The sequence below is a fragment of the Martes martes genome (assembly GCF_963455335.1).
Source record: "Martes martes genome assembly, chromosome: 9".
Classification (NCBI taxonomy): domain Eukaryota; kingdom Metazoa; phylum Chordata; class Mammalia; order Carnivora; family Mustelidae; genus Martes; species Martes martes.
Window position 1 is genome coordinate 25,877,015 of NC_137896.1, and position 70,287 is coordinate 25,947,301.

The following is a 70,287-nucleotide window of genomic DNA, read 5'->3' on the forward strand; positions in this document are numbered from 1 at the left end:
GGGCTGCTCCCCGGAGGGTGCAGGGCCTGGCCCCTCAACTCTCCCAGCTCCGGGGCGGGCAGGGCGCAGAGGGGAAGGAGGAAGGGCTCACCTCCGAGCCCAGCGGGCCTCATCCGCCTCGTGGGGGTCTGCCTTCACATGCAGATAGCCTGTTTGTCTCACCTGGTCCACCTTTAAATAACAAAAAAGGTTGGATGCAGTCAGGGTATTAGATGAGAGGCCCACTAACCAAAATGGGAAGGGGAAAGTCGTTAACTGTGGAAACAAACTAGATGTCAAAATAGATGCACAGTAGATACAATTTGCGTTACAAAGAAGACATAATAAGCATAAAAAAAATCTGAAATCTATGTTAAAGTGTCAACAGCAATGATCTCTGGGTGGCAGGAATATACTGCTTTATTTTCCCTTTTTAAAAAAATACATATTCTAATTTTCTCCAAGGCATGATATAAGCTTCTGGATAATAAAAGGTTTTTGTAAATGATTATTTAATGACAGAAAAAAAATTACAAGGGGTGGTGGCCACATGTGAGCCCAGAGCTTGGGCACGCTGTTGGATCGCTGTCTGTGCCCGCCCCTTCTGTCCCTTCCGTCCTGTCTGTGTAATGGAGACTTGCCAGGTGGAGGGTGAGGTGAGGTTTGGATCGCTGTCTGTGCAGGTCCCTTCTGTCTCTTCCGTCCTGTGTAATGGAGACTTGCCACGTGGAGGGTGAGGTGAGGTTTAAGGATCTAATTCATGTAAACACTTGGAGTGATGGTTGGCACACAGTAAGTGCTCAATAAAGGTAGCTCTTTTTTTTTTTTTTTAGGATTTTATTTATTTATTTGAGAGAGCAAGAGCACGAGAGCGAGCAAGCGGAGGGGCAGAGGGAGAAGGAGAAGTAGACTCCCCGCGGAGCAGGGAGCCTGACACAGGGGTCAATCCCAGGACCGCAGGAATGTGACCTGAGTGGAAGCAGAAACACTTAACCAACTGAGCCACCCAGGCGCCCCAAGGTAGCTGCTCTTTTTCTTCTTCCAGTGCAGGTTTCTCTTTACACTGCCTGGTAAGGATTGGACACCTCCTGGGTACCTGCAGGGAAGGGTGTGCTCCAGGCCCCTAGGCTGACTGCACGTGCAGGTTCACGCACATAAAGTTCCCCCCAAAGTGTGGAACGTCAGCTACATGCCAAGCACATGCAAACAGGAGCCAGGCCTTTGGCCCAGAGCCTCTTGGTAGGAGGTGCTGACACCATCTCTGCTCTCCACTTTGCCCAGCACTCTGGTCCTGGACCCCTTCAGCTCAAAGATGCTGGAAATCTAGGCTTTTTTTTTTTTTTTTTTAGATCTTATTTATTTATTTGACACACAGAGAGAGATCACAAGCAGGCAGAGAGGCAGGCAGAGAGAGAGGGAAGCTGGGCTGGATCCCAGGACCCTGAGATCATGACCTGAGCTGAAGGCAGAGGCTTTAACCCACTGAGCCACCCAGGTGCCCCTAGGCTTTTTTTTTTTTTTTTTTAAAGATTCTATTTATTTATCATTTGAGAGAGAGAGAGAGAGATTGGGAGAATGAGTGGGAGGAGGGGCAGAAGGAGAAGCTGACTCTGCACTGAGCAGGGAGCCTGGGACTCCATCCCAGAACCCTGGGATCATGACCTGAAGACAGACGCTTAACCAACTGAGCCACTCAGGTGCCTGGAAACCTAGGGTTTTCCTAGCACTTCATGAGGCCCAGGACTGCTTTAAGGGGTCTTAGGACATTTTTAAGGTTGAGACTGGTGTGGGCTGAATAACCTTCAGGGGAAAGGACATTGACAAGGGGAGTTGGGACACCTGGGTTTGTGGCTCTGCCATGCTGTGGAGGGACATCTGGATGGGTGTGGGTCCATCGATGGCTGGCTTTGACTTCCTAGTCTCTCTTGCCCATTCACGTTCATGGCCCTTGCCCTTTAATCACTCAGAACATCATCATCTGGGGCCTGCAGCCCCACTCCTGGCTTCCTGACCTCCATTTCTAAAGCTCAGAAAGGACTAGGTCACCCTGCTTAGAATCCTTCCTTGGCTCCCCAGTGCCTCCCCACTGCCTGGCCTGGCTACGCTCCTTGGCCTATTGGACTTGCTCACCTTATCCTCTTTCTCTCACTCTTTCTCACTCTGCTGGCCTTTCCCCTCTCCTCAGCTTGGGATCGCTCCTGGAAGCAGTGATCCCTCCTCTCTGTATTTAATTTGGAGTCCAACACACTGACATTCAAATCACATCTTTGCCATTTCCTAGTCCTTTGTGACCCTGCGCAGCTTCAGACCCTCTCTGATTTTTAGATGCCTCCTTTGTCACATGGAAGTAATAGTTAATATTTTGTTCTGCGAGGGCTGGATTTCTTTATATTCTCAGTTATATCTGTATTGTTTCAATTGTATTTGTTTTTGAAAACTATGTTCACCTGGCTCAAAATTAAAAAAAAAATACAAAATATACAGGGGCGCCTGTGTGGCTCAGTCTGTTAAGCGTCTGCCTTCAGCTCAGGTCATGATCCCAGGATCCTGGGATCCATGGAACCTTTCATTCCGTTCCCTGCTCAGTGGGGAGCCAGCTTCTGTCTCTCCCACTCCCCCTGCTTATGTTCTCTCTGACAAATAAGTAAATAAAATCTTAAAAGAAAATAGAAAATATATAAAAGAATACATATACAAGAGAAATTTCCTCCCAAATTGCCCTCACATTTACCTGAATAGTATCTCTTTTTACACCTGGATACTTCCATAGATACCAACTATGGAGGACCTGGACCTGCTATGTGAGCTTCCCATGATTATCTCACTTAATCCTCACAGCCACGCACCAGGTGTATGGGGAAACAGGCTCAGAGACAAGAAGACACTAGCTTGCAGCTATACGTCTGGTGAGCCATAGACCCAAGATAACATGTGTTCGTTTATGAAGTGCCTGCTATGAGGCAGGCCCCTGGGATTGTCCCAGATCTGGGACTTTCAACAAATACTGAGTGCCCTCATCTTTTGGTCACTGGGCTGGGCCCTAGGTTACAACAGTAGGGAGGACAGCTCAGCCCTCCCTGAGCTGGTATTCCAGTGGAAATGGCTCGTCGTGGTCACCCCATTTCCCGGGTAAGGAAACCAAGGAACAGAAGAGCAAGAAACTGCTCAGTCACAGGGTGGTAAGAGAAGAAGTAGGAGGGGCTATGGGATGCCTCCGTAAGTTAGGCATGTGACCCCCCCTTTTTGTTAAGATTTTATTTATTTAATTGACAGACGGAAATCACAAGTAGGCAGAGAAGCAGGCAGAGAGAGAGAGAGAGAGAGGAGGAAGCAGGCTCCCTGCTGAGCAGAGAGCCTGTTGCAGCGCTCGATCTTAGGACCCTGGGATCACGACCTGAGCTGAAGGCAGAGGCTTTAACCCACTGAGCCACCCTGGCGCCCCGGCATGTAACTCTTGATTTGGGCTCAGGTCATGCTCTCAGGGTCCTGGGATGGAGCTCCATATGGGCTTCCTGCCCACTGGGGAGTCTGCTAGTCTCCTTCTCCCTCTTCCCCTCCCCCTGCTCTCTCTCTCTCTAATATAAATAATTGTCTTTAAAAAAAAAAAAAAGGAAAAAGAAAAGAGCTAAGGTAAACAGACCCGTTTCACTGGTGGGGAAACTGAGGGACACAGAAGGGGACGGCCTTGCCCAAGGGAACCCAGCTAGCGGTGGCGGATCCGGGAGTCAGGGCTCTCACGGGTTAGACGGCCCCTCCCCTCAGGGGGCGGTTCCAGGGCGGTCCCCGCCCCCGGCGCTCGCGGCCGCGTCCCTGGCAGGCCCAGCGGCCGTTTCCTGCCTGCGTCGCTGGGCGGGCGGCCGGCCCATCTGGCGGCCCCCACGGGGCGGCGCGGGGAGGCGGCCCAGACTCGCTGGAGCCAGGCGCCGGCCCGCGCCCCCCGCCCGCCGGGGGAGCCCAGGTGTGGCCGCGGCGGGGGTGGGGGTGGTGCCTTCCTTCCCGCTCGGCCCTTCCTGACGCACCCGGGCAGGATGCAGCCTCCGCCTCCCAAGACCCGGCCTGGAATCGCTGAGGGAATCCCAGCGGTGGGAAAGCCTGACGGGTCTGAGCAGCCCCCGGGATCCACTCCTTGTGAGACTTTGGGGAGCGGGAGGGGAGTGCTCAGTCTTCCCATTTGTGCAAGGACGCATGAGCTCTGACCTCCTGGATCTCGCAAGCTTTCGCCTTGCCTCTCGGGGACCCCAGACAAGATTGGGGAAACCGGAGGCACCACTCCCGTCCCAACTGTTGACTTGACATTTTTCACTTGTTCAGCCATTTTTCTTTTCTTTTTAAAAAATTTAAAGGTTATTTATTTGGCAGAGAGAGAGAGAGATCTCAAGGAGGTAGAGAAGCAGGCAGAGAGAGAGAGGGTGAAGCAGGCTCCCTGCCGAGCAGAGAGCCTGATGCAGGGGCTCGATCCCAAGACCCTGAGATCATGACCTGAACTGAAGGCAGAGGCTTAATCCACTGAGCCACCCAGGCGTCCCTGTTCAGCCATTTCAAGTGTTTCAGCGCTTGACATTGTGTTCCCCGCTGTACCCAGCTTCTTGACCAGTGCCCAACTCATTCCTGATGTTCAGGCCTGAAAGGGTATCTCGAGGCTTTACCCCCAGAAGCTGGAGCCGAGCTGGGAGGGTCTTACCCATTTCACAGCTGAGGAAACAGGACAGAGTGGGCAGGCCCCTCCAGTCAGCGTGGCAAGCCAGCCCTGCTCCGCCAAGACGCTGACCCTCTTCTCCAGCGCTGCTCCCAAGAAAGGGAACCCAGAATCCAGCAGCCTGATTTATGTCAAACAGCACCTGTGGTGAACATCATGGTCGTGGAAGCCAGGCATCCTAGGTTCAAATCCCCCCTGGGTACTTAATTCTCTCTGCTGCCGTTTCCTTTATCTGTAAAAATGATGGTACTACCTTATGGGGTTGTAACGACTAAATAAATATTTCAAAAATACGTAACATATTGCCAGAAACATGTTAAATACAAATGAAATTGTATTAGGGCTCTTAGCAGGGCTGGTCTTCCCCCTTGGAGTCCCCTTCCACCTCCTGTAGCCAGGGGAGATTGAGGCCAGAGGGGAACACCTAACAAATCAGGGACAGGACTAGGGGATTTTGGAGCAGTTTCCCAAGAATCCACTCCCACCCCGGGGTGAGGCTGGCACTAGGCCCACCCAGAGCCCTGCCCAGCCACCCACCCCCACCTCTCCAGCGTGCAGGCTCAATCCATGCCCGGCCTGGTGCCATTTTTCCATGGGACTCTGGCGGTGGCGGTTCACATCTGGAGTCTAGACTCGGAGGCTCTGCGGGCCGGGCCTACCGCCCGGGCTGGGCCACCGCTGCCCGCTGTTTGCTCAGCTGAAGCTGGTTAATTGGAATTAGAGTGGCCTCTGCGGTGCCGGCTGGCCGGGCGGGCCCTGGATGGCCGCTGCCGAGGTCTGTGGAACATCTGGCCAGGCCGGGCCGGTCATTAGGTGGCAGGCGCCCGGCGCCACTGCCACCTCAGCCTCCGCCGGGGGCCGGCGGTGACTCAATGAGGCCTTTGTGGGCCCTGGGCCGCAGAGCCAACCATGCTGTGTGCCTGGGCTGCCTGCCCCATCTGCTGCCCTCAGAGGGGCCTTGTTCCAGGACCACACGGCCTCCCCTCCGGAGGTGGCAGGGGTCGGCAGGGATCCGAGAAGCCCCTGAAAGGGACCCCCTGGCTGGGAGAAACCTTTGAGATTTCCTAGCCTTCCTTTCTGTCTCTATAGGCCCAGAGAAGTGGGGCAGCTATCTCAAAGGTGTCCAGAACACCAGCCAGGGACTCGGGCCCAGGGTCCTAGAGGGGAGCTGCACAGTCCTTAGGAACTTGGGAATTCATGGACTGGGAACATGGACTGCTTGAGGTCAAGTGCACATCTGTGGTAACCCACCTCAATGGTCTCATCTGCGCAATGGGGCTCATACTAGTGCCTGGAGCGTTAAGACTGAAATGAGGTGAAATCTTCGAGTGAGGTGCTTGGAACCATTTAATACACGGATACTTCCCATTCTCTGCTCATACTTGTCTTTTGGCCAGTTATTTTCAGCCTTTGAACCTGAAGCTTGGGCATGAGAGAGCCCTGGGTTGGGAGCTGGAGGCCTGAGTCCTGGGCTGGTGGTCAACCCCTTCCACCTGTTTTCTCCACCCAGTGACCCCACACCAGGCAGGTGGATAAGGGCTGGGCCCACCCCTTGCCTGGTCCACTGGGGATTCTTGCAGGATGGCTCCTTGCTGTCTTCAGCAAACTTGCACTGGGCCCCATTCCTTCCCATTCCAGCCTCTCAGGGGCCCTTGCCCTTGTGCTGTGATTGGCCTCAGTGTGTGGAGGGTGTGGCTTCTAGCATCAGCATCCTTCTGGCCTTGCATAGTCATTTTGGGAAGAATGCTGGGAATGAGCAGAATAGGAATGATGGGGCCGTGATCTCCAGGGCGACCTAGAGTCCACGTGCTCTCCAGCTGAAGCCATAAAGACCTGGCTCCTGCCAGCCTGGGAATAAAATCTAAATTCTTCCCTGGGATCCATGAGGCCCTGCCCATTTCTCTAGCTTTGCAGATACTGGTCCTCTTGCTGAATCAGGTCAGCTTTTTGGTACCCTCCCTTGTTGTCTCGCCAGGGTAGGTGGGCGATAACATGGGGCACCTAAGAGCCTCACTGCACCCAAGTGTTGGGAAGAATGTGGTGAAGAAAACTGAATGGGGGCGGGGGTGGTAATGAAGGAGGGCTCGTGGGCCCCCTCTGCTGGCAGGAGGCATCCCTGGCGTGCTGAGCTAGCTAGGCACTAGGCATGCATCCATGAAGATGGAAGGACCTCCAGGTCACTGTCTCTCCCTGAGGTTGTGAGTTCCTAGTTCCCAGGAAGGGGCTTCCAGGGAAGTTTCTGAGTGGCAGGGTGAGAGCTAGTAAAGGCAAGATGCTGGGTGCAGAGAACCCCTCCAGGGGCACAGTGGCCTACCTGAGCAATGGGATGACATTTTTTTTTAAGTGGGCTCCACACTGGGCACGGAGCTCAAGCCCCAACCATGGGGCTTGAACTCACAACCCTGAGATCAAGAGTTGGACACTTAACCAACTGAGCTACCCAGGGGATCCTGGGATGAATTTTTAATGTAAGGCAAAGTCAGTCCACAATACAAAAATCTAAAAATCAGACCCACATTTCCCGCCTGGCATCTGGGAGGGAGGGGGAGTTGGGGCTTCTTTTGCCTGCAGGGGATGAGAAGGGGCAGAGGAAGGCCAGAGAAGGGGGATGAGGGAACCAGGCCGTGGGAGTCCCCGCAGGAGGGATCCTGTTGCCCCCACCCCTCTGCTGGAGCTGCCCAGCCTCCCGCACCCTTGGCCTCCGGCGCCCTCTGCCCGTGCAGGCCTGTACTGGCCTGCCTCCGCCTGCCTGGCCTGGCCCTCAGAGGGTCAGGCCCCAGCTGTATCATTTCTCCTTCTTCTCCAGCCCCTTCGATGCCGAGGCCTCTGTTCCCTCTTTGGATCCCTCTGTCACTGCTGTTGCATCCTTAGGATTTGACTCCTCATAACTGACCAAAAAAACAAAACAATAAGAACAATACCTTTAGAGGAGGGGGAGAGCAGAACTTCCAAGCCCCACCTCCCCACCATCCCAGGAAAATCCCTGGGCACACAAGGAACACCAGCCTGGCATTCACGGCCCAGCATCTTCCAGGCTTGGCCCCGGCCCCACCGTATGCCCTTCTCAGACAGGTTGCTCTCCTTTTTCTGTGCCCGGTGGTGCCAAGAGGTAGTGGAGGGCAGCGGCAGATGGAGGAGAGGTTGGGCTTGGGTGGATTAACTTTAAGCTTCTTGGACCTTCCACTGGAGAGAGTGGGGAAAAAAATGGAGCAGCCAGGATGAGGCTACGGGAGGGGGGCTGCTTCCCAGGGTGCGTGGCAGGTGTCAAACAACTCAGCCCTAGGACGCAGGCAGGCAGGGGGCTGCTCTTCCAGGAAGTGGCAATGTACCACTCTCGAAGGCTGCCACCCTGGCTCAGGTCTTGCTATGGGCCCCATTTATTGAGCAACTGAGTTCACGCCAAGGACAGTACCTGTATCTCTTCCCCAGGTCAACCCCAGGAGGCAGGAATGTGCCCACTTAGATGAACAGAGAGAAGTTCTGGAAGAGGAAAGTGACCTGCCCAGGGTTTCTTATAGAGGCCAGCAATAAGAGTATCTATTCCTAGATGATGAGGGCTATTGCTCTCTGCTCTCTCACATGAAGCCCACACCACTGGTGAGGACAACGAGGTTCTAGAGCCCAGCTCCCGGACCTGAGGCTGGGTATGGTGACTGCCTGGTGACAGTGGAGGACTTGCTGCCTGCCCCTGGCAATGCTCCCGGCCCCATCCACTGGAGCTGGGGTGTCTACCCTACCTTGGGCCCCGGGGCAGTGGGGGGAAGCGGGCAGGTGGGCACCTGCCGGGCATTACATGGCGCTGGGATTCTGCGGGCGCCGGCGGCGAGGGCCAGCTAGCTTCTGCTGCATGGAGTCGGCCAGGCTGGCGGGGGAGCCCGAGACTGTGGGGAAGTGGGTGAGCCTCGGGGTGTGAGGCAGGATTTCCGCCGAGGACTCGTAGCTGTGTGAGAGACAGAGAGACAGAAAAAAAGAGATGGAGAGGAAAAGACTAGGGGGGAAGGGAAGGGGACAGAGACTTCTCTTGGAAGGAGCGGGGAGCAGAGCTGTCTTATTTTTATCTTCCTCTGCATTTCCAGACTCAGTGGGAAAGCAGCTGGACTTACTAAGTGTATAAAAAAAAGATGCACCCATACAAAGGGACACTATGCAGCTGTGCAAAAGAGCAAGGATGTTCGAGATGTACAGGTGCTGCTGCAGAAACACCTCTGAGACCTGCTGTTTGTGTGAAAAATCCAGATGCAGAATGCTCCGAGGGTGCTTCCATCTGTGCAGGAACGCGCATGCGTGCTGTGGTGTCTGTGAGACAGCGCTCTGGGGTGGCTGTGGCGTGAGGGGGTTTTCCCTCTCCTGGCCATGAGATTTTGAGCCATGTGAGTGTGTGAACTAAGTGAATAAAAAAAAAAAAAAGAGAGCACCTCTCAAGGGTAAAGTAAAACAAAAGATAAGGTGGAGAATTAGGGATAGAGCTGTAGAAAGAGAGAGACAACCCGCTCTTTCATCTCAACCCGAGAACCTCCTGGGGGCAGGGGCAGAGAGTGCCCACGTGGCAGAAGAGTTACGGAAAGCAAGCACTGAGCAGGTGCCCTCGCTCTGGGGGTTTAGAGCTTGACCCTATGTGGACACAACAGGACTGGGACTGATGGGGGGGATGGTGACCCCAAGGCAGGGGTGTAGCTGAGAATGGACGAGCCAGAGGGTGAGGGTAGGTGCTGAGCTCAGGGATCAGATCCCATCCGTCCCCAGATCTGCCCCCAAGTTCACCCCCCAGCCTGGCCTCAGAGTCCACAGGGCTTTGCCAGCCAGGAGATATGGGCAGGCAGCTTGGGAGCCTGGGGCTTCTAGGCAAGACAGGGAGGGCAGAGGCAGATACGGGGGAGGGGTGAGTCACAGGTTCCCCTGCAGGCAGCCAGGTGCACAGATGGCCCTGGCAGGCACTCGAGGGACAACCTGGAGGCCAGGCAGGTGGAGCTGGGCAGAAGGCCCCCGAGTGGGCAGCTTCAATTGCAGTTGGCAGCTATTTCTGGGTCCCTGGCAGGCGGGGTCAGTGGTGCTGGGGAGCAGACACCTGCTGGAGTCACGCAGGCTGTGGGCTATGGGTGGGGCTGGGCACAGGGTGTGGCAGAAGTGCATACAGCCACGGGAAAGGGGTATGAGTGCAAGTGAGACACTCGCTGAGACAGAGCTATGGGTGAGAGCCATTGAGGCGGCTCAGCAGGGACTGACACCTGATTTCCAATCTGGGGCACCTCCTACCACACTAGGATCCTCCCTATTACTCACATGGGAAAGCTGAGGCTGGGAAAGGGAAAGACTTGCCTGAAGTCACATGGTGTCACAGGCAGGCTGCGAACCTGGGGCTTCTGACAGTGGGGCAGCCTGGGGCGGGAGGGAACTACACCAGCCAGTCCCTTCTGAAGACCCAGCAGGCATCTGGATGTGGGGGCTGCCCTCCCCTGGCTCCCAGCCCTGCAGAAAGGTTCCCGCTGGTGCCACAGGCCAGGCACCCACGTGCTGGCAGAAAGGACAAGGGGTGGGGCCGGTGGTAGGAACAATGTTCCCCTGGAGACGTGTACAAGCAGCCCCGGCAGGCTCCACGAATTGCTTGCAAGTGCACCTGTGCCATGCAGGTGTCTGCCCCCCTCCCCGCCCTGCCTTACCTGAACATCTCTGTCACTTCCCCCTTCGCCAGTGCCACCAGGACAGGAAAGCCAATGCAGGCGGGGACCAGGTACAAGAGGGCAGGCTGTGAGAGAACAGAGCTGGTGACCAACCGCTGGGCGGCGCACCTGCTCAGGGCGATGACCATCATTCCAACCTTCTCTGGGCAATGACTGCTCAGGTTCCCAGAGCTAGTCAGTGGGTGCCTGGGCCTACACCTGGGGCTCCTGACCCCCTGAGCAGAGCTGCTCGTCCCTGGGAGGGAATGCAAGGAACCCAAAGAAAGTCAAGCATGCAGGGCTTTAAGAGTACCCAGGCATCTGGCTGGCAGTATCTTAATGTCCTGGGACATCAGGTTCAGTCAAGCAACCTCCTGGGTCCACCCTACTCCCAGGGATTCTGCTTCTCTCATCTGGGGGTGGAAGTTTGCTCCAGGAGATGCTGTCAGATGCCGTTACAGTAAGACAACCTAGGCAGTCTGGCTCTAGAGACTGTGTGGAGAGTCCTGGTGAAGCTGGGTTTAGAGGAGAGGACAGAGAGACTGCGGCGTATACTAGCCTGAGCTCAGCCTCCTGAGGAACATTTCAATCCATCTCTACATCCCCTATGACCACCCTCCTTGTTCACCCGAGGAAGGCTGATGCTTTGGGAGGATAGGAGACAGTGCAGGCCTCAGATATCTAAATGGCCAACCGGGGACTGGACCTCAGGCATATTGGATTCTAAAGCTATTCCTTTCCCTGTAGCCCCTGAAAGCTGAACATTACTGTTCAACCCTCTGTGACCTCTAGTGCTCCCAGTGGCCTGGTAAGTACTAAGCAAATGGCTTCTTCATGGGTGCTCACGAAGATGAGAGTGTTTTGGAGATGACTGGGGTAAGGGTGAGGAGACCCCACTCCAAAGGCAAGTGAGGTCAGAGAACAGGGCTCTAGAGTCCGCCAAGCCTGACGTTCAGACCATTTCTTGGCACCTGCTGTGTGTGGCCTGTGAGCCAAACTACTTCATACATACTACCCTTGGAGCTAAAAACATAATCTGAGGCTTAGATAGGGATAAGGACTTGTCCAAGGTCACATTAGGTATCTAAAATTGGCAGAGCTTCTCCCACTGTATCAGGTGTTTGTTATGAGTTAGGCTTTGCGTAGGTCAGGTTTTAGGCCTTTTGGATGGCAACAGAAATGACAATGACAAAAGTCTACACCAAAATATGTGAGAGGCAGCCAAAGGAGTACTCAGAGGGAGATTTATGACACAACTCTAGGTGCATTTATTAGAAAACAAGACTTGAAATAATCTTAGCTTTCAAGTTAAGCAGCCAGAAAAAGAGGGGCACGTGGGTGGCTCAGTCAGTTAAGCTTCTACCGTTGGCTCAGGTTCTGGATCCAAGGGTCCTGGGATCTGCATCCAAGGGTCCCGGGATCAAGCCCTGCATCAGGCTCCCTGTTCAGTGGGGAGCCTGCTTCTCCCTCTGTGTGTGGTCTCTCATCTCCCTCTCTCAAATAAACAAAATCTTAAAAAAAAAAAAAAAAGGGGAAAGAAAGAAAAAAAAAGCCAGAAAAAGAATAAAACACCAAAACGTAGAAAGAAAATAATGACAGTAAAAGCCCAAATGGGGTGCCTCGGTTGGTTAAGGGACTGCCTTCAGCTCAGGTCATGATCCCAGGATCCTGGGATCAAGCCCCACACCAGGCTCCTTGCTCAGCAGGGAGTCTGCTTCTCCCTCTGCCGCTTCCCCTGCTTGTGTTCCCTCTTCCACTGTCTCTGTCAAATGAATAAATAAAATCTTAAAAAGAAAAAAAAGCCCAAATAGATGGAACAGAAAATAAGGCAAATATAAACTTATTAGAATTTAATTTCTCAAAAGGCGTCCTCATACCCACCTTGCAGACAAAGAAACTGAGGATCAGAAGAGGGCAAGGACTGCCCTCCTCACACGGTTGGCCAGGATGTGGCTTTAAGTACCTCTAAGTCTTCATCAAGCCCAGGCCAGGCAAAGTAGAGGGCTTCCATGGGAGGGGGGGGTAGGGGAAAGGTGGCACAAGTTTAGCTCCCCCAAGGCCTTGAGAGCCAGGAGCCACTGAAGGGCTGCTGTGGGAGGTGGCAAGGTTGCTATTCTCAAGGCACCAGGGGACTGCTCCAAGGTCAGTGCTGAGCAGAGGCTAGGATGTACAGCTCCAGACAGCAAGCTGGGTGGTAGGGCTCTTGATATTCCATCCAGTGTCGGCTCTGCCGTGTGACCCTGACTAAACTGCTTCCCTCTCTGTACAATAAAGACACCCGATCATCTTGAAGGGCCTTTCTAGGAGGCTGCCAGACCCCTGGCTTGGAGTGGGATTTAAAAAAAAAAGATTTATTTATTTGAGAGAGAGTGAAAGAGAGCGCATGTGAGCACAAGCGCATGGAGGGGCAGAAGGAGAGGGAGAAAGTATTAAGCAGATTCCACATTGAGCATGGAACCTGATGCCAAGTCTCGATCTCAGCACCCTAAGATCACGACCTGAGACAAAACCAAGAGTAGGACACTTAACTGACTGTGCCTCCCAGGCACCCCTGGAGTAGGTTTTTGATAGAGGCAACATGGGCTGAAGACATGGGCAGTGGTGTGACTCTCACCTAGGGAACTGCTGGCACTGGGATTGCCTGTGTCTTAGAAAGGAAGAGGATCCTCAAGAAACAGGTCCCCTTGTATCATGGATCCTCTTTCCAAAATTTCCAGGGAGATACCGAGGTGGATGATGGGACAATGGCTGGGCTGCTGCTGGGGAGTAGCACAGGCCTGGGGCCAGGGTTAGGAGTCCAGGGCTCCAGCTGGGGCCTAGCTCGACTTGCTGCATGACCCAGGAAGTCTCGTCTTCTCTCTGGGCTACAGTGTCCCCACACAGAGGACCTCTCCAGCCAGTGCGGGAGTGCCCAATGGGGTCCTCAGAGTCTAAACCAGGCAGAAGGCAAGGCTGCCACCTGGTGGCCACGGGGAGAATGGCGCTCAGATTGGAACAGACAGGGCTGGGAGCAGAGACTTCCCAGAGGCCTCTAAGCTAGTCCCCCAAGCCAGGTCCAATAACTCGGTGACCTCCTTCTTGAGTGTCACTCTTGGCTGACAGAGCTCCCCAGGCTATTTGGAGTAGAAATGAATGAGAGGTGTTTCTCACTGATTCTTGGTTTCTCCACCTATAGGCTAGGGGGGACCCCGGACCTTGGACCTTCTGTAGAATGAGAGACTACTACTATCTACTTCCTAAGTATCACAGATATTATAGAGAGTAAGTGAGTTAATGAGCAAAAGAGTTTAGCATAGTGCCTGCCACACAGTAACTGCTCAACGAATAGCTACTGTGATGAATTCAAAGGTGGTTTCTAAGTGGCTGGTGGCCCTGGAAAGGGGGAGACCAGAGGGAGTGGAGGATGGAGGGGACAGTGCCAACAATGACAGCGAATACCACCTGGGCCAGGCAAAATTCTGAGCACTCTCCTTATACTAACTCATTACATCCTCAAAAAGCCCCAAGCTGGCTACTATTACTATCCCAATTTTTTTTTTTTAAGATTTTTTTTTTTTATTTGACAGAGAGAGAGAGAGAGAGATCATAAGTAGGCAGAGAGGCAGGCAGAGAGAGGGGGAAGCAGGCTCCCTGCTGAGCAGAGAGCCCAATGCGGGACTCGACCCCAGGACCCTGAGATCATGACCCGAGCCGAAGGCAGAGTCTACCACGCGCTGGCCATGTGGCATATAACCTTCATCCGCTCATGAGGGCCCCCACGAAGAACTCAGCAGAGCCTGGCACACGGGACGTGCTCTGATTTCCAGTAGACGGTAATCCTGTCTGCTGGCTGTCCCCTCTCAGTCTTACCCTCTTCGGGCCACAGTGACCACTCTCAGCCTTCATCCCACTCTGATTCACTCTACAGCAGCTCACTACCCAACATGCTGGGAGGAGGGCGCAGAGGCTGGCCTGCCTGGGGAATCAGAGGACAGGGCCCCTGATACCTTATCACTCATCTGGTAAGGTGGGCATTGGGCCAGAAGACCCAACATCCACCCCAATACTGTTCCGTCTGCCCCACTACGGAGGTGCAGAAGCCAGAGCCCCTCTTTCCTAGACTCCCTGCAGTGGGGGCCACAGGACAATGATCTGGCCCATGAGATGAGAGCAGCAATCTGCCAAGAGGGTTCTGGGAAAGGTTCTGCCTTCCTGATGAAGGCAACAAGCATGGCTGGTATCTGTGTTCCTCCCCCTTGCCACTCACATGCCTGTGCTACCTGGAGCAGCTACTGGCATCCTGCGACAGCTGCAGGTGAAAGGCCAAGGGTCACAGACGTGCCCCTGCTGACACTGCTGGGGAGCACCTATCCCTGGACTGCTTGTGCATGTCACAACAAACAAGCCCTACGTACGGAAGTCCCTGCTAGCCACAGTGGGAGCACTTGCCACGCATCCCCCCCGGCACACAGTACAACCCCACTCACCTGGGCATGCTTGAAGATGTGCATGATGAAGATGGTGAGGCCCAGGCCGAAGATGTAGGCTGCAAAGCTGGTGTAGAAGTAGGTGTGGGTGTTCTTCTTTAAGCTTCAGGAAGGTGTGGGGAGAAAGAGGAGGAGGGTTAGTTGCAGGCATGGGAGGAGCGCCATCTCTTCGGAAGGGGGAGCTGGGGAAGACCCTGGAGGTGTGCGATGGCTGAAAGGCTGGCACTGGGCATGCATCCTGGGACTGTCCCAGCTATAGGTCTTTGGACAAGTCACTTTCCTTCCTTAGGCCTCCATTTATTCATCTGCAAAATGGGAAAACCGTGATCCATCTGCTCAGTGACTGTGAATATCAAGGGCCATAACCTAAAACAGTGGCTTTAAGACCTTAGCTAGCATACAAATCACCTAGAGAGCTTACAAAAAACCCCCCAAAACAAAAAATTCCAGGTCCAGTTCCCCAGGGAGTCTGACTGACTAGATCTGGGGCAAAGTCCAGGAATCTGCATTTTGAGAAACCACCCCGGTGAAGCTACGAGTCACGCTCTGGGCGACACTGATGCAGAAGCTGCACCGCTGACTTCCTCCTTTCCAGAGCAGTGGCCGGTAACAGATCAGGGAACCTGTTGCACATGCTAAGTAGCTGCTGACCACGTGGATAAAGTGCTGGGGACTTCCAGGAGGCGAGCCATCTGAGAGCAGCCTCAGGACTGAATCACACTGCTGTTACTGGACTCCCCTTCACGACCTCAGCTCTGTGACCTCTGCGTGTCCCTGGCACCCAGCACAATCCCCTTGGCGCCCACCCCCCCCAGCTGCCGCTGAGCCCGGAGCTGCGGGCGCACTGGGGGTTCTGCTGCTGTGGAGCCTGGGGTGAAGCCGACCACTGTGGGCATGCGGCACAGATTCCAGAACCAGCTCGGAAAGGCTGAACGATCCTGCCCATCCAGGCTAGGAATGAGGTTCTGCTTCTGAGGGTGCTGGCAGCCAAACGTGACTTTGTGGGTTCTCTTTGCATGACCCCTGCGCAGCCAGAAGTACAGCTGGTTGGCACAGACATGCCTCTATTTACTGATTGGCCGGGTCCCTCCCAAAGGCTGTCTAAGCCCGTGGACGTAAGCAGAGGCAAATTTCACAGACAAACCAGATTTCAGAGGCACTGGTACAGTTTCTTGTTACCACTGTCAACACTATTACTGCTTTTGCAATTATGAGGCACAAGGAGATTAAGAATAAAGTTCACAGGGGCGCCTGGGTGGCTCAGTGGATTAAGCCTCTGCCTTCGGCTCAGGTCATGATCCCAGGTCCTGGGATCAAGCCCCGCATGGGGCTCTCTGCTCAGCAGGGAGCCTGCTTCCTCCTCTCTCTCGGCCTGCCTCTCTGCCTACTTGTGATCTCTGTCTGTCAAATAAATAAATAAAATCTTAAAAAAAAAAAAAGAATAAAGTTCACAAACCACCTTGAAATTCAGTGTACATACTGTGAACCTTCCACTGGGAAGACCGCGCCACCTGCTGGTGGCACGCCCAGCTGCATTAACAGTGCAACCTTTCCTGTTGGAAGTGGTGACTCGAGTTGGCCCCCTTCCCGCTCCGTGCTCAGTTTCCACAATGGACTCTACAAATCTGAGTGAGGGGAGCACGCAGGGAGCAGCCAGAGAAGCTGGGACACAGTGACCCGAGCCTGGGCTGATAATGCATGATGACGACTGGACTGCAGCTGGGTCTCCCTGTGGCCCTGTGCTCAGCGCTCCCTCCAGGTTTTCTTGGTAATGCCAAGGTCTGAGCTCTTGTTTACCACAAAAGTTAAGAATGAGAAACCTTAGCCCAGAAAGGTCAGATCACTTGCCAAGATCACGCAGTGAGAAAGCACTATGAGTACCACTAGGACCTTCTGGGTTTAAATCCATTGGGAGTGTGATCCTTTTTTTCTTTTTGGCCACAGGGTCTTTGAACACTCAGTACGCAGATAAATCAGAATCACACCGGCCGCTGTGGCGGCGGAAGGTCTGATCAGAGGTCACCTCTTTCAGGCTCCTGAAAGCCACCAAGGAACCCCTGGGGTACCCTGCCCAGGGAAGACCCCCCATTCATGGAGCTAGAGGGCTAGAGTTTCCAAGTAGCTTACCTGATGTCAAACCGTAGCAGCAAGGCAATGAAGATCCCTGCGGGCAGAGAGCCAGGGTTAGTGGCAGGGAAGCCAGCACCTTGGGAAGGCCTGGGGATGGAGTCTCCCGCCTGGGATGGGGAGGAGGGGGAGGAGTGGGGTAGTGAACGAACACTCAACCTGGTGTTCCCAGTCATGGAGCAGTCACTGGGGCCAACACTGCCGACCGCCAGCAGAAATCCTGTCTCTACCATCAGGCCTCCTCAGAACAATAAGAAGGTCCCAGGAGTTAGCTTTGGTCTGGGACTACACTGACTTCATAGCACCCTACTGTGTCACACAGGGCCCACCTACCCAAATGTTTATGGAGGCCTTCTAAGTACCAGGCCCTGTAGACAACAGGAAGCAAAATCACTGCACCCACAGAACTCAACCAACATGACGGGAGGTGGACATGCCGATCAAACAGGATAAAAATTTACTCTGAGATCCTAACTGTGAAAGGGTGCTTTCTATGTCATGGAGATATATCTGGGGATATGCCAGGCGAGGGGTCGTGGGGGGAAGAGGAAGAAGGGCTTCTTTAAGGAAGTGACGCTTGCCAGGGAGAGGGAACAGCACGTGCAAAGGTCCTCAGGGAAGAGGGGTTAGGGTGTGGCATGGGTCAAGGAGCCAGGAAGGCTGCGGCCCAGAGCAGGAGATGCAGGGGATGGACCAGCCAAGTGGGGCTGTGGGGCACAAGGAGGAACTGGGTCTCTTCCCTGAGTGAGGGAACACATGGAAGAATTCTGAGCAGGGGAACAACCTAAACAGATTCTGAGAACAGGCCTCGTGGCAACTGCTTAGTTGGAGGGTGGAGGAGGGGCAAGCAGACCATCAGGAGGCTCTGCGGGAGGGCGGGGGAGGATGACTCACTCTGCCCACCCACTGCACCCCTACTGGCACTTCCAACCCCAGCCCAGACACCCCAAAAGCCCAAGACTCTCCAAGACACAGCCAGCCGGGCCAGCCTCTGTTACTCACATACGACGACCATCTGTGTCTGTCTCCCTGCTGGTCTCAAGGCTCAGACAGGGCAAGGGCTGAGCTGATCAGAAATACTGACTGGCAGCATAGGACTTACTTTATTTTATTATTTATTTATTTTGAAAGATTCTATCCTTAAGCAAGCTGTATACCCGATGTGGAGCTCGAACCTACAACCACAAGATCAAGAGTTGCATGCTCCACCGAGCCAGCCAGGCGCCTCAGCAGATGACTGATGTTAAATCGGGAAGTGAGGGAGTCTCCCCAGAGACCTGGGGACTGTGTGTGAGGAGGGAGTGGGTGGCTGGAGAGGGAAGACAAATGTCACCTTTCTGGAAACAAAGCTGGGGACTCAGCATCCCCCTGGCGGACGAATTCTACAACTGTTCTCCAACTCAGAGCCTTTACTGCCTGTCAGGCACCTGGGCCTAACAGCAGTGCTCTGCGGCAGCCCATTCTCTGAGGGATGTCATTGGGGCGCTGCAAGGGTGCAGTCGACTTTCAGCTACTGAAATCACCGGAAGTCTTAGCTACGTAGGTACACGCAGGGATGTCCTGTGCACACCCCAAGTCCAGAACCATGACCACCCAGGATACTGGGGAAGCTGTGGGGGTGCCTGGCGCAGCCCACGCCCTGCACAGCAAGCTGGCTGCTTTCCAGGACTCGACTTCTTCTGCCCGACAGAGCTGCGCGCCCCCTGCCCCGGCCTCACAGCCTTGTGAATTATGGAGAGTCTTGGGTTCAAGACCATCCCCCCACATGCCCAGGAACTCAAGCAGGTCTTTTTGAGCTTCAGTTAGCTCATCTGTAAAATGGAAATACCTTTACCTCACTGGGCTTCGAGGAGCAGCAAAGCGACAACGTAGGAGAAGCAGCTGGCCCGGCGGTGGGTGCCCAGCAGGTGCCCAAGAGCCATGGCGGCTGGGGCGATCACCTGCCTACTGCTGCCATTACTGTTACGGGCCATTTCTGACAGGGGAGGCTTTTTCTGCAGATGGGTAACCTGGGCTGGGGCCTTGCTAGTGGATGAAGCTATGAAAGTCCCCTTACTTCCAGGCCTCAGTTTCCTCGCTGGTAAGAGATCACCTCTCCTTCATGGCCACACAACACCAAAGTGTCTCAAGGGAAGTGGCTGTGCCACCATTCCAGAATATTAGAACTGCCATCGTTTCTTAGAGTGAAACATAGGTCGGCTTTTCATTTGCTCTGCACTTTCTTCTTTTAAGCAAGCACCAGGGGTGCTTCTCATCCTTGGACTCTGAGCCTCTGGACTACAGGAACAAGTATGCCCTTCGGATACCTGTCACCAGGCCCGGATCTGCAGAGACACACATCCTGGATCAGCTGTGGCAGTGGCCCGCAGAGCAGTAGCTCGGCTTTGCCTTGAGGCTTTGGGCTGGCAGCTGAGGCTGCCCCAGGGTCAGGTCAGGCTGTGGGCCCCCAGGGCTGTGTGCCCGGAGCCCAGGTGCACCAACGAGCACCCACGTGTGGACGGCTCTGCGGTCCGCTCCCGTGGACAAGCCCTTTACTGAGAGTACAGGAGTGCCCGCTTGTGGTGCCCTGCGTCCATGCCGCAGGCACACTGTCCCTGGGACCGGGGGAGGAGGACCCCGGGGAAGGTGGCAGTCCCAGCGGATCGGTCCTACTCGGAAACACTGGCAAGGGGCAGGCACGCATGTGAAGACTCACGAGATGTGCTTCTCACAGAATGTACTTCAGTCTGTCACAGACACTTCTTTTAGCTGTTCTGGAGTAAGGACTATTCAGTCAGACCAGAAGCTCTGTGAGGATGGTCTTGCTCACTGCTGTCCTCCCGTGCCTCTGCCCCCCCCCCCACCCCCCGCCCCAGCTGCCCGGCTCAGCACCTGGCATGTGACTGGTGCTCGACCCTGGGCTGACACGGGGCTGGGTGTCTGGAATCTCCGTCCCTTCCCCACTCCCAGTGGTTGACGCTGCATCGCAGTACTCCTCCTCCTCTTCCCCGTGGCCCCCTCCTCCTCTCAGGTCCCTCCACCACCTGCACCAGGGCCCCCACCCCGGCCCGCTCACCCGGAATGACGATATCTCCAAGTCCCAGCATGGCAAAGTTGTCCGCTTCGAGGCCCTTCTCCAGCAGGTCCTGGGGAAACACCACTGTGGGGGGAGGCAGGAATGCGAGGAACTGGTGAGAGGAGGATTCAGGCAGTCTATCCCCCCACCTCTGTTGCATGAAATGCATACACCTGCATTTAAAGATGGGCGAGCGTGGAGGCAAGAGGACGGGCACAGGCTGAAGGGCAAAGTCTCCACCTGGAACCACAGTGGGAATCTAGGGTCACCTAGATCAAACGCTGCCTGCCTTTATGGAGCTAGAACTCACACAACACACCATTCCAGTACTCTTCGGTAGCTATGGAAGCCTCTGGTGATGTGGGATCGACCCTAAAGCCACATGGATGAAAGGGACCGAAGAGCCCACACAGTGCTGACATCTACCCGGCTTTCCATCTCACTCCGGCGAGGTGGGGGTGGGACAGGTGGTGGCCTTGCTCTGCAGCAAAGGGGAGCCTGGGCTGGAGGCCCTTCTTGGGTGTGCCAAACTCCTACAAACTCCCTACGTAGAGCCCCTCACTCAGAGATCATGCTGGCCCACTCGTTTAGACAGTCAGTCACAGATGGACAGAGACACCTCCTCAGTGCCCAGTTAATGGCAAGAGGTGGTAGAACTGGATCTCATCCATAGCATCTTGCTGTTTTTTTCTTTTTAATATTTATTTGAGAAAGAGAGCTAGAGAGCACAAGGGAGAGCAGGGAGGTGGAGGGAGAGGGCAAGGCAGGCTCCCTGAGATCGTGACCTGAGCCGACGGAGCCGTCCAGGTGCCCCTCTACAGCGCCTGTGAGCAGAAGAGCACTTAGGTGCGGGCTCCAAGGTGAGACTGCATGGGTCTGAATCTTGGCTCTGCTCTGTGACTTTGCACAGGTTACTTAGCTGCTCTGTGCCTCTGTTTTTTTACCTGTGAATGGGTACAAGAGAACTGACCCCACAGAATTGTGGTGAAAATCGAGATGATTTGCACACATTGTTAACTGTCACCCCATGCCATCTTTACCAATCCAGTTCTGACTTGGGGTGCAGCAGCCTTCCCAGGGGATGGATCCAGTGGCACAAGACTGGGGCAATCTGGACAACCCTGGCCCCTGAATTCCCTACTTCTCTTCCAGCTAGGGGTGGCCACATGACCCAGCTCGGGCCAAGGATACGTAAGCAGAGGTACGCCGGGGGTTCTAGGTGAGCCTGTGCCTCCCTAATGAACACACAGATGCCCTTCCCCACCTACTTCTTCCTGCCCTGAGTGCCCAGTCACTGTGATTTACAGATCCCCGCATTCGATCTTCCCAGTCCTGGTACCATTCAATTTTAAGAGGCGGATGTGAAAACCAGGGCCCAGAGAGGTGAATGAAGATCTTGCCTAAGGCCACCCAACCAGCTAATGTCATATCTGAGATTCCAATCCAGGCAGCCCAGCTTAAGCACTCTGCTATCCTGCTTGAGCACCACGCCTAGCAGTTGAGGGCAATAGGCCTTCTCCCCACCCCGGAACCCAAGTTTGACAGTGTCACTGCCCTCTTCAGAGCCTTCCAATGGCTCATTCACTGCCCCCTGGGCAGTCCAGGCTTCCTGGAATGATACTCTTGGCTTCCCAAATCTGGCCTCTTTTCTGCTGCTCTCCTAAACTCAGCCAGGTTCCCTCTCCAATCCTCTGCTCCCAGGGCCCTCCGTGCATTTCCTTGCCTCTGCCCTTCGCTGAAGCCCTGTTCTCTCTTTCAAAGGCCTGCCCTGCCCCTGCTTCCTTGGTGAACACGTGTTCTTTATCCTTCATGAAAGCTTTCCTGGCACCCGGGCTGGCTTCATCTATCATGGCACGTGGGGACCAGGGGCTGCCCTGGCTGGCCCAGCACCTGTTCTCCTGCCACAGAACGGCCTTGCTTTTACATCCTTGGTTCTGGGGGGCTGCCAACTCAAATACTCTGCTCCCAGACACTGAGGAGGGCCGTGACCCAGGCCCTCCCCCAGCAGGAGGGCCTGGCTCATGGGCCCACTGGTTTATTCAAACCAAAGCTAGCAGAAACTTGTTTCCGTCCAGTCACTGAGCTGGGACCATCGCACCTGGGAGCAGGGTGCATCCAGGAGTGTCTGTCCAGCTCACGGAGGCCCATCTGCCACAGCAGCAAGACTTTGAGGACAATAGTTCTTTCTCGATCCTCTGAGGCCAGCTTCACCCTGGCTGCCCAGTGCCCATGGTGCTCGCTTCCCAAGACCAAGGCCTTGCCAACAAGACTCTCCCCTTATTTCTTGCTATCAGCCTGACTCATTCCATCCTCTTCTTTGGGTCTCGTGATCCCAGGAGGGGACCCTTGAGTGGTCTGAGCCTTAAACTCAAACCTGATCATGCTTCCTCCCCCGCCGCCCCCAATACCAGTTTGGGTTTGGGCCTGTGGGGGAAAAACTACTTCTCCACTGAGGCATGAAGTTCCTTCTCTCTGCCTCTGGGCATGGCTGAGCGAAGAGTCAGTACTAGGAGCTGTGGCAGCTAGCTTGGGACCATGAGGTAATGAGCTGCAGGGACAGGTGGCCGCGCTGAAGATGGTGGGGTGGACACCGAAGCCAGCCAGCTCTTGGTGACTGCAATTGGTGAGGGTCGGTAATGCACGGCTGAGATGCTGTGCTGTGGGCCTGCTACAGAGAGGGATGACACTTCCGCGCTGCTTACTGATGCCTAGATGCCCATCACTGGATTTTCTCATCTTTATAAACAACGGGTAGCTACATGGAAGAATAATACCTGAGCCGTGTGAGGGGTGCGGGACAGACCGTGCTGGCTAACGTGCCCAGTGAGCGGCTTCGGGCCTCAGTGTGGAACCTCCTTTCCCAGAGAGCCCCCATGGGCCCTGCTGCAGGCCCTGTTAGACAGCCCCTCTGTCTCCTCCCATCACACACTACATTGGGGCCAAGCGGCAGGACGCCAGGCCCTGGGCAGAGCGTGGCTGTGTGTGAACACAGCCAGATGAATCAAAGAGGGGACGGAAACCAGGCTGGAGACACAGGACAGCGTGGAGAAGGAAGAGATGCACGTGGAAGAGCCAAGGGAGAGGTATGGACCAAAACAGGGACCAGGAGGGGAGAAGGGCCATGAGGTGGAAAGAGAGGGGCTCCCCACGGTGGATGTGGTCACTTACATTTTATTGGTGCCTCAAAGGACTTGGCCACTGTCACCATCACGTTGGTGCCAAATACCTAGGAGGAGAAGACAGGAGTCTGGAGGGAGGTGAGGGCCAGACGGGAAAGGAACACTGTCCTAGGAACTCCTTTTCTTTAATTTTTTTAAAGATTTTTATTTATTTATTTGACAGAGAGAGATCACAAGTAGGCAGAGAGGCAGGCAGAGAGAGAGGGGGAAGCAGGCTCCCCGCTGAGCAGAGAGCCCGATGCAGGGCTCAATCCTAGGACCCTGAGATCATGACCTGAGCTGAAGGGAGAGGCTTAACCCATTGAGCCACCCAGGTGCCCCTCTTTTTTTTTTTTTTCCTTAAAGACTTATTTTAGAGAGAGAGAGAGGGAGAGCACATGGGGATGGGTGGAGGAAGGGAGAGAGAGAGAGAAACTCCGGGAGACTCCTCTCTCAGCTCAGAGCCTGATGCAGGGCTCGATCTCAAGGCCCCAAGATTATGACCTGAGCCGAAACTAAGAGTCAGACGGTTAACTGACTGAGCCACCCATGTGCCCCCGTTCTAGGGACTCCTGACACAGTGCTGCCTGAGACCCAAAAGGAGAGGGGCAGGGAGTGATGAGGTGCTCCGGAGTAGATGTGAAGCTGAGATTAGGTGGCTACTGATTTTGGTCACAGGGATACCTCGGGGGACTCCTGGTTCTGGGCAATAAACAGGGCAATTTGAAGGAGCTGGGAAAGGGCCTCTGATGGCCCAGGCTAGGTCTCCTATATGTTGAGGGCTCTGCTGCTTCTAGGAGATGAAGTCCTCCAGCACTACCCACTTAAGGGGGAAAGAGGCTGCCTGAGGCCAGGGAAAGGTGCCGAAGTCAGGCTGCCCTCAGTGATGCCTGCTGGGAGTGAGCGTGGCACGTGAGGGGCCGGTGTATGCCAGAATGTGCTGCCCCCAGCAGCCTCTGTCCTCAGACTGGTGCCTGCACTGGGCCCATTCACCAGTATTAACCTCCTCTGCCTCAACTTCTCTGGGTCCCAACTTGCTTGCCAGAAAGAAAGAGGAAAGGAACAGCTCTGCCAGGACCACTGGGAGAAGTGAGGGTGGCTAGAAGGCCTGGGGCACAGGTTGGGCTCTCAGCCACGTGAGGAATCTGCTCTCTCGTTTGTTTCACAGACGAGGGCAAGTGGGCCCAGAGAAGACCCGCTCTGGGGTCTTAATTTCCAGGCTGAGACAGCCGCCTTCCATCAGATGACTGCCGCAAGACAGGGACAGAGGAGGCAAGCAAACCCCCTTAAAAAAAAATTACTTATTTATTTATTTGAGAGAGGGAGAGCGAGCACAGAGGGAGAAGCAGACTCCCCACTGAGCAGGGAGCCTGATGTGGGGCTCGATCCCAGGACCCTGAGATCATGACCCGGGCCGAAGGCAGATGCTTAACCAACTGAGCCACCCAGGCGCCTGGCAAGGGGCCCTTTGTACCCCAGCCCCACTCACCCAGAAGACATCGTAGATGAAGAGTCCACCCAGCAGGATGCAGCCGGTGCTGACGTTGTTCAGGTGCAAGAGCTCCACCCCGTTAAGGGAAAAGGCCAGGCCAAAGAGATTGTTGGCAATCCAGTGCTGGGGAAAGGCGGGAGTGAGATCGGCTGTCTGTCTACCCTGCTCCCGCATCCTCTCTCATGCTCCCCTCATCCTCCCCAGGCCCTGGCTCCTTACCTTCCTCAGCAGGTACCAGACGCCAACGATGCTGCTCAGGCCCAGGCATACCAGGTCCTTGGCGTCAAACTCATAATTGATGATCTCTGGGCAGAGAGGCCGGGTAAGTCCACTCCCCGGGGCGGGGCTGCCCCTCCCACCTGTCAGCCCCTGGACGGAGGAGGGCATGGCTGTGGGCACTGTCAGAGCCTCCCCAGCACCCCCTCCCCGCCCCGATTTCCTAGAGGAGGGACTGGAGGCCCAGAGAGAACACAGGCCTGGTGTGGGGTCAGTGGGAGGTGGTCCGTGGTGTCAGAAGCATGGACTCTGCATTTGTAGCTGGGTGACCTTGGGGGAGGCAGTTCCCTCTCTGACCTTCAGTCTCCTCCTCTGTAAAAAGGGGACTGTGGCACCTCCCCCACAGGGCTGCTCTGGGGAGCAAGGGAAGTGGTCCTCATGAAACACTCAGCACAGTGCCTGGCACACAGTGGGTGCTCAGTCAATGCCAGCTGCTACCCAGGTCTTTAGCTAGGTCCCAGTCCATTCGGGAATCTTCCTACTTTGCCGTCAAAGGAAAGCAAGAAGGTTGCTGGCAGCCCTACATCATCAGCAAAAGAGGAAGAGGAAGAAGGTAACAGCTGGAGCCCTGGAGAGAAAGCAGGAGGGAGTCCCTGTGTTCTCCTGAGGGGGGGCCCTGAGGCAGACATTCCCTATCACTTCCAAGTTTCCCAGTGAGGAAGCCCAGGAAGGTGGTGGGGCTTGCCCAGGGTGAGAGAGTGCAGCCACTTCTTTCAGATTCCAGAGTGGAATGGACTGCTGGTTGGCCCCAATTTTTGTTCTCTCCTCTCTTGTGATGGCATCCTGGGAAATTTTTTTTGGTTTTTAATTCAAGTTAGTTAACATAGTATAGTATTATTTTCAGGAAGCACCTTGGTGATTTTTAACTGGATGTGAAGCTCATGGCCACATCTTCTGACGTGCCCTATAGCTAAACGGACCCATGATATGGTGACGGTACACCATTCTGGGCCTAAGAGTCACCCGAATGTGACAGAGCACAAGACAGATGGAGCCTTGGACCTCAAAGACTCTGTGGTGCAAGCTTAGCTTTTTTTTTTTTTTTTTTTGAAGTTCAACAACCATCTCTTAGGCACAGACACATTTGAGATGCAAAAAGGAATGACTTAAAGTCACCCCTCTCTGGGAATAAGGCAGAATGTGGCAGGCACCCGTAAGAGAGAGTGACATTCCCAAGCTCAGACTTTGATGCAAGAAATACTTTTCATTTGGTCAAGCCCTCACCAATCGTGTTACAGCACCAGTACTACTATCCGAACCAACCCCCAAAGCCCAGGCTTTTCCCAAGGTCCCAGAGTTTTCTTTTCTTTTCTTTCTTTTTTTTTTTTTTTTTTAAAAAACAAAGAAGCCCTGTTCCAGATCTCAGGTGGGAGAGTCATCACATTACATACAGGTATGATACAAGGAGCTACGCCGGCCAACATCACCGCGTGCTGCCGCGGGCCAGGCTGTGTGCTGAGTGTGCCCCTCATCACTGACCCCCAGTCCTAACAACGTGCTGTGAGGGAGGTACCAGATCTATCGTTTTCATTTTACAGCTGGAACAAACACAACAACTCGGAGAGTAAAGGCATTCACCCAGAGCCCCCCGTGTAGGCAGCAGCAGAGCTGGGTTCCCACCCAGGCAATGTGACTGCAGAGCCCACCTTTTCCATCCCTTGCTCTAGTGGAGAACCCTGATACTGGAGACAAAGGGGAAGAGAGGTGAGAGACCCCCAAGGCCAGGGAAAGCAGGTGGCACTGACCTTCCTTGTTCTCCCCAGAGCCCTGTGTGAAGAGCAGCTGGTACTGTCGATTTGGAAAGTTGGCTGGAAAAAACTTATTCATGAAGGGGCTGGAAGGAAAGACAAAGCAGGTCGGCAAACAGGACCCCCACGGGCTACCGCAGCCCCAACACCATCCCAGAAGTGCCCATTCACAGGTCCTTCCTCCTGGCACCCTCGCAGCTGCCCTGATGGGGAGTCCTCTTGACGGGGAGGAGTTACCAGCCCTATTTCACAGATGGAAACGGAAGCCCGGAGAGAGTAAGGGACTGCCCAGGGCTGACTCCCCATCTGAGCAGGGACTCAAATACAGATCTCTGGAATCCTAATGCTTCCGTGCTGCCTCTTGGTTCTTGTCCAAGAAACACAAAGCTGGGCCAGACTTCCATGTAAAATGCAGCTTTAGAACAGGAACGGATGCCAGAGTCTGGTCCGTGCACGCTCTGTGAGTCCCTTGTCAAGAATGCATATTCCTCGACTCTTCCACACCTATCAAGTCAGATGATCTGACGGTTACTGCCTAACCCCCACTCCATGACTTATCAGGCCTGAGTGTTTTATAAACTCAGCTGGACTCAATCAGCTCGATGAATCATAGCCCCGAGGTGGAGGGGGCAGGAGCACCTCACATTCACTCTTCCAAGAGGCCTCCGTTGCTCAGGATGGGCTAGCCTCATCTCTGGAAAATGGTCTCAGATCACCCGGTGTACTCCGTGCCTTGGCCAGGCAGGGAATAGAAACTTTCTTTTCTGGATCACCTTCAGACAAAGAGGAACAAATCAGGGCCTCCTGGCCCAGCCTGGCCCTGGGGGCAGCTCAGCCCAGAAGACTACCCTGCCCTATGCTAGTGGTGTGGCTGTGGACGAGTCACTGCAGTGGCTCATCTCCTTAGCTCTCCGTGGGAGTAACAATACCACCTGTCTCAAACCGTTGCTGTGAAGGTAAGCGAGAAGGCAGGGGAGAGGCTTAGCCCAACTCTGGACCCACAACAGGGATGTAAATAAGAACTCTGAGCGTCCGTCAATGCTGGCACTTGTCCAGAGCCTGAGCTCAAAACCATTTGGCAACACTGGATCAGCCTGACAGTGACTGATGAGGTGGCCAAATCCAGAATGGTGCTCCCAACTGGTAGGTAAACGGAGGCAGGCCAAGAGGTACCCAGGGCACAGCAGAAAGGCAGGGAAAGAGAGCTCCCTTTCTAAGACCCTGGTGGTTGGAGAAAGAAGACATGGAGTTAAGAACAATTTCAGGGCCTGTTTCCCCACTTGTCAAACAGGTTCCCCGTCTGCAGGGCCCTGGCACAAACAAGAGAGCCCTGTGAACCCAAATGTGGCGGGAACAAGTAGGCAACCAGGAGTGGGCTTCCACAGGAGGGCTCTGAGAAGTGGGGGGCAGAAGCTGGGAGAGATGAGGCTGGAAGCTACCTTCAGCTCAGTTTGCTGAATCACTTCTGGGAGATCTGGCCAGAGCGTGTGGGCAGAGACAGAGAAAAGGCCCGAGGAGCTAAGGCCTTCACTACAGACCAGCCTCTTCCTTAGGAGCTTGATGTTTTGCTTCTGAACCAGCAGAGGCAGTGGCTCCGGAGCCCGACTTCGTGGATTCAAATCCTGACTCTGCCACTGATTAGCTGTGTGATCTTCGGAAAGTTACTTAACTGTTCTGTGCAACTGTTTCCTCATTTGGAACACTACAATAAGATCTTTCTCTTAGTTATTAAGATGATTAAATGAATGCTTGGCAGCCTGTAAGCTTAACTGCCGCTTTGACTTCAGGTAAGAACTCTCCAGACTGATGACTTAGTTATCCCGAGCAAAGAAGGGTCGCTGGATAATGCAGGGCAAGAGTCAAGCAACCTGGCCGGTGAGCCTGAACTTGAGAGTGGGGGCCCGTCTCACCACCTTCCCCACACACTGCAGGCCTGGGGCCTGGGTGGCAGCTGGTAAATGCTCACTGAGCGCCTCTGAAGGCAGACCTCTGCAGCAGGCAGAGACTCTCTCCAGCCTTCATGGCTCACATCAAACCTAAAGGTCACTGCTTCCTGCTGGGAAACCACATCCTGGTGTCCTTCTCCCCTGGGAGTGAAAAGCAAGGGTCGATAAAACTGACCTTTTCTTCCTAGGGTGGTAGATTTTGACCTTATGGGTCCTTTTCCCTCTAAAGGTCAGCTGGATGGGGTGTGAGCTCAGAGATGATAAAAATAAGCTGAGGTTCCCTTGGCAGGAAGGCTTCTGGCGTGGGATTGTAAATCTTGGTGGCTGCACAAGGTGAACGCAGGTAGCAGGCTGCGGGTGGCAGCAGGGGTGGAAAGATCCACGAGAATCCCCACCAGGGGCTGACTCGGCTCGGGGCCAGGCTCTTCTAGTCCCTCGTCAGGTCTGTTCCCCTAGTCCTCTGGGGACCGAAGGACTGCTGGGAAGCAGTGGCCAGCCCACCCTCTATAATCTGTTTCCCCCTCACTCCTGCCAAACTGGGAAGAATATGGGCCTTGAAGTCAGACAGACCTGGGCTCAAACCCCCTGCCTCTACCAGCCATGAATCCTGGTGGTTACACAACCTCTCAGGGCCTCGCCTTCCCTGAACCCCACCTTCGGACCCTCTGGTTTGGATCCTGACAGAGGTCTGCCTCCAAGTTTGTGAATATAAACAGCTCATGGAAATTCTAACTACACTGTAGACTTTCTTTGAGAAAGTATTTCAGAAAACTCAATCTGACTGAAAAAAATAGTTTTTGGCTCAGCTTTCCATATATAATATGATTAAATTATGCTTTCCTCCCTTTTTGCTCAAATTATGTGCATCTGATTCAGTTTTTTTCCATGTAAATTTTTCAAAACAATTTCTCTCATCTCACCGTTTTTGGTCCGTATGAAATTTTGCACAGGACAGCTCTGATGCTGTGTGGTGAGCGCCCCTCCTGCCCACGGTTACCCGTGTGTTTATGAGGTCTGATTTTGCCAGGTCAAATATTGTGCTATAAATTTCATCAAGAAGATGATTCTTCTTCTAAGTTTTAGTCACTAATCTATTTTACCATGTGCAGTTTCAGTTGCTATTGGTTCTCTGTCAATAATTTCTACCAGTCAGGGCACCTGGGTGGCTCAGTGGGTTAAAGCCTCTGCCTTTGGCTCAGGTCGTGATCTCAGGGTCCTGGGATCGAGCCCCGCATCGGACTCTCTGCTCTGTGGGGAGCCTGCTTCCTCCTCTCTCTCTCTCTGTCTGCCTCTCTGCCTACTTGTGATCTCTGTCAAGTAAATAAATAAAATCTTTAAAAAAATTTTTAAATAAAAAAATAATTTCTACCAGTCAAAATTATGAATTAGTTAAAAAAGACAGATAAAATACACCAGGTTCTCTGAGGTGGTGGTTGGGTCACGGGGAGGCCTGGGTATCTCAAGCCTCTCACAGATGAAGGGGTGGGATGGATGAGAATTAGGGGGTCCCTAATCATCATGGGGAAGGAGGGGTCCCAGTGTTTGGAAGCGACTGCCCCCACCGTCCCCCAGATCCATCAGAGAGCTCTGCCCTGTGAGGTTGGGTCTGCCATGGTTTTGTGAGGTCCAAGTTACTCAGGTAGGTTCTCTGGGCCTTCATTTTTTAGGACGGGGGCTGGACTAAAATTCTTATAAGATGGCCAGAACAAGACTGTATGGGGAAAGGGCAGGTAGAGTTGAAGACAACACTGAACTCAGTCAAAAGACCAGAATTCCAGTCCCAGCTGTATGATCTTGGACCAGAAGCACAACTCATGGTGCACTTGGCACGGTGCTTGAGCCATGTTTTAGTTGTGGCTCACCTGATCCTTCCCATGCCCCAGTGAGGAAGTGCTTGCAGTGTCTACATTTTTTTTTTTTAAGTGTCTCCGTTTTATAGGAATTGATGCTTAGAGGGCTTGAGAAGTTTATACAAATTATCAAGCTGGCAGAGCCAGGCCTCGGTTCCAGGGCCAACATCTCCTGAACCCACGCTCTTGAGTACCACAATGTCCTGCCAGTGTGCCTAGGGAAACAAGGCCAAACCCAACTGGCTTTTGATGCCTTTTGTAAGTAGGCCCGGCGCTTCCTCTCTGACTACCGCAGAAAGATCCCGAATGCGCTTTCACTGCACACAGATCTTCTACGCCTAGCTTTCCCCTCTCCTTCGTGCCTCTTCCAGGTTTCCCACCCTTCAAGGCTGACTTTTAGCTGTGTTCCTTCCTTCTGGGAACCTCCATAGTCCACTGGCCACCTTATGGTCAGTGGTTCTCAACCCGACATTGTATCCACCTGAAGGGACCAGATGAAAACAGGCGGGGAAACTTTTGTAGTCACAAGCTAGGGGGCAGACTGGGGACATAACTCCCATTTAGTAAACAGGGCTAGGGAATGCCAAATGTTTACAACACACGGAGAATTGGCCTGTTCATGACATGAAGAGCAGCACCCCTTCAAGGTCCCGGCCTAGGTCCTCCATCCCCACTGGAGAGACACAGCATGTGCCGATCTGAGCAGGTGGCAATGGGAACATGGCTCTGGGGCCACTCAGACCTGGGTTTGAATCTTGGCTCTGCTGCTTATCCATTGTGCGATCTTGGCAAATTCCTTAATCTCTCTGAGCTTCAGTTTCCAAAGATAACAGAAGATTAAAAGCAAAAGCTAAGGACGCCTGGGTGGCTCAGTCATTAAGTGTCTGCCTTTGGCTGCGGTCACAATCCCAGGGCCCTGGGATCGAGCCCTGCACTGGGCTCCCTGCTCAGCGGGAAATCGCTTCTTTCTCACACTCCCCCTGCTTGTGTTCCCTCTCTTGCCCTCTGTCTCTGTCTCTCTCAAATAAATAAATAAATAAATAGGTAAAATAAATAAATAAATAAATAAAAGCAAAAGCTAACCTTGTAAGTTACCTGGCAGGTTAGCACAGGAAGTAATAGTAACGACGACAGTTAACAGTCATTGGACACATTAGGTGTCAGATACTGGGCTAAAAGCTTTCCCATGACCCATGAGGAAGGTTTGGTTATTTTCCTCCACATTCGGCTGAGGAAATTGAGGCCAGAGAGATTAAGTGACTTGCCCCAAGTCACAGGGCTATTAAGTAGCAGAGTCTGGATTCAAATTCAGGTAATCAAATTCCAGAGGCTGTACTCCTAACTTCTCACTCTACTGCCCCTCTCTCAGCAGGAAACAAGATCACGCGTGAGAAGCCGGGCTTACCACGAGGTGTCAGCAGCCTATAACACATGGCAAGTGGCACTGCTGTTATCTGTCTCAGCACCGTGACAAGTGACATCCTGGTACTACGATGTGATTAACCTTCCCAACAACTGTGGTGGTGGGAAATACCCCCTGGATACTCTTGTCAGTCCCTGGGAGGGGACCGTGCCGCAGAGGTTACGGGTCTTGTTCTAGCTCACCCACGCTGTACCGCAGGGGAAAGAAGCCCTTGGGTTGTACAGCCAGGATTCAAACCTGGCTCTGAATGACGCCAAAGGTCATGTTCTCATCCAGGACCCTGTACTGGCTCCTGAGAAAGCTGCTTCAAATGTTGCAGAGATGCCTTCTGACCTGATGGTGTGGGACAGGGCCAGGATCCCCAGCACGAAGAAATACATGGACAGCAAGAGGTTGATGTACTCCTGGGAGAATATCTGAGGCAGAAATAAAAAAAGAAACAGGAAGTCAGGGTTGCCCGTGGTTATGGGGAAATCAGAGTCCCCGCTTCTCTTCTGGAGGTTGGTCTCACCCCTCTGGAGCTAGGGAACGGTGGGAGGAAGAATCTCAGACAGTGCTAGGGGCCTTCTAGCTTCTGCGACTACAGAAGAAAAGGGAGGAACCTCATGCCCCTGGAGGGACACCCAACGGAGTCTGTGTGTGCCTGGTGGCTCCATTATCTGGAGACAGGCAATACTATGTGCTCAGAGTCCTGGCATGGAATCATGGGGAAGGATAGTCCTGAGTACAACCCCCCAAGGGAGCCTCAGAATGCACTCCTCCAAGTTTCCTTCTCCCTGCTCAAAAATCTAGGGAGCCCCCTACGGTGGCTACCAAGGCCCCAAGCATGCTACTTGTAAGTCGCTTGTGCCCTGCCCCATCGTCTACATGATGGTCTTTTGGAGGACTTGTCCCATGGTGATGGCTAGAAGCTGTGACAGCAGACCCTGCCTGCTGCTTCTCAGTCTTACTGTCAAGTGGAACTGGGAAATGTTCTCTTTCATGATACTCCAAAGCTGCCTGTCACTGCTGGGAATCCTGGACTCTGGGGAAGGCTCTGCCATCTCCTTCCGCAGTCATCCTCTCCTTCCTGAGTTTGCTCTCCTGAGGGTCTCTGGCCGGGGGGGATTCATGTGCTGTGGTATGGGCACGGGGGCACTGGGTGCTCTCAAGGAGGCCGTTACAGAATCTGTTTAAAGCCTGTCTGCCCACACTGCTCCCCTGCTTAAAGCCTCGCCTTCACAGGCTCACGGCCCATACCCTCCCCGGGGCCTCAGCCCCTGCGATGGCCACCGCAGACCTTCTCAGCTGCGGCTCACAGCCCACACCCTCCCCGGGGCCTCAGCCCCTGCGATGGCCACCGCAGACCTTCTCAGCTGCGGCTCACAGCAGACTGGGGCCACACCAGCTTTTCTGAAGGCCCTGTCTGTGCCACAGCCCCACCACTAGGCAGCTGGCCTGTGCACATGCTCTTCTGCTGCCCTGGACATTCTCCCCACCCTTCTTTCTTCGACTCTCAGCTCGGAGCAGCCTTCCTTGATACAACCACCCCTCATTAACTCAGCTCACATGTACTGACTGCCTACGATGTTAATGGCGTCATGTGAACTCTGGGGACACAGCAAGAAATGAGGCATCAAAGTCCCTGCCCCCATGGAGTTTATGTGCCAGCAAGAGAGAAAGAATCTCAAAAGATACAAGTATGTAATATATTGTCAAGTGGTGATGGGTCCTCAGAAGAAAAGCAGGGCAGGGCAAAGAGACAGAGAGAAGAGGGGAGAGCTGCTCTTTTAGACTGGTGGTCAGTGAAAGTTTCTCAATGGGAAGATACTCACCTCGTTCAGGAATAGAACCTTAACAAAGCGAGGGAGCCACTGTGAGGGTATTTGAGGGGGAGAGCATTTGGGGCAGAGAGAAAGGTGAGTGCAAAGGTCCTGAGGTGGGTATGTTGGCTTATGTATGTGGGGAAGAGTCAGGGCCTGTGAGCCTAGAGCTGAGAGAGTAAGTGGCCGGTGTCAGGAGATGAGGCTGGGATGGCTGAGAGGCAGAGAGACCCTTCAGTGCCATTAGAAAAACTAGATTCCTCTGGGTGAGTCAGGCCAGTACTGGAAACTGAGGGCAGGGCTGTGACATGACTGGATGGCCTGAGAGGATTCCTGTGCTGCTGTGTGGGAGACAGACTGCCCAGGGCGAGGGTGGAAGCAGACAGCCCGGTGAAGAGGGTACTGCAGACTCTGGCGGACAGAGGACGGTGCCCTTGACTGCAAGTGCAGGGAGGACGGCTCCCCGGGTTTGAGGCCGGCTGAGCAGTGAGGTAGGTGAAGGTGCTGCTGTTGGAAGTGGGAGTGGGGCAGGGGCAGAGGTTCATGCTAGCTGGGGGGCTCTTCTGTGCTTTCCTGTTGCTACGCCTTGCTTCTGCAGCACTTTCCAGGACTGTAGCTTCGCATTTATCAAGGTGACTGACTGGTGTCCATCTCCACCAATTAAAAAGAGACTCCTGGAGGGCAGGGATGGTCAGTTTTTCCTCACTCAGGGCCTTGTATACAGCAGGCACTCAGTAAATGTTTGCAGAATGGATGGATGAGCAAAGCAGTGACCTAGAATGTGACTACCGTAAGAAAAAGCCCTATGAACATACTTCATAGGCACGTGGGCCATGTTTTATGACAATGTGGTCTACCTCTCAGTAGTGTTCCTTCCCCGCCGGGCCCTTAGGAAAATATCTCTGGCTGCAACTTACAGCGAGCTGGTTGGACTGTGCGGCCTGTGGACTATGCACCCAGTCTCACCAAGCCTGGCTTTCTCTGTGCTTTAGCTGCTAGAAATGCAGAGTGACACCAGTATCAGAGCCACTCTGACAAAAGTACATGTCTTTCAAGTTTACGGCCTGGGTTCAGGGTATGGTCCTCACCCAAGGCTTTGTTTTATCCTATTTTAATTTTCTCTTTCACTCCAATTTCTTCCTTTACTTCTTTATGCTTATGCTGCTGGGTATAATTTTTGTAAGCTGCCTCAGAGCAATCAGTTTTAAATGAGGTGGAATCAGATACATTTTATGATGTTGAGAAACGTCCCACCCGGGGTGGCGGCGGGGAGGAAAGGGGCCGAGGGATCCCACCATTTGGAAAACCAATTCACAAGCCGCCACCCTGGAGTTTGGGAGGAATCTGTTGGCTGTGTTGTCCAGGTGGCCGCCTCTCAGAAATCCCAGTGTGGACCCTCTAGAGACATGAGTAAGAGGTATGCTGTGTCCTCTGGCACACGGCAGGCTGGGGCTTACCCGCCTGCAGCGGGGGACAGGCTGAGCATCCAGTGGCTTAAAGAAAAATGCTCCTACCCTCCACTGCCAGAAATTTCTTTCTGAGGGAACCTAGCTGAAGGAAAGAATCCTAAGTACTAAAAATGTTAGAGGGTCTTGAGGCAAGGGCCTGGGGATGTATCCCTGGCACTCAGCACAGCAGAGACCTGAGAAATCTCTGCCAAAAGCTAAGCTGGAGGCAATGGGCCGGATGTGCAGACGGCCTCAGAGAGATCTCAAAAGTACAGGGGAGAGAAAAGGCCAACAGAGGGAGATGCACCGCCCAGCTCTGTACATGGACGCTGGACTCTCAGTAGACACAGACAGACCGACACCATACGTTTTATAAGGAGACACACATCTGAAGACAAAGCAAACGCATCAGAGCAGGTGTTTCTTGTGGACAGGGACATGGAGGTGGGACATGGAGGAGGGCACTAGGGGTGGAGGGGCGCCTGGCATGGACTGATGACGGGATGCTATGAACCGAAGCATGGAATAAATCCAACTCTTCACCCAAGGTCCAGGAAAAAAAAAAATCCGTGAATACCTAATGTTACTTGATGCACTCTGGTTTGTAAGAGTAAAAATCGGAATGACTTCTTTTGTTTAAAGGCGGGGGAGGGTGCTGGAGGTGAGCTGTGGTCAACCTGCCTGTGGGGGGATTCTGAAACCATTAAGAAGCATAGTTCTGATCCAACAACGAGGGAACGATGGGACAGGAAGCAGGTGTTAAATATTACGTTGTGGACTCACTCACAGACTGGCAAAGATGAGGAATTCTGATGCCACCCCATGCTGGTGAGAGTCAAGGCAGCCAGCCTACTGCTCCCGGTCAGGGGAAATGGAAAAGGGCACCATCTTTTGCGGGGATTTGGAACTATCTGTTCAAACTACAAATGGAGATGCTACGTGACCTGGTCCTCCTACTGCAAATACACTTGAACACACATGCCCAGGCTGAGATCCTGTACCCCAGGGCTGGCGCTCGAGGCAGCACTGCTGTGATATCCCAGCGCCAGACATCCCTCAGAGGCACAGCCGTAAGACAGAGCCACAGGCAGGTGTCAAGATCAATGAGGCAGACGTGACTGCACGGATAGAAAAATATCTCTATGATAAACACCCTGTATCTCATACATATATTTGTTTTTGAATTTTAACATAAACGTAGATCTACGTGGAAGATCCAGGAGCAACTACACTGGGGAGAAGATTATGGCTCATTTACGTCTTCCCTTAGACAGGAAATGTTTTTTTTCGCCGTCTACCTGTGTTTTTAACACGTGAATTAAAAGTCGTCCTTGAGAGCTTTTCAGCGACCAGGGAAAAAGCGCTTGTGAGGCACGACTGCAAAAACACAGGACACAACACTACAGCTAGGATAGGATCATACTTATGTGAAAAGCATGCTTATTAAAAGCCTGAAAAGAGACATGCCAAAACGTTAATAGTGACCGTTACCTCTGCGTATTTTTCCCCTGCTCTTTAAAAGTCTTCTGCATATCTTACTTCCATAATCAGAAAATAGTATGTGTTATAGTAAAAAAACAAAAGAAGGAAAAAAAAAGAAAAAAAGAAAAGCTTCAGAAGAGTTTGCAGTTAACATGAGAGAATGCTTATGATGTTATTAATGGGGAGTGAAAGCAGCAGCTACAAAACTGAGTACGCCACGTGGCCACAGCTACGGAGAAACCATGCACCGGGAAAACAGCGCAAGGACACACCTCCAAAGGGAATCTGTGATTGTCTCTGGTAGTGGGGTTTTGGATGACTGCTGTTTTCCCCTTTTTACTTTTCTGTGTTTTCCACGTTTTCAACACTGAGCCTGTGTAACTTTTATTGGGAAAATAAACCTCGGTAAATTAAGAAAAAAAAAAAAAAGGCAATTAGTATGGTAGAGGCGCATTGGAGACACAAGCTATACCCCGTCCCAGCATAAACAGTACAGTGCAAACCAAAATGGTATCATGAAAACAAAACAAAAAAGCCACACAGAGAAAAGAAATAATGACTATGGGAAAGAGTCCTAAACGCCATCGGTGGTTATCTCTGTGCACGCAGTCAGTCTAGAGGTGAATTATTAGGAATTTTTCCCCCCTTGTTCTTTATTTTCTACAAATGAACATGCATATCTCCTGTGATGGGAAAAACAAAACAAAACAAAGTTATTTAAACCAAATAACACAACGGGTGGCAAAGGACTTACTTTGAAAAAGAGATAGAGCCCCAAGAGTGTGCAGCTGGCGATGATGGGGAAGCGGGCGGCGTCCCGGCTGGTGATAGTCTCTGGCATGTCCGAGGCGTTCTAGAACAGACAAGAAAGGTGCATGTGAGTTGAGGGTGCAGTTTTGGCCTCTGGGGCTGGGGCTCATTCATCCTCCCACCACATCTTCCCGACCCCAGGCTTTGGCAGTGCGGTTCCCTCTGCCCACCCTAGGGCAAGATACTTCACCCTGCCGTTTTGCACGAGGGCCATCTGGGCCCCAGCAGTGCACGTGTGGCATATCTGGGACAAGAGTGATGGCAGAGACAGTTATGGCATGAAATAATTGAGAGAAAACCCTGGAAACTGTGACAACAGAGCAGTCCTAGACCTCATGAGAACTATTCCCAGTTTCCTTATGGATTAGCTACCAGGTAAACACGATGAATTTGTTATCCAATAGGTCTGAGTAGAAACAACCCAACAACTGATAAAACTGACAGCAATTGAAACTGTACACGGGCAGACGCTAACTGCAAGGAGAACAAATCTTGACAAAACTTACACTTAAGAAATTTGACTGGGGAAACTGAATCTGGTAAGAGTAAAAGCCACAATTAAATCTACAATGGCAGATGCTACAGTTGGTGACCATGTGCTTTCGGTAAAGACATGACAGAGGATAAATATTTACATGAAAAAACCTGGATGTAGTCAAAATAATTTCAGTACTTTAAAAAAGAAAAAACTGGGAGTGGAACAACAGCACAGAATAGGGATTTTATCAACTTCATAGAATTCCAGCCAGAAAACTTTTTTTTTTTTAAGGATTTTATTTATTTATTTGACAGAGAGACACAGCGAGAGAGGGAACACAAGCAGGGGGAGTGGGAGAGGGAGAAGCAGGCATCCCGCCAAGCAGGGAGCCCGATGTGGGGCTCGATCCCAGGGCCCTGTGATCATTACCTGAGCCGAAGACAGACACTCAACCGACTGAAAAAACCGCCCCTGCCAGAAAACTAACTTACTTACTTACTTTCCTTTTTTTAAAGATTTTATTTATTTATTTGACAGAGAGAGAGAAATCACAAGTAGGTAGAGAGGCAGGCAGAGAGAGAGGGGGAAGCAGGCTCCCCGCCGAGCAGAGAGCCCGATGTGGGCCTCAATCCCAGGACCCCGAGATCATGACCTGAGCCAAGGCAGAGGCTTAACCGACTGAGCCACCCGCCAGAAAACTTTCTAATGAGAATCCACCAGAGGCAGTATAATTCTGGTTTAAATTTATATTAAAAAACACAAAGTTGAAAGCTTTCAAGATCATCATGCTCTCTCTCCATGCCCTCTCAGCTAAGCAGAATCCTCAGTCATCAAGAACCTTGCCAATGTCACTGCCATGAAGCATTTCCAGATTTCCCACTGGCTAAGCCTCCTCTCCCACTGCAATTCTCCCTGCACTTTGTATGTCTATTCCACTTTATATCCTAGCTACCAGAGGTCCTAGTAATGCCAGATGAGACTTCTGCTCAAGTCAAAGTCAAGTTCTCTCTCCACAGGCTCATCTCAACGCCTAAGATTCCACCATCACCACGTCTATCCTGTGAATAAGGCATCAGCACCCTGGGGAGAAGGGATCATGTTCAGCTGCAGAGTCTCATTACTTTTTTTGGCTCACGGCAGCCTCTTAAAAACCAACAGGACAAAACTTGCTCAAGGGGAAGCTGCCTGGAGAGGGCAGATTTCTGGTCAGGCAGACCTTCTGCCCAACAATGGAAGGAAAACTGCAGAAAGGGAAGGAGACAGGGCAGAGAGCAGTAAGCCCATGCAATGCCCACGAAATGGAGCTGGGATGTGCACACACTGTTGGTTATAGTGCAAACTGGTCTAGCCTTTTGGGGAGGGCAACTCAGCAGATGCACCAAACTGCAATTTACACGTGCCCAAGGGCACCGAGAAGATTCACAGAGCAGGAACCACAAAAAGCTCTTATTCACAGGAAAAAATGTTATCCTCACTCTTTTTTTTTTCTCTTTCTTTCCACCCTCACTCTTAATAAGAGAAGCTCGAAGTGAAGTGCACTGAGATCCCAGTTTTCACCTGTCAGAACGGCGGAAGTCCCCATGCTGGGTAACAGACTGAGCTGGTGAGGCTACAGGGAAACAGGTGCTGACCCTTGGTACCTTCAGGAGGGTAAAATGGTCTTCCTGTAGAGAGCACACTGAAAGTATCTGTCAAAATCACAAGTGCATACAACTTTGAACAAGCACTTCCACTTCAGGGAACTTTTCCTACAGATAAAATTCACACACATGCTAACGATACACATAAAGTATGATAAAGGCATTCAGTGCTCTAGTAAATGGCTTGCTGGGTAACTGAAGCACATCCTTTGCTCTCAGAGTCTCAGTTTACTCCTCTGTCAAACAGGATCACAGTCTCTAGCTTTATTGACCTCTAAAAGGGCCGAGAGATTTCAACTAAATGAGATATGGGATGTGGAACAGCCTGGCAAACTGTAAAGTGCTGTAACTGTGTATGAGGAGCTGGGACTGTCAGGGAGAGGGGGAGTGGGGAGGCGTTTCACCAAACCCCAGCATGTGCCTGACTGAGGTGGCCAGGAGGGAGACCCTCCTTTCTGGAGTACCCAGGGGCAGCTCTGCTGGGAGGAAGGGGTGGGGTGGGTGAGCAGTACTGACTCCCTCCATCTCCCCCAGCCCTGGGTGTCTGCTTTTGGCAGCAGTGTGCTGTGGGGCTGGGGAAAATTTCCCCACCTCTCTGTGTACCTCCACAAGTTCAATGTATGTCCCTGTAGCAGGAGCAGAGGCCCAAACGTAAATAAGACAGTTATTCATCTCAGAGCCCACAGGCAGGCAGGCCAAGACCCTGACATGCAGAGAGAACATCACGATACAGTGTGACACGTGACAAAACAAGACATATACTGCTGCGATACCCAGCCTGAGTGCCAAATGGATGGGAGAGGGCGCTGATGTCAGAAAGTGACTTCCAGCTCTGCCTCTTTCCAGCTGTGGGGCCCAGGAATGTTATTTCTCTCTCTCAGAGCCTCAATCTCCTCAGCTGTATGGTGAATTTCAGGATTCTATGACTTTTTTTTTTTTTAAGATTTATTTATTTGAGAGAGAGAGTGTATGTGCACAAGCCAGGGTGGGGGGAGAGACAGAGGGAGAGGGAGAAGCAGACTCATCACTGAGCAGGGAGCCCAATGCGGGGCTTGATCCCAGGATGTTGAGACCATGACCTGAGCTTAGGGCAGATGCTTAACCAACTGAGCCACTCAGGCACCCCAGGATTCTATGACTTCTGCATTGGAAATACTTAGTATTGTGCCTTGAGCTGTCACACGAACTGTTTAGACTCTGTATTTTTATAAGTAGTAGTAGTAGTAGTAGTAGTGGTATATAAAGAATCACAAGAAAGCAGATGGCACTTAGGCAAAGCCTTGAAGGTCAAGCATGGGTTCTGGTAGGGTGTAGGAGCCAAATATATACAGAGTTGAGGAATTCGCTTTGTGTACAAGGCAGGGAAACAGGAGGCAGAGGGACCTGCAGGTGCAGAGCACAGGCGATTCTGGTCTCACCTACAAACCAGCGTTATGGCTCATTTCCACATATTCCTTTCTTCTTTTCCTCCCCCGCCCCTTTTTAAAAAGATTTTATTTATTCAGGGGTGTCTGGCTGGCTCAGTGGGTTAAAGCCTCTGCCTTCAGCTCAGGTCATGATCCCAGGGTCCTGGGATCGAGCCCCGCATCGACTCTCTGCTCAGCGGGGAGTCTGTTTCTCTTCTTCTCTCTCTGCCTACTTGTGATCTCTGACAAATAAATAAATAAAATCTGTAAGAAAAAGATTTTATTTATTCATTTGTCAGAGAGAGAGAAAGAGCGAGCAAGCACAAGCAGGAGGAGCAGCAGACTCCCCACTGAGCAGGGAGCCCGATGTGGGACTTGATCCCGGGACCCTGGGATCATGACCTGAGCCAAAGGCAGTTGCTTAACCGAATGAGCCACCCAGGTGTCCCCCACATATTCCTTTCAATTCAGCCCTGTATCCTGGGTGGAAAGAAGCTTAAAATTACTTGATGACAAGCCAAGGTTGGACACACATCCCACTATACAAAGGACTCTGGCTCCTCCATGGTGACTGTGTAAATATCCATGCTGCCATGCTGAGTCAGAATGCGAGACTGGAAATCTGACAGTAACAGTAATAAAGATAACACTTACAGAGAGCGTTCTATGTGCGAAGCCCTGCTCTAGGTGCTATATGTGATTTCATCCTCACAAAAACTCTATGAAGCAGGTATTTTTAAAAGCTCCCCTTTACAGATGAGGAAACTGAAGCTCAGGGAGGTAAAGTAACTTGCTTAAGGTCACACAGCTGGTGAGTGGTGGAGCCTGGATTCAAACACAGGCAGTCTGGTTCCAGTGTCCCACCCAACTCTTTTTTTTTTTTTTTAAAGATTTTGTTTATTTATTTGACAGATAGATCACAGAGTAGGCAGAGAGGCAGGCAGAGAGAGAGGAGGAAGCAGGCTCCTCGCTGAGCAAAGAGCCTGGTGCGGGGCTTGATCCCAGAACCCTGAGATCATGACTCGAACTGAAGACAGAGGCTTTAACCCACTGAGCCACCCAGGTGCTCCCCAGTGTCCCAACTCTTAGCCACTACTTCCTAGATGACCTCTACCTTTTCTATCTGGAAATTTCTGCTAGCAAGTTGTGACAAGATGCTCAGGGAGCTTGTGACAATGTAACAATCAACCTTTGGAGTGCCTGGGTGGCTCAGTTGGTTAAGCATCTGACTTCTGATTTTGGCTCAGGTCATGACCATGAGATGGAGCCCCATGTTGGGCTCTGCACTGGGCATGGAGCCTGTTTAAGATTCTCTCTCGCTCTGCTCCTCCCCTCACAAACAAACCCCTCCCCAAACAGTTAACCTTTGTTGTTACAAAAGTATAAAAAGTTGTTAGGATTCTCTACCAGTTTGATGTGGGTTTTCAAGCCAGATGCTCTTAAGCAAATGCAATAGCTCCCAAAACACAAAACGTAATTAGTGAGAGAGAAAGAGTGTGTGTGTGTGTGTGTGTGTGTGTGTGTGAGAGAGAGAGAGAGAGAGAGAGAGAAAGAAAGAAAGAAGCTGACACAAATAGCCGAAATAAATTTAGCTTCCAGTGACACTGTGGATGTTCAGTTATCAGGGCGGAAGCAAAAGCAGCAAGGGAAGACAGATGCCCGGCTTCGAGTCATTGGCTCGGCCCGAGCTCTGGGAGTGCTGCTTCCAGGCCATGTCCTAGAAATGATCTGGGACTTGTGGACCATTCTGTTCATTTCATCCCAGCTGGAGACCCCAGGGTCTCCTCCTCTTTCCACCACATTCACTCACTCACCTCACCATGACTCTGCTTCCTAAGCATTTCTAGAACTCAAACTGGCAACCCCCCAACCAAATCCTGTGCCCCACTGCAGTCTTCACGGCAACCACCTCACCAGCCTCCTTCCTGTTCTCCCTCCCGCCCATCACTGACTCTATCAGGAGCTCTTTGTGAAACCTAGACCTGACTGGATCCCCCAGTCTGGCTCAGAAAGCCCTGGGACTGGACTGTTGTGCAGCCATTACACAGGAACTGAGGTCACTGCTGGTGGGCGTATAAACTTATACAACCTTTACGGTGCGTAATTTGTTAAGATCCATCTAAATCAAGCATGCACATGGCCTTTGACCCAGCAAATCAATTTAAAAAAAAAATCCTACAAATACAAACAAGTGTGAAGTAACAAACATATAAGGAGATGAATTTCAGCATGGCTTGTCATAGCAAAAGACTGACACCCATCTGAACAACCCGTGGAGAACTCTAAATCAGAGGTTCTCACATGAACACCCAGAAGAATTGTCAGGAGGGCTTGTGAAAACAGACTGCCAGGCCCACCTTGAGTCTCTAACTCAGAATCTGCGTTTCGAACCAGCTCCCAGGTGAGACTGCGGCCGCTGCTGCTGGTCCAGCGATCACACTCTGAGACCAGTGCTCTAAACAAATTATGGGACACAGGCTGGATCCCACAGAGCTGTCAAAGAACATGACCACTCCGTACGCACAGATATACTGATCTCCGACATATGCTTTGGTGAAAAGAGCCAGGTGCCAAAAAGTGGATTTATAACAAAATGTAAGTTATACTGCCAAAATGCAGGGAAAGCATATGCTTATTTATTTGTAAAGGCACAGAACTTCTTGGATATCCAAGAAACAGGTAACAGGGGGTGCCTCTGGGGAGGGAAGCTGGGTAGCTGGGTGGGACAGAGGCTTTTGCGATGCCCTCTGCACCTCTGGAATTCTATACCACAGGCATGTGTTACTTACCCTCCCTAACATAAAATAATGAGGCAGATCTGCAGGTATGGACAGGAAAATGACCATGACACAGCGTTTAAAAAAAAAACCAAAAAAAAAAACCAAAAAAAAAAAAACCATGTTAAAAAAAAAAAAAAAAAAACCATGTTAAATTGCAGAGCAGTATGTACTATAAAATCCCACTGCTATAAAAATAAATTTACATCTGTGTATACACACAGGCACACACACATTTATATATACATAGAAAATGTATATACATATATATATACACACACATATACATTTACATATACATATATACATACATTTATATATACACACATTTATATATACATAGGTTCCTTCAAGGAGTGGTACTGAGGAGGCTTTTCCTTTATACTTCTGCATGGCTTGGAATTTTTTACAAGTGTGTGGTCATTTTGTAGCTATGAAGATGAACTACTGTGTTGCCTTCAGGATTCTATCATGCAGAAAGGCTACAGGCTGCCTGAACATCTTTCTGTTATGGCCTCCAGGGCCCTGCTCCGGGGGCTCACATCGCACTGCTCGCTGCCCCTCTGAATGCCTGCAAAGCCATGCCTCCCTCTCTCCTGTTCCGCCTGCTGAACTTTCGCCCATCTTTGCAAAGGCAGCTGCGGCCTCCTCTGGAAGGCGTATCAGGATTCGGTTTAGTTGGCGGCTTACACATCTGTTTCTCCGTGGGGCACTGAGCTCTGGGAAGACAAGGCCTGGCATTTGTTGTCCCAGCACCCCTGGTACCCAGCCCAGGGCCTGGCACAGAGCAGAAGCCCAGTCCAGTTGGCTGAGGGGCTCCTCTGAGTTACAGGCCAAGGGCCTTTGAAGTAATCTGATCCCCAGCTACTGCTTGGGTTGGGATTTGCTCCCTTCTGGGAACACAGGTCTCTGAGAGGGATGGGCACCCCTCTAAGACTGCTCCTCCCACGGCTACTTCTTCCCAACACACTCCTGGATGCTCCACCTTCTTCTCCCCATGATTTCACAATTTGCCCTGCCTGTTATGGACAACTTGGCTCCAGAGAGAATTCTGTCCTCACATGCCCTCTCTCAGCTGGCTTTAAGGTCTAACACTGGTGGGAAATCAAAACTCCTGGGCCCCCACACTAACTTTTCTCTCTCCTTGCCACATGACTGGGAAACATGACTCAGGGTAGAAAAAGGGAGTTGCTGGCTTTTTTCCCCCTAGGCCCAAATGCCACTTGTGTGGGTCTTTAGAGGTACATATATCAAGGACAGCCTTGGACTAGGTTTAGCAACACCTAGTTCTGCCCCTTATTGGCAGAGGGATCAAGAGTAGTCATTTCTTTGACCCTCTGTTTCTTTCTCCGTAAGACAGGGAAAATAAAACTGGTTCCATCTGTAACATTCAATTGCTGGGAGAACCAAAGACGGTGAAGGCTTTGTAACTTTCAGAACATCCTGGTTATTGGTGGTGGATCTGGCTGTCTGTAATTTCATGCAGCCTGCAGGAGATGGTGGGCAAGGTATTCTAGAGGCCATGGTGGATGGAGAGCTCTCTTCTATGCACACCCTCTGTTCCCACCACACCAGAGCTTTGGCCAACTCTTCAGCTGTCTTTTTTCTTTAAAGATTTATTTATTTGAGGGGCGCCTGGGTGGCTCAATCATTAAGTGTCTGCCTTCGGTTCAGGTCATGATCACAGGGTCCTGGGATCAAGCCCCATATCGGGCTCCCTGCTCCGCAGGAAGCCTGTTTCTCCCTCTCCCGCTTCCTCTGCTTGTATTTCCTCTCTGTCTCTCTTGCTCTCTGTCAAACAAATAAATAAAATCTTTATAAAAAAAAGATTTATTTATTTGAGAGCGAAAGAGAGGAAGAGAGAAAGTGCACAAGCATGAGCAGGAGGGGCAGAGAGGGAGAGAACCCCAAGCAGATTCCATACTCGTCACAAGGATGGACGCAGGGCTCGATCTCACAACCCTGAGATCACAATCTCAGCAGAAAGTAAAAGTCAGATGCCTGAACCCTGCTTAGAAGAGGCAGAATGGAAAGGCAAATAGGGCCATCTAAGCCCTGACTATTTCCCTTTGTGTCTGCCCAAAGAAGGACCCAACAGAGTTTTCTCTGATCTTGGGTAAGGAAGGTGGCAGACCTCAAGTTGTGTAATGGTTTGAAAACCCGCACTTGAGCAGTTTCAAAAGTAGCAGCTGCCTTGCGGACCTGCCCTCTTCGGGTAAGACGGCTTCCGCTTAGGTTCAGCTTCAGGTTTTGGTGGGGGAGGAGCTACAGATTAGGAGGGGAGAGGGTGCCAGGAAGTGAGAAGCAACTGGTTCAAGGGGCTGGAGAGGGCTTAACAGGGAAGAAGATGGAGAGAGGGGGAGATGATGGGGTACTTCTAGGTGTCCAATGGGACATATGTTGAGGATGATCAGGAATGGATCTGGCCTGGTCTCATAAGGGAGCCCAACAGCAGCTCAGTAGGTGAGCTCAATTTGGTGGAGGGACTGTCTTAGGGAGCACAGAGAGAAAAGCTACATCAAGGTAGGGTCAGGGTCTGGGGGGTGGGAACAGGGCGAGCAGTTGGGAACAGGGTCTGGACTCAGGCTAGAACAGGTCCAAGACTGGGAGTGTCAGGAAGACCAAATCAGCAAAAGAAGGGGTCTATGCTTGGTTAAAAAGAGAGGCACTGTGGTGCCAGGTTCTGAGGGGCTGGTTGAGTGAAACTGGTCTGAGAAGTGAAGCCAAAAACTGGTGCCTGAGCTGCGGCTATATCCTTGGTTTAATGTTTTTGAGGTGGCTCAAGGGCCTGATCTGGAGGTTTTAGAAGAGTACACTACGGGTCACAGATTCCAGTTAGACAGGTGTCACAGTTTCAGGATGCCAGAATTTGCCCTAGGGTGGATGAGGCAGGGTTCCGAACAAAGGAATGATAAGGGACTGTACCACTCAGTTGTCAGACCAGCGCCCCATCAGGTACAGACGGGGGTTGACCCAGAACCCAATAAGAGGTGTCCCATATGGGATAAGAAGCCAGAGCAGAGGGTGGGGCCGGCCTCGCTGGGTCCAGCAGGCTCAGAATAATACACTGCCCGAATCCCGGTGTGAGGCTGACAGTGTTTGCAGCATGACGGACAGACGCAGGGATGTGTCAGGGTCCGAGTGGGGGCAGAAGCCGGTCCCTGTGAGGGGAGGTGTCAGATCCCGGAGCACCCAGGGCCAGCTCCCGGATGTAAGCTCGGGATGGGGAACCGGTGGTGATCCATGCCGTGAAGGGTCAGTGTCTGGGGAGAGGAGGTATCTGTTCCGCCAAGGGCGGGAGGGAGGGTCCGTGTCAGTCGTGTCCCAGGTGGGAGATGGAAAGCGCGCGCGGTTTTGCCTCCGACCCTACCTTGCCGCGGGCGCAGCGCACCGAGCGCAGGGCACCGAAGAAGATGGGCAGCAGCGCCATGAGCAGGAGGCTGCCGTAGGCCAGCGCGATGCCCTCGGGCGTGGAAGGCGGCCGCGTCGTGCCGTTGGCTGCGCCGCCAGCCTCGGCGCTGCCGTTGTGCGGGTCGCTGAGAGCCGAGTCCATGGCGACGCTGCGCTCGTGATCCGACTCCGGCTCCGGCCGCCGCAGCGGAGACGCAGACGGGAAGACAGGCTCTGCGGGGAAAAGCCACGTTCCCTTAAAGAAACAGGAAGTGACGTCTGCCCTCGCCGGTCCGCGCCGCGCACGCGTGCGCGTTCACGTCTCCCCACCCGCGCGCCCTCTAATGGTAGCGGAGGGCCGGGCGACCGGTTGCTAAGCAACTCGCGATGGGTCCGGAAAGGAACCCTGAGACCGCTGTGCGGGGCATCCGTCCCGAGGGAGACCTGAGGATCCCATACCCCGGTCCCAGACGACTTCCTCAATCGCCCGTTCCTCTCCCCACAAGACCTCGTCCTGATAACTCAGAATTTGTTCATTCATGCATGATTCATCCGATATTTAATTGTTCCTTCACTCTTTAAATATTTAAGTATCCCATTATATGTCAGACGCTGCCCCAAGCTCTGGGGGCACAGAGAGGAACAATACAGGCAAAAGTCCGTCCCTGTACTCGTGAAGCTTGCACTTTTAGTGCGGTGGTAGGGGAAGGGGTTGGGAAGACAATAAAATGAAGAAAATAAATAAAAATATGGAGTCTCTAGGATATTCGTATGTACTTATGTATTCTATAGTATGTTAATGGACATAAATAATATCGACAGACATCCCTCTCTAGGAATCTAGTTCACTTCTGCATTTAGCTTGGGCCAGGGGACAAAAATCAGGGGGTTGGCTATGCAGATGGGAAGTCCTGGGGGAGTTTCCAGTGTATAGGTGTGTAGGGCTGAGGAGAAGGTATGGGCAGGAGTAACCTGAATTTGGGCACGGACCCATGCTGTCTGGGGCTCCTGGCTATGCAACTGCTACCCCAGTGACAAGCTGGAGGAAGTATGTGGCCGGCAAACTGAGAAATTTGCACCATGCAGACACCAGGCAGTGGAGAAATTTTGGGCCAAGTAGTGGAGAAAAAATCATGCTCTCCAGGAACCCAGGAAGTAAGCCAACCTGAAACCTGGAAAGGAAGGTCCATTCCCCCTCCAATGTCCCTTTAGTACCCTGTAGTGAAAAAGCTTAACTATGTCAGCTGGAAAAGGAGAACTGCTCAGAAGGCCCAGATCCATTAATACAGAGAGGCAAAAAGAGTGGATTTAGAGCTGAGATGCAATGAGTTGATAAATGACACAGATGGTATAAAATCACATGTCCTTGACAGGGGGTGAGGTGGGGTTGGAGCATGGGAGTCTTGGTGAGGGCAGACAAAGATAAGGAGTCAGACTACAAGAGTTCTGTTTTGTTTTTGTTTTTAGAGGGCAGGGATGGAGGGAGAGGGAGAAAGAGCACCTTTTTATTTTTTTAAGATTTTATTTATTTATTTGATGGAGAGAGACACAGTGAGAGGGAGAGCACAAGCAGGGGGAGTGGGAGAGGGAGAAGCAGGCTTCCTGCTGAGCAGGGAGCCCAATGTGGGGCTCTATCCTAGGATCACATGATCATGACTTGAGCTGTAGCCAGACGCTTAACAACTGAGCCACCCAGGCGCCCTGAGAGAGAACGTCTTAAGTGGGTTCCACATCCAACAAGGAGACCAAGGGAAGCCTCCATGTGTGGTTCAATCTCACAATCCTGGGATCATGACCTAGGCCGAAAACAAAGAGTCAAGTCACTTAAGTGACTGAGCCACCCAGGTGCCCCAGACTCTAAGAGTTTGAATAATAGATTGTTTGGGGTCACCTAGATGGCTCAGTCTGTTAAGCATCTGACTCTTAATCTCAGCTCAGCTCTCAATCTCAGGGTTATGAGTTCAAGCCCCACACTGGGCTCTATGTTGGGCATGGAGCCTACTTTTTTTTTTTTTTTTTTAATTTGACAGACAGAGATCACAAGTAGGCAGAGAAGCAGGCAGAGAGAGGAGGAAGCAGGCTCCCCGAGGAGCAGAGAGCCCGACATGGGGCTTGATCCCAGGATCTTGGGATCATGACCAGAGCCAAAGTCAGAGACTTTAAACCACTGAGCCACCCAGGTGCCCCTGGAGCCTACATTTTTTTTTTTAAAAGAAAGAGTTGTTTGCCTAGTATGTGCCAGACACTGAACTAGTAACTTCATGTGTGTATACGGGTGTGTGTGTGTGTGTGTGTGTGTGTGTGTGTGTGTGTTTTATCTCCATAACATTAGTAAGAGATGACTGGTCCCATTTTAACAGATGAGGAAACTGAGCCTCACAGAAGTAAGCTAAACTAACCAGCCCAGGTTACACAGCCAGAAGTGGAACAGGAGCCTCTTGAACTCAGGTCTGTGGGACTCCAAAGCCTTTGCTCTTTGCAACATTCCAGCTACATGGGAAGCTAAGGAGTATGGATCAGAATAACTTAGTTCTGGGCAGATGGTGTCCATTTTCAGGCTGTGTTTTTCAATAAGCTGGACATGACTGGAATGAATAGATGAAGGCAGTGTGCCTGATGAATTCACCCATCAATAATTCAAGCCACAGGATTCGCCCAGCAACCAGGCCTTACGGCTCTGTGCCTACTTATCGGAGAAGACATGGTTGGAAACTGGAGACAGTCCTGCTTCCCCCATGGCTAAGCATTTGCTTTAGTTTGCTCTGGGGCAGATCCGGCCATCACTCTTTACATTGCAGAGTGGGAGATTGTAAATATGACCCAGGGAACTAAGGGCATGACCCAAGTTCAGAAAGATCCTGTCAAGGCCTCTGGGGGCTTGGATTTCTGGCTTGGAGCAGACCTGTCTTCTTCTTCTTTTTTTTTTTTTTTAATGTTATCTATGGGGCGCCTGGGTGGCTCAGTGGGTTAAGTCTCTGCCTTCGGCTCAGATCATGATCTCAGGGTCCTGGGATGGAGCCCCGCATTGGGCTCTTTGCTGAGCAGGGAGCCTTCCTTGCCCACCCCGCCCCCACCTGCCTCTCTGCCTACTTGTGATCTCTCTCTGTCAAATAAATAAACAAAATCTAAAAAAAAAAATAAATGTTATCTATTTTTAAAAAGATTTTATTTATTTGAGAGAGAGAAGGAGAGGGGGAGAGAGAGAGAGAGAGAATGAGAGGGGGAAGGGCAGAGGGAGAAGCACACCCTCTGCTAAGCAGGGAGCCTCATGAGGGTCTCAATCCTGGAACTCCAGGATCATGACCTGAGCTGAAGGCAGTTGCTCAGCCAGCTGAGCCACCCAGATGCCCCAGACCTGTCTTTTTCTTTTTAAAAAATATTTATTTATTTGACAGAGAGAGAGAGATCACAAGTAGGCAGAGAGGCAGGCAGAGAGAGGGGGGGGAAGTAGGCTCCCTGCTGAGCAGAGAGCCTGATGCAGGGGGCTCGATCCCAGGACCCTGGGATCATGACCTGAGCTGAAGGTAGAGGCTTTAACCCACTGAGCCATGCAGGCACTTCCCCAGACCTGTCTTGATATTGTCTGAAAACAGGGATGAGATCTCCTGCAGGTGGGTGTCCTGTGGCTTTAACTACCGAAGCCTTCTATATGGGGTTACTTTCCCAGAGGATGTCTGAACTGAGGTCAAGAATGGAGCTTGTTCAGAGCCTAGGATAGTTAAATTAACAAATATTTGTTCCAGAGAAGGATGGGTCCCCACTCTCCTATTCACTTGTTCCTGTATCCGGTCACTGTGAATGGATTTCAGATTTTCCAACCTTTTCCCCATATATGCTCACACACATACTCACCCACACTTACACATACTATTAAATGTTTAATTATTCCTGAAAATAACAAGCAAAGATCATGAATGGATGCTGAAACTGTTATAAGGTTGAGGAACAGGATTGCCATACAGTCTTAGAGCATCATGCCACAGATTACGTGCTAATTACAAAAGGAAGAAGTTTCCTTTATGATGGAGTGACAAAACAGGAAAGGATGGGTTGGGACAAAATGACAAGCTGCGCTACGATGTGCGGGACACGTCATTTGTGCGGTCTTCTTGCCAAACATGTTTGACCCACACCTACTCAGGAAGGAACATCAAAAAAAAGTCAGAAAAAAAATACAGACTGTGGAACAGTCTACGAGACAACTAGCCCGGCCTCTTCCAAAATGTCAGCGCCTCGGAAAAAAAAAAAATCCCCATGGGGATTGTTGCGGATGAAAGGAGACAAGCATAAAGTACCATCTGTGATTGGATTTTGGGTCACAACCTCTTAAAATAGGCTGTAAAGAAAATTTTCAGATGAACGGGGAAATTTGAATACAGGTTGTTTGGGTGTCATTGTATCGTGACTGTAGGATCTTGCTAATCAAGGTGTGGCGCCCAGGTTCCCCTCCAACAGCATCCCCTGGGAGCCTGGAAGCAATGCAGAATCTCCACTCCACCCAGGACCTTCTGGAACTCCAGCAGATCCACACGCATACCGGTCTCGGAAATGCTGGTGTAGGAGAAGCTTCTTATTTGTGGGTGATCCATGTCTGCTTCAGGGCCCAGGTAGTCCCATGTTCTTGATCCTGGTGAGAGAATGAGCAGGCAAGTAGCAAAACTGTGTGCCTGTTTACTGTTCTTATTACCTGCCGAAGTCACAGGGCCCTCCGTATAGGTGCGCAGCCAGTGTTTGTATGTGAATGAGTGAATATATTGTTCTTTCCACCCAACCTTCACTTTCTCACCCCACAACCCCTCACAGCTTGAGTCACATGTCAGCTCGGTGTCGGGTTCCAATGTCGGGGAACCCCAAGGAACCCTTGTATTTCTAGCAGGGTGGAGCTGGCATGAGTGCCCCAGGGGTTTTACTAAGATCAAAGAAACAGGGAGAAACACTTTTTGGTGTCTCCATACCTCCTTATTTTCGGACTGGAATCCTCATTTGGGAGAATCTTTTTGGAGACCCAAATGGCTCAGGTGGATTACTTTCAGCTCCACGGTCCTAGAGAAATTCTTGCACAGGTCGATTAGGGGACACATCCAAGGATTTCCAGGAATGTTTGTTATTTTTCTTGGTAGCAGGAAGTTAGAGCAAACCTAGGTGTGTGAAGGGATTGATAAGATGTGCTGGATATACTCGATGGGTTTCTGGGCAGCACCAAGAAGCAACCGTCTCTGAGCGTGCTCAGTGGGGTGATGCTGCCTCCTCATTTGGGGAGGATGGCCATGCTAGATGACCTTTGCCCTGGCCCAATGATTAATAGAATCCCTTGCACTCTCAAAAGGATAGTGGGTGGGATGATCATGTATGGTCATTTTCATGGGTCAAGGAGAAGCAGAGCCTGAGATGAGGATTCTTGTTTTTTTTTTTTTTTTAAAGATTTTATTTATTTATTTGTCAGAGAGAGAGAGAGAGAGAGAGAGAGCACAGGCAGACGGAGTAGCAGAGGGAGAAGCAGGCTCCCTGCCGAGCAAGGAGCCCGATGTGGGACTCGATCCCAGGACGCTGGGATCATGACCTGAGCCGAAGGCAGCCGCTTAACCAACTGAGCCACCCAGGCGTCCGGAGGATTCTTGTTTAAGTGATTCCAAGGGGGAGTGTTCTTGGGAGGAAGGGTATGAAAGAATGCAGGAGATACAAGGCTAAGTGAGGAGCAGGTCTTGGCTAGAGACTCCTTTCACTTTGACCCCAAGGAGAGCTCTGGGGCACCGACTGCCCCACAGAATTTTCCTGCTTTGAGGCCAGGCCTCCTGTACCCTGTACCCATCAGTCACTGGCCACAGTCTAGGGGTCCAGGGGCGAGGTATCCTGGCTAGTTGGCTCCTGTGTGACCAAGGGCAATTCTCCCGAGAAGGTGGCCATGGTGAGTGGCTTTCAGTTAACACTCTCAACATCTGGGGGTTGTGCCACTATGCCTGGTAGAGGGGATGTGGGTGGGGCACCAAATGCCTTCCTTATGATCCCCCTAACTTTCAACAACATGATAGAACTTTAAAATGTGGAGCTGAGCATTAAGAAGTGTGTGAGATGATTTGCATAAGTTGAAAGTACAGATCACATAGCAACATTGAAAATCTAACAAGAATATTTACATATTAAAGAATATACATTAAGCACATTGGAATGGTTCCGTATAGAGGGATGGGAATGAGAGTGGGAACTGGTGATTAAAACAGCAGGGGCTGGCTCAGTTGGAGGAGAATTGACTCTTGATCTTGGGGGCATGAGTTCGAGGCCCATGTTGGGTGTGGAGATTACTAAAAGGAAATAAATTTTAAACAACAACAACGACGACAAAATGTACGTAAGTAAAACAAAACAGGGGCTTTTCCAGAAAATGGTGAAGATAGTCTGCCCTGAAGGAATGAGTCTGATGAACTCATCCCTCTGCTTCTGAGATTCAAAATAAAATACATGGGGCACCTGGCTGCCTCAGTCGATGGAGCATGGGACTCTTGATCTCTGGGTCGTGAGTTCGAGCCCCACATTGGGCAGGGAGCCTACTGAAAAGAGAAAAAAAAAAAAAAAGAATATACAAGATCTTTGAAGCCTTTAAGAAAAAACTGTCATTTCAGACTTCCCTTTGTTCTTTGTTGAGCTGGGGGCAGAGGCTGGGTTTATAAAAGGAATGACAAGTGTCCTTCTGACAGTGGGTCAGGTTCTATGGTTTGCAAGAGCTGAAAGCCCAGCTGGAGAGCATTTTAGGCAAAGGTGGGACTGTTAGGCTCTTGAACTCCAAGGATATTATAAATAACCAAACCACTGGACAACTGGACGGGACCTGCAGGGACAGAGTGACCTCCGTGACCCTCAGCAACCAGGGCATCTATGCTGCCGGATTTTCTCTCTGTTCGTCTCTGCCTTTATTCTCTTTCACAGCAAACCCGTGTCCTACAAATGGCACCTCCATGAGCTGACTTAACAAGTAATGATTTGCCTCCAGAACCCAGAGGTTCTTGGGTTCATGAACCTCTTGGTTCAGCGTGGTCGTGATGTTCAGCTCCACTGTCAAAAGACTTCGGGGGGGGGGGTGCCTGGGTGGCTCAGTGGGTTAAAGCCTCTGCCTTCAGCTCAGGTCATGATGCCAGGGTTCTGGGATCGAGTCCCGCATCAGGCTCTCTGCTCAGTGGGGAGCCTGCTTCCCCCTCTCTCTGCCTGCCTCTCTGCCTACTTGTGATCTCTGTCAAATAAATAAATAAAAAATCTTAAAAAAAAAAAAAAAGGCTTCTGGGGTGGGGGAGACTTCCAATACAACGATCTGAGTCAGGGGTCAGTGGAGATTTCCATAATCACCAGCCACGCTGTAGCATGTTGGAGTGAAATGTTGAGCCACAGGATGTTAACATCACAATGTCACCATCTTGGCACTGGTACTTTTCTAGGGAGGACAGGGTATATATGTTGAGTGTGGGAAGATACCTGGACAATCTGTGTGATCTGAATGTGAGAACCTAAGAACCCTGGATGGCAAGCGTGTGGAAGAAACAGAAATGGCAAATTTGCTCTGCTTTAGAAATGAACAGGATGGAGAGAAAGAGAGAATCAGAAATGAAGGAGAGGATGGAGGAAGGAAAGGAGCCAGTGAAATGGCCTGAGTCTGAGACGCTACAGGGAGAGAGAGGAAAATACCCAGAGGAGGCACAATGGGCTCCGCACTGAATGGAGTGACAGGCTACCAACTGGGAGAAAGAATTTTGGAATTAGAGGATAACAGGAGAGCTCTGGCTGCTGAGTGGGAAATGGATTGGCCAGAACAAGAGAAATAGACCAAATAAGAGATGGTAGTGGTTTTGGCTAGGCTGGGCTGGTGGGGATGGAGACAAATGGGTGTGATTAAGATATACTCAGGAAATTTCTTTTGTCCGTCCTTCCTTCCTTCCTTTTAAAGATTTTACTTGTTTATTTAACAGACAAAGATCACAAGTAGGCAGAGATGCAGGCAGAGAGAGAGAGGACGAAGCAGGCTCCCCACGGAGCAGAGAGCTCCATGCGGGGCTCCAGGTGGGGCTCAATCCCAGGACCCTGGGGCCATGACTTGAGCTGAAGGCAGAGGCTTTAACACACTGAGCCGCCCAGGCGCCCCAGGAAATTTCTTAATTAGGATTTTATTTAGAAAATATAATCAGAAAGACTCCCTGATGGGGTGTAAGGGAGGAGGGGAAACTGAGTCCTGAATTTCTAAACTGAGCTACTGGATGACAAAGATGCCATTAATGGAGAGAGGGAAGATGGGGGTGGTTTCTTTCAATCTGATATTGTTTCTTTGGAAGACCTTGGCTTCCCTTGCGCTAATGTCCTCTCCTGCCAGCAGAGGGCAGCCTAGGTCAATGAACGGACACAGAGTGGGCGGTACCAGGATATCCCAGACGGTCCTAGGGACAGTGGCTACGGCAACGAGGTTGTCTGGTTTATGGAAAAACATTAGGTCTGCTCTGAGGCTTAAATCCAGCCTTTCACTTTGAGGCCAGTCCAGACACAGAAATCTGAGGGCTGTCCCTGTCCAAGGCTCCTGGACAATCCAGGCCATATCATCTCTTCTGGGCTATTTCAATAGCTTTCTAACCCATCTCTTGGAGATTGCATCTTATCTCTTGGAGATTGCATCTTATCTCTTTGCTTGAAACCCTTCAATGCTCCCTCTGCCCTCATGGTAATCTCATGCTCCTTACCACGACCTTCAAGGCCCTGAATGCACGCCCCCCACCAAGATGTTTAGCTCATCCATTAATGCTCCGCTCTTGCATCTAGCTCTTTTCTGCCTCAGGTCCTTTGCATAGGCTGTTCCTACCTTCCTGGTCTTCTCTCTCTCCAATTTTCTTTTTTCTCCCCTCCGCTCCCAACGTTTTTTTTATTTTTATTTTTTTTATTTTTATTTTTTTTTAAAGATTTTATTTATTTATTTGACAGAGACAGAGATCACAAGTAGGCAGAGAGGCAGGCAGAGAGAGAGGAGGAAGCAGGCTCCCCGCTGAGCAGAGAGCCCGATGCGGGGCTCGATCCCAGGACCCTGGAATCATGACCCGAGCCGAAGGCAGAGGCTTTAACCCACTGAGCCACCCAGGCGCCCCCCAACGTTTTTTTAAAGTAGGCTCCCTGCCCGGCACAGAACCCAACACAGGGCTTGAACTCAGGACCCAGAGATCAAGTTCAGAACTGAGATCAAGAGCTGAATGCTTACTGGACTGAGCCACCCAGGCACCCCTCTCTCCTGGATTTTTTAGCTCCTTCTCATGAGTCTTAGCTTAAATATTACCTTAAAGTCTTTATTTCAGCATCTTAAAAAAATCCTCATAGCACAGAACACTGCAGTGGGCAATATGCTAGGTACCAGGATAATTTGATAAGTCAACTTGTGTTTTTTGTCTCTATTTTCTCCTTCCCTTTCTGTATTTCTTGCCTAAAAAGCAGAAGTTGCCTCCAAGACTCTTTCTTTTCTGGCTTCCATTCTCTATACATTTAAACAAGGGGGAACAGATAGGGAAACTGTGAGCTCCTTAGGTCCAGTCCTGCTCACAGATGTGTTTTGTGTGACCTTTACTTTCACAGGTTCAACGACTGTTTTCACTCTGTGGCCAAAGTTAAAACACAGAGCAATTTCAAAACAAATATTTGGATATTTGGCTTCTCTTGGACATTTAGAGGATCTGGCCATCTCAGGCTTGCATTTCCATGGGATGGGCACTAATATTTATTGACTACCTACTGATGTCATGCCCTATTCAAAGTGTTTTCTTCCATGAGGTTGTCGTTCAGCCAGGGACAAGTATTCTTTTTTGTGGCTACAGAAGCAGGCACAGTGTGGTTTAGTGGCTTGCCTAAGAACTCACAGGCAGTTAACAGCAGCACCAGAAGTGAACCCAGAGAGCAAAACTCTAGAATGTGGGCTCCTAACCATTAGACCATGTTGCCTGATAGCACTTTCGTGGGCTGAGCTGAGCTCCCCACTCTAGGTAGGGCATGTGTTTTCTAGTTACCAAGCTTCACACTTTTTTTGTTGTTGTTGAGTTTGTAAATTCTTGTTGTACAGAGAGTAGCTCATTTCTTCTGAGGGCAAGGACAGCGGGAGACACAAAGGAACTCTAGGAGCTCTAGGAGGAAAGGAAGGTAATTTAATTTGTTTGTTTGTTTAAAGATTTTATTTATTTATTTGAGGAAGATGTATTTATTTACTAATTTTATTTATTTATATTGCGAGAGAGAGAGAGAGAGAGAGCGCGAGCACAAACAGGGTGAGTGGCAGAGGGAGAGGGAGCTGAGCAGCGAGCCCGACATGGAGCCCCGGGATCATGACCTGAGCCGGCTGCAGACCCTTAACGGACTGAGCCACGCAGATGCCCCTCCTCCTTCTTCTTCCTCCCCTTCCTCCTCCTCCTCCTCCTCTTCTTCTCCATCTTCTTCTCCACCTCCTCCTCCTCCTTTTAAGTAATCTATAACCCCAATGGGGCTCAAGAACTCAAGACCCTGAGATCAAGAGTCACATAGTCTTCCAACTGAGCCAGCCAGGCACACTGAAATTAATTCAGTTTTTGAGAAAATAAAGAAATGAGTATTTCTTGCACACCTGAGTTTGGGGCTTAAGATTTAGATATGATGCAACAATCTGTAATTTTTTTTTAATTCCTGCTTTTATGAAGTTTTCTTTTTTGGTGTGTGTCTTGCATTAGACTGGGAGCCCCTTGATGGCAGAATGACGTACTGAGTTCACCAGCATTCGCTCTGCACCTCTACTGTGTAGACAACACCAGCCATAGAGCAGAAGCTCAATCATCATCCCGGTAATTATAGTGCACATGGTGGGGGGCACCACCTTCCCATGCACGGGGCCTGGCATTTGTAGAAATAACTAGCCCCTTTGATCCTCACGTCGCCCCATGGGCGGGCATATTCATTGCCCTCATTTACATGTGAGGAATCTGAGGTACAGAAAGGCTAAGTCATTTGCCCAAGGTCCCACAGCCTGGTTCTTGCTTAATAAATATTCATGAGCGAACACCTGAGGGTCTGATTCCTGGAATATTCTCGCTGGCCTTCAGGCTTTCCCTCATCCTACACAGCTGTGTCCCACAAGTTCGGAAGTACATGGGTCAGACTCAGGCAGGGGACTGTGTCAGAGAGTCCCTGAGGCCATGCCCTCGCCTTAGAGCTGGTGATCATTTTTCGTCACATCTGGCCTCTCCTTCTAGCCTCTTCTCTCTTCGTCCCCAGAATTATCCTACACTTCAACATACCAATGATGCTAGGCTTCTAGATTCCTTCAGCTTCCCTGCTTTGGCTCAAACTCTTCCCCGCGCTGGCACCGTCTTCCCAATCCTGAGATTCCATTCTTCTACAAGGAGGAACTGGGAAGGGAGGCCAGGTCTGTAAGCCACGTCATTCCCGGGTAATACTAAAACACTGGATTGCGTCTGGTCTCCAGCAGCCTTACAGTGGTGGTGGTGCAGAAGGGGGCCAGAAGAACAGTAGTGTCCTCGTGCCCATCTCTCTGGTGGGAATGCAGAGTCCCAGAGAGAAGAAGGGACTTGGTAAAAGCAAAGCAGGGGATCAGATTCAGAAGTGTGCTAGAATCTGGGCTCCTGGCCTCCCAGTCCAGAGCCATTTCCACAATGGGGCAGCAACTCTGTTTGGTGTTACACAGAGAACAAGGCCTGACCCCCCCCACCCCGCAAAAGAGCTCCTCAATTCTAATAGTTCCTGAAATTCTGTCATTAGAGATCACTTCCTTTGGGGGGCAAAGGGTGTTGAAGACTTTTTGGTCTCTAGGGGGCCCCAACTAATGATGGAAAGCCCTGTGAGGAGTCCTACACTAAGCTCATGCCGGCCTGTTCCCAGGAGGATGATCTGGCTGACAGGCAGCCAAGGGTGAGATGCCGTGGGAAGGAGATCCTGACTGAGGCCTGGAGGAATGTGGGAAGCACCAAGGCAGGCAGAAAAATGGGTCAGGGGTTGGGGGGGGGGGTTGTCAGCCAAAGGGTGGGACAGCTGTGAGAGCCTTGGCCTGGGGACTCAGGAAGATTAGCTTCACCGTCAACGTGCTGTGTGATGTTGGGCAAGTCTCTTTCCTCCTTGGAGCTCTGATCTGGGTCAGTGCGCTGGAAAAGAGTTGCTTCTGGTTTATCTTAAAGCTCTTGGTGTCAGGAAGTTGGGGCCCCAGGTGGTGGTTGCTGTGACAACTATCTCTGTGGAGACAGTGACCAAGGACACTGTCACCATGACTATGGTCACGAGGTCCAAGAGCCAACTGACTGGTTATCAGTTCTGCCTTGAGACAGCTTCTTCCCTGTCACTTCTTCCATCTCCCCTAAAATGCAGCATCTGTGTGGCTAGAGAGGCGTCAGGATTCAGGGACCTGCGTCTCAGTGCTTTGTTTTCTACTGACGAGCCGCGTAACCTCAACTAAGGCTTTGCTTCTCTCTGGGCCTTTTTCCACATCTGGAAAATGAAGAGGTCGCCCAAGGCCCTTCTCACTCTAGATTCCTATCAATTTGCCTTTATGTGGGAGAAAAAGTTTCAAGCCAAAGCATTGTTTCCAGGAATGATCTGTTCCTGATCAGAACAGAACAACTGTTCTGACCATCACTCCCTGACCTGCCTGCCCAGGCCGGGACTGCCCCTCTAGGCAGGGGTTACCCGTTTAGTGGCCAGAGGTGGGGAGGGCAGGCTAGTCCCAGAGGACAGTCCAGAGGGGCCGGCATGCTTGAGGAGTACGTGGAGGGCACCCAGGGCAGGGGCTATGAACAATGAGGAGGAAAATAACCAAAACATTTTGGCGACTGGTATGGCCGTCACTTCCCATACTGGCTGAACACGAGCCTCTGCTGTATCTGTAATGGTGGAATTACAGGCATGGTGAGTAGCGAAGGGAGATGTTCTGAGCAGAGGGACCACGCTGATGTCCACGTGATCAGGCCACGGAGGAAGTCTGTGGTTCTCAAGCCCTGCCCTCGTCTGAGAGCAGGATCAAAATCCCTCTTCCTGGTCTCCGAACCTTCTGACTGGGTTGTGCACGCTCCCTGGAGGGTCAGAGTTGCCAGCGTCTCGATTCCAGGACGGCTGGTGCCCAGACCAGTGGGGAGGGCGCAGCAGGAACCGGCAGAGCAGAGAAACCTAAGGAGGAAGCAGAGAGCTCAGGGGACGCCTGCTCCTCCTCTCCCAGGAGACCAGGCCCTGGGCAGATGCCAAACCCTTGGCCTCTGGGATCTGTTCCTCTCCACGCACCCCTAGCCCGCTTGTCTCTCTCAGCAGGGCTTTGCAAACAGCGTCTCCGAGTGGACGGATGGACGCGGCTGCTGCCTCCTCCCTGCACACTTTCTATTCCCAGCTCTGAGCCTCGGCCAGGGTTCCGCAGGAAAATTGGCTGAAAGAGACATTTTCCATACTCTTGACTCCTCTGCTGGGTAGCTGTCCCTGCCTCCTCTCTCTCCAGCCTCTCCTCCAGCTGGTCACCGGGACCCAGAAGGAGGGGAGATACTTGGTCTGCTGGATGCTGCTCCCTGACCCCTTAATTTTGTATGTCATTTTATCTTCTTGGGCCTCAGTTTCTTAATCTATGAAAAGGGGTACCTACCCTGAGAAGCAGGCTTGGGAGTCAGTCATTAAAAAAAATATATTTTATTCTTTTTTTTTTTTTAAGATTTTATTTATTTATTTGACAGAGAGAGAGAGAGATCACAAGTAGGCAGAGAGGCAGGCAGAGAGAGAAAGAGGGGGGAGCAGGCTCCCTGCTGAGCAGAGAGCCTGATTTGGGGCTCGATCCCAGGACCCTGAGATCATGACCTGAGCTGAAGGCAGAGGCTAAACCCACTGAGTCACCCAGGCGCCCCTAATATTTTATTCTTAAGTAATCTGTACACCCAACATGGGGCTCGAACCTGGAGATCAAGAATTGCACGCTCTACCAATGGAGCCAGCCAGGCATTCCGGGAGTCAGACATTCTTTGATTTAATCCTTAGCTCAGCTGGTAACTTAACTGTGTGACTTTGGGCAAGATACTCAACATCTCGGAGCCTCAGTTTTCCCCATCTGTAAAGGGTGTTGTCTCTTACTGTTGTGGGGGTTAATGCAATAAGCTACGGAAAGGGTTTAGCTCAGTGCCCTGCACATGGCAAGTCTCAACGAAGACCTGTTTTTTTTTTAATTAATTGCTATCAGAGCCTTCTTGGTGCCAGATGTCAGGGGCTTTACGTACCCAATTCCTAATCCATACAACACCTGTGCAGAGTGTTTGTCATGTCCTTTGTAAAGCTGAGGGTCCAAAGGTTCAGAGAAGCTAAGTAACGTGTCCCAGATATCAAATGGCTGAGCAGAGGGATCCAAACTCAGATCTGACTGATTCCAGATTTCCTTTTCTAACCAAGGCTCTGATAACTGGAAGAAAGGACACCTATTTGCTTCAGACAGATAACGAAGAGAATGGGTTTGGCTGAGATTTTAATCCAGCCCTTCAAGCTGTAATTTCAAAGTTTCAGCTGGGGTTTTGGGCATCTAAGGGACACAGTCATTGAGAGGAATATTGCTAAACTTTGTTACAAAGTAAGCAATGAGGCATCTTCGTTTCCAACCTTCCCTCCGCCTGTGCCCAAGAAAATGTCAAATGAGAAAAAACTAGTTATATGTAATGCAGTCATGGTGTGGGGAATTGGGCACTGTTGGTCTGAATATACAAAAAAGCAGTCCTTTTGGAGGGCAATTTGGCAGTGTCTGATGAAATATAAAATGTGCTTGTTCTTTGACCTGGTAGATTTGCATTTGGTAATTTTCCTTCTTCGTCCAAAAATAGTCACTGCCACACTGCTTGCAAGGGCAAAACATTTACAGTAACATAATGTCCTTCAAAGGGTACACTGTGTACATCCATAATGTGGAATATTTTATACCCACGAAAAAGAACAAGGTTAAAAAAAAAAAAAAGACAGCCAGAAAGCAGAATAGATACAATACGATTATAATCAGAGATTTCAACATGTCTTTCTCAGCAATTGGTGAAACAGTAGGGATAAAATCACTAAGCACATGGAATATTTGAACATCATTGGTAATTACCTTGACCTAACTGACAGTTTATAACACTACATTCAGTAATGGCAGAATGAATATTCTTTTTTTTTTTTTAAAGATTTTATTTATTTATTTGATGGACAGAGATCACAAGTAGGCAGAGAGGCAGGCAGAGAGAGAAGGGGAAGCAGGCTCCCCGCTGAGCAGAGAGCCCGATGCAGGGCTCGATCCCAGAACCCTGAGATCATGACCTGAGCCAAAGGCAGAAGCTTAACCCACTGAGCCACCCAGGTGCCCCCAGAATGAATATTCTTTTCAAGTACACTATGGAACATGGATCATGGTAGGCCAGATGGTGAACTATAAAACAAGTCTCAAATTTGCAATCAAATTGAATTAGAAATCAATGACCATGAAGATATGTAGAGCCCCCCCCCCAAATATTTGGATATTAAACAACATACTTTTGAATAACCTACGGGAAGAAGAAATCACAGAGGCTATTAGAAAATATTTTGAACTGAACGATCGTGAAAACACAACACTCCAAAATTTCTGGGGTGCACTTACAGCAGTGCATAGAGGAAAATTTACAGCTTTATATAAATTATAGAGCTTTTTTTCTAAAATAGCTTTAAAGGCTCATATTAGAAGAGAAGGTTATCAAATAAATGATGTAATTTCCTATCTTAAGAAGCTAGTAAAAAGGGGTGCTTGGGTGGCTCAGTTGGTTAAGCATCTTTCTTTGGCTTAGGTCATGATCCCAGGACCTTGGGGTACCTGATCAGCTGACAGCCTACTTTTTCCTTTCCCACTCTTCCTGCTGTGCTCTCTCTCTCTGTCAAATAAATAAATAAAATCTTTTAAAAAAGGAAGCTAGAAAAAGAAAAAAAATAAACCTCAAAATTGCAAGGTAAATTTTTAATTTATTTTATCTTTTTAAATATTTTATTTATTTGACACAGAGAGAGAGAGGAAGAGAGAGAAAGCACAAGCAGGAGGAACAGCAGAGAGCGGAGAAGCAGGCTCCCCGCTGAGCAAGGAGCCCTATGTGGGGCTCCATCCCAGGATCCTGGGATCATGACCTGAGCTGAAGGCAGATGCTCAACCGACTGAGCCACCCAGGTGCCCCACAAGGTAAATTTATATGTACCGGCTTCAGTAGAAAGCCAGGGCACATTGAATGAAAAAAGCAAATGATATGTAATATATACATATCATGACAGAGATTGCTTGTTGCCTCTCAATGTCCATTCTCCCATTCTTTAAACAATGAATCCCTGATTTTGAGCTGACACGTGACTATTCAAGATAAAATACATTTCCTAGACCCCTTTGCAGTCAACTGTGGCGATGTGACTAAGCACTGGCCAATGAGATGTAATCGGAAGTCACGTGCGTACCTTCTGAGAGGCTGTGCGCCTCTCTCCCTTTTTGCTCCCTCCCACTTCCTGCTGGCAGGATTGTGGATGTGACTGTTAAAGCTTGAGCAGTCGTACTGACTTAAGACGGTGGAACCACAAGATAGAAGGAGTCGTTGTCCCTGCCACACCAGCTTTGGGCTTCCTGCTTCTGCACTTCCTTTACAACGATGGAGAAATATACTTCTATCTTATTTCCATCACTACTATTTTGGGTTTCATTCCTTGCCAATGAACTTAGTGCCCACGCCTATAACTATGATTCCATTTATGTGAAAAATAGCAAACAAACCTATATATGTAGATCAAATAGATGATTTTTACTTTGGTACAGAAACCCCCAAGATAATTTGCTTCCGGACTGAAGACATATTATCTTACATAATAAGTCTAGAGGTGGAGCAGCTTAATTCAGTGACTTGACTTCATCATGAAGGATCTTTCTAGCTTGCCATCCTCTTTTTTTTTTTTTTTAAAGATTTTATTTATTTATTTGACAGACAGAGATCACAGGTACGCAGAGAGGCAGCCAGAGAGAGAGGAAGGGAAGCAGGCTCCCGGCTGAGCAGAGAGCTCGATGCGGGGCTCGATACCAGAACCCTGGGATCATGACATAAGCCGAAGGCAGAGGCTTTAACCCATTGAACCACCCAGGCGCCCTGCTTGCCATCCTCTTGATTAGATCCTGTTGCAGCTGGGAAATGGGGCTACAGTTCCAGGCATCACATTGATACATTACAATGACCAAGAGAAGGAAAAGGATGGTTTCTCCCTGCTGTAGCTCTGTTTATTTTCCAGCTCTTTTTTAAGAGAAAATAAACTTTTTTCTAGAACCTTCCTGCGAAACTTCCTTCACATCTTATTGGCCATAGCTGGGTTGTAAGTCCGTCTTTAAGCCAGTCCCTGGTTTAGAGCAACTGAGATTTATTTTTGATCCCTTCAAAAAGAGAATAACCAAGCAAAATCGTGGCTCTTACAGTGTGAAAGAAAAGACAAATGGCCAAATGTCTGCTATATATATATATATGGGCTGAAAAATCCACAAGGAGCCCCGAACTTTTCATGGTGGGAACCCCTGGGGGAGAGATGTGGGACGGGGGAAGAAAGGAATTCGGTGGCAAATCCTAACGTTGCCTCTCCAACAACCTTCCCCACTTCTCCTTTCCTCACAAAAGCCATCTTGTCAGGACCGCAAAGGGATGACTCATGACTGGTGCAAACCCACTGTGGCAACCTCTTTCCACAGAGTCTCTCTCTCAGCTCCCTTACAGCTAGCGGTGGTCATGAGACACAGTTTGGCCAGTGAGATATGAAGGGAAACCGCTGGGAGAATGAATTCTGCTTCCGTAAAAAGAAACCCTCTTTCTGACCTTTCCCCTTCCATTCTTGCTTGGGATACAGGTGTGAAGATGTGATGCTTGGAGTTGTTGCAGCCATATGGTAACCATGAAAGAAATGCTGAGATAATTATGGAGATGCAGACCCAGTGTCCTGGCATTTTAAGGCCTCTGGACATCTTGTTAGAAAATATCCTTATAAGGAGTTCTGTCCTGGGTAGCAGAGGGCAGCTTAACAGATAAATGCATCTTTACTTTTTAACCATATATTTTCTGTTGTTTTGATTTATTCTTATCATTAAGAGGCATTATTTTTGTAACTCAAAGTTCACTTTAAAAAATATACTACTTGGCATTGGGCACCTTTGGTATCCCAATAGGCTTGAAGAGTCACTCTTGAAAAGGAGGGGCGGGAGGAGTTAAACAAAGGGAACAAGCTGTTCCTTATAATTAAGTACTAGCTTGATGGTCTGAGAGTTGACCTTGCAGATGGGGGGAATGGCTGAGAATACATTTCTCTATCACTATTTGGGTTTAGACCAGAGGTTACAAACTGTGGGTCTCTGGTCAGAATCTGGTTGGTGGATATGTTTTGCTTATACTGCCCAGGATTTTTAAAAATTAAAATTAGCAATTAGAGGCGCCTGGATGGCTCAGTCGTTAAGTGTCTGCCTTCAGCTCAGGTCATGATACCAGGGTTCTGGGATCAAGCCCCTCATCACGCTCCCTGCTCAGAGGAAAGCCTGCTTCTTCCTTTCCCACTCTCCCTGCTTGTGTTCCCTCTCTCACTGTCTCTATCAAATAAATACATAAAATCTTTTAAAAAAATTAAAAAAATAAAATAAAATTAGCAATTTGTATTTAAGAATTAGGATACTTCACATACCTATCTGGCTTGCTGGCTTTCTTGGAAAAACTGAAGTTTCAGGCAATACTGGGTTCATTTTCAAGCCGCAGTAATCGCCAGCTTTGATCTGTCGCTCCCTTTACACAAGGCAGGTGCTCCCTGCAGACCACAGACCTTGGTGCTCCCTAATGTCTGCTTCTCCAGTCTATTTCACTGATGTCTATTACCTATCTGACTCTGTGAGCATTTGTGTTAGTGACCCCTGGGTTTGGGGTTTAGAATTAAGGCACAATATGTAGTATGTAAGATTCAACAATTGCTTCCTAGGCAACTGGCCATGTACAAGGTATGTGTCCTCATTCACATAGGTGGGCACATCTTGAAGAAGGCTAGATTTGGAGAAGGCTGTTCTCTAGGCTGTTCTGTAAGGCTAGAAGAGCTAAGGGCACCCTTGACTGCCCTGCTGTGTCACTTGGGGTCTTAACCCAGACTTCTGAAGATGCAGTGCTGGGGGAGAGGGGTAATTCTGAGGCAAGAGCACCGTCTGTGGCTAAAGAGTAAGGTTTTCTGAAAGGTGGATGGAGATTTGCCCAGTGGAGGTCTGAAGAAGCTGGTATTCCTGGAGAGAAGCATGAGCCCGAGGAAGGGAGGCGAGGTCAGATCCTAGGAATGGCATTCTCCTGCCCCCAACACCCTCCTTGAAGGGAAGCCCTTCAGGTTACAGTTTTCTCTATTTATTCACTGGACCAAGACTGAGTGTGTGTAATATGTGTGTGTTGGGGGAGAGCGCAGACCCAACCACTACCTTGCCACATCCTCCATTCTATCCTGCTGCGATAGGCAGAAAACCAGTTCCCCAAAACGTCCATATCCTATTCCCTGGAACCTGTGAATATATGATGTTACATAGCAAAAGGGAATTAAGGTCACAGATGGAATTATTTGCTAATATGCTGACTTTATTATTTTTTAATTTTAAAAAGATTTTATTTATTTATTTGACACAGAGAGAGAGACAACAGCAAGAGAGAGAACACAAGCAGGGGGAGGGGGAATGCGGGGCTCGATCCCTGGACCCTGGGATCATGATCTGAGCCAAAGGCAGACGCTTAACCAACTGATCCATCCAGGTGTGCCCCATGCTGACTTTAAAATAGGAAGTTATCCTGGTAAAGTCGCAGATAGAATTGTTTGCTAATCTGCTGACTTTAATCCAGGGAAATTATCCTGGATTATCCAGGTGAGTTGAATGTGACCACAAGGGTGGGGAGGGAGGCAGACAAGGGAGAATCAGAGAGATGGAACTGAGATGGACTTGGCCTGAAAGTTGTTGGCTTTGATGATGGAGGGAGGGTCATGAGTCAAGGAAAGTGGTCGGCCTCTAGAAGCTGGGGAGGCAAGGAAACAGATTCTCCTCTAGAGCCTCCAGAGAAGAATGCAGCCTTGCTAGCACCTTGATTTTAGCCCAGTGAGACCCACATTGGACTTCTACCATAAAGAACTGGAAGAAGATAGATTTGTGCTGTGTTAGGACACTGCATTTGTGGTGATTCCTTACAGTAACAACAGGAAGTAAAGACACCGGCCCGCTTGGAGGGGCCACGTGGAGGTGAGATCCCAGCTCAACCTCCAGACTTGCGAGGTGTGATTCCAGTCACTCCAGTCTTCAAGTTTCCCAGCTGCGGCCCCAGAGAGGGGCTGAACCCGCTCTGTCCTGCCCGAATTCCTGACTCACAAAACCTAGAAGCATAATAAAATGATTGTTTTTATGCCACTAAGCTTTGGGCTGGTTCGTTAGGCAGCCTAGTAACTGGAACGGCGACCTATCCTAACCTTGAACTTGAACCACATGGAACTGGGGAAAATTGCACACATTGCTGAGCCCAGAACTCCCATCCCATCATTAGTATTATTTTTAACTGAACCCTGGTCCGAACAGAAGGGAACACTGCTGAAATTGAAACTGAACAAGTATATTTTCTCAAGCTGTTGAACTAGATAGGATATTCAAATATTCTTGAGACAGAGAGAGTCACGTAGAGAATTCTACCCTAATGCCTTCAACTCTGTATATTTTGATTTGCTTAAAGCCACATGGTCATGGCAGAATTGAGAGATTTTTAGTCTTTATAAAGCAGCCGGCTCTGACACTCTTTACCCTCTTACCCTCCTTCAGAGCGCATACCCTTTTCAAAGTTTGCCGAATTAAGGGAGGCTTGAACCGCCCCTAGGAGGTGGGAATTTCCCACCATCCAAGGAAAAGCAGTGTCAGCCTGAACTTGATTACTTGGCTGGGGCGGAGGGGGGGGGGAGGGAAGAGACATGGATGGGGGAGGGGGGTCCCCGAGTGGAAGCTTTGTGCCCTTTGGCTGGGAAACTGGAACTTTCCATCAAGGCCAGTGATCCTCAGTATTCAAGCAGCCTGGCTGGGGTGTGTCGGGTTCCAGGTGGCCCTTGTCTCATCTGGATCAGGCCGACACACTTTGTGGCCCTCTCCCCCTGCAAGGAGAGGAAGGACTCTGAAGAGACTGGGGGCCCCTCGGGAGACATTCATCTTTCTAGAGCTTTATCATTTTTTCCATAACAGTACTCTCCCTTCAAGGTGGAAAGTCCCAGCTGGCGGCTGAGGTTACTGTCAATGTGCTTTTGTTTTCCATCCTGTCCCCAGTCCAGGCAGTGGGGTGCTGGGCAAAGCCACCTCCTCTTTTATCCCAGCCTGCTCCGGACTTGCTGTCCTGACAGCTGGTGGAATGTAGGCAAGCCTTTAACAAACCACAGACCTCTAGACGTCCCTGGTTCAAACCCTGACTCTGCTATTTGCTAACTGTGCAGCCTTGGTGAGGTCCTGCACATTTCTGTGTCATGGTTCTCTATCCGAAAACTGGCAATGACCAGTCTTGAGGATTTAATATCTGAAGAGCACTTAGGACAGCACTCAATACACCGGAAGAGTGATATAATTGCTTTGCTGTTATTACATGCCTTTGGACAATTCATCTCCTTTCTCTGGGCCTCAGTTTCCCCAACTGTACAATAAAGAAAAGCAGTTGCAACCTGACCTGAGTACAAGTCCTGACAAACCTTTCTCGGACAAATTTCTTGGGTTTTCTTAGCTTCGATCTGTTAATTGGCTCATCTGTTAAACGACACTTATTAAGTAGATGGGTGTGGTGATAATTAGATGAGAAAATGTGTACTAAGCATGTAGCAAGGGGCCTAGCACATAGAAAGAGCTAAAACAGCATTTTTTTTTTTTTAATGGATGAGAAAGAGCTTTCTAAACTCTAATGGGCCATGTCCCTGGGAGGACTATTGTGGTTTTGTCACATGTTTTTCTAGCTATGCTTTAGTCACAGACTCCTGGAATCAGAGAGGTCAGGATTGGAAGGGCCATTTTACAGATCAGTTCATCAATCCATTCAACAGATATTTACTGATTACCTACTATGAGCCAGGCACTGTTGTTGGTGCTGGGGAGAGAGCAGCACTGAGGGCCCTACCTTCATGGGGCTTTTATTCCTATGGGGGAGACAGGCAGTAAATGGGTGAGTTCATGAACATAGGATACAAGTTTACATTCAACCCCTTTATTTTACAGATGGGAAAACTGAGGCCCAAGAGGGGAAGAGATTTTCCTAAATTCCTCCGGTGTCATAGCAGGGCAAAGACTTTCAATAGTCTTCTCAGTCCCAGAATATCCTACCCTTAACAAGGCCTGGTTTCCCCAAGGTCTTAAGATACGCTAGTGGGAATCAATATGTACTGAATCTTTCTAGACACAGGAACTGTTTTAAGTACTTTACACATCTTAAGTCATTTATTTTATTTTTTATTTTTAAAAGATTTTATTTATCTAAGAGAGAGAGAGAGCATGCACATGAGCAGGGGATGGGCGGAGGGAGAGGGAGAAGCAGACTCCCCACTGAGCAGGGAACCCAACCCGGGGCTTGATCCCAGGTCCCTGGGATCATGACCTGAGCTGAAGGCAGATGCCCAAATGACTGAGCCACCCAAGTGCCCCTTATTTTTATTTTTAAAAAGTTTTTATTTATTTATTAGAGAGCAAGCTAGCACAGGGAGAGGGGCAGGGAGGGTGAGAGGGAAAGGGAGATGCAGACTCCCCACTAAGCAGGGACTCCAACCTGGGGCTAGATCCAAGGACCCTGAGATTATGACCTGAGCCAAAGGGGCAGACACCTAAACTGACTGAGCCACGCAGGTGCCCAACATCTTAAGTCATTTAATCCTCACACTGACCCTGAGGGAGGGAATTGCCGTGAATCCTGTCTTATAGATGGGAGAGCTAACAAACAGAGAGATGGAGTACTGAGCACAGACCCTCTGGTTCAGGGCCCATGACCTGCCTCAACCGCTGAGCTGTCCTGCCGTCCTGGCTGCATTGCTCTTGCTCCCCCTTGACCCTGGTCTGCGCTCTTTCCTTCTTTCTTTCCTCCCCTTCTACTCCCAGTCCTGGTCTCAAGGACTTCCTCCACACTCTTTGAGCAGCCTGGGGTAAGTGCCCCCCCAACCCCGGCTCTC

General features: G+C 50.7%; 1 protein-coding gene across 4 annotated transcripts; it reads right to left on the reverse strand.

Moving 5' to 3' along the window:
• Positions 1–7,107: 7,107 nt before the first annotated feature.
• Positions 7,108–47,397, reverse strand: HM13 (histocompatibility minor 13). 4 transcript variants are annotated; one of them, XM_080812893.1, is made up of 14 exons: positions 47,087–47,397; positions 37,360–37,458; positions 32,207–32,289; positions 26,652–26,740; positions 24,850–24,935; positions 24,628–24,753; positions 23,149–23,206; positions 19,981–20,064; positions 16,926–16,962; positions 14,799–14,901; positions 10,333–10,418; positions 8,469–8,615; positions 7,682–7,858; positions 7,108–7,563 (listed from the first exon to the last, which is right to left on the reverse strand). In XM_080812893.1, exons 1-14 carry the CDS (start codon positions 47,267–47,269, stop codon positions 7,461–7,463), a joined length of 1,461 nt encoding a protein of 486 aa, XP_080669019.1. In that variant the 5' UTR covers positions 47,270–47,397; the 3' UTR covers positions 7,108–7,460. The 4 variants fall into 4 exon arrangements, 3 of the variants coding, with proteins under 3 accessions (XP_080669019.1, XP_080669020.1, XP_080669021.1); XR_013967375.1 differs by lacking the exon at positions 7,682–7,858 and having other exon boundaries at positions 8,413–8,615; XM_080812894.1 differs by lacking the exon at positions 7,682–7,858.
• Positions 47,398–70,287: the final 22,890 nt, after the last annotated feature.

What these genes read in the sequence shown, in the direction of transcription:
- HM13 (XM_080812893.1), bottom strand. Translation starts at nt 47,269, where the DNA reads ATGGACTCGGCTCTCAGCGACCCGCACAACGGCAGCGCCGAGGCTGGC. An exon ending in TCATCTACGATGTCTTCTGG is followed by an intron (nt 23,207 to 24,627) that starts GTGAGTGGGGCT and finishes TTCTCCTCCTAG; the next exon opens with GTATTTGGCACCAACGTGAT. An exon ending in TGGAGATATCGTCATTCCGG is followed by an intron (nt 16,963 to 19,980) that starts GTGAGCGGGCCG and finishes CTCTGCCCGCAG; the next exon opens with GGATCTTCATTGCCTTGCTG.